Source organism: Hyperoodon ampullatus, assembly GCF_949752795.1.
Source record: "Hyperoodon ampullatus genome assembly, chromosome: 17".
Classification (NCBI taxonomy): domain Eukaryota; kingdom Metazoa; phylum Chordata; class Mammalia; order Artiodactyla; family Ziphiidae; genus Hyperoodon; species Hyperoodon ampullatus.
Window position 1 is genome coordinate 36,249,183 of NC_136930.1, and position 72,089 is coordinate 36,321,271.

Here is a 72,089-nt window from a genome sequence, read left to right on the forward strand (position 1 = left end):
TGTGATTTCAAGGGGAAGAATCCAGGAAATAGCACTGGCTAAATTTTGCCCTCAGATGTTTGGCATAAATGATCTGTGAGGTTACTGGAACTTTTGGCTGTTTTCACACTGATGAAATAAGTTATGCTACTTGAAAAAATTCTACAGAACATAATGCTACACAACCACATTCAACTATCTGCAAAAGTCTCAAAGACTATCTAGGATATTTATCAATACTTTCTTCTCTTGGAGAGTATGGAAACAATCTTAACATTTTATTTACTCTTTATAAATACAACATATTTACTATGAAACACCTTATGCATATGTTGCAAGCTATTCATTTTCTATACATATTTATGTAAGGTAGTAACTAACAACTCTGCTGTGGACACATATTTTTCCATTTTCTAATCTTTATGTATTCATGTGTTATAAAATTATTTAAAAATTCCATACCAGTAAAAAATACTGAATACATTAGTCATTATACTCCAACAAATGTAAAATACCTTGAAAAATCATATAAACAAAAAACTCCATATGTGAGTAATATAAGACATATATTTTCTTCTATTATTTTCATGAAAGGGTTCTAATTGATTTAATTCCCAAGAGACAAAATACAATTTTGTAAAACAGTTTGTATTGTTCAGATATAAGAGACAACCCAAGAAAATGACTCTGAGTAGGTAGGACTTCTGTTATTACCGTTGTGTGAAAAAGACTGCACAATTAGACAACAGGTTGCTACATATCTCCTTAACAAGAGGGGCAAACTGATACTGCAAGCAGCCAGGACAACATAATTAAAATAGAATTCCAAGCTTATATTAATAGAGTAATAAGTTAATTAAAATCAAGATCAACTGAACTTTCTATTTACACCAGTTCAGACAGCCCAAGAGGAAAGCAACTCTATTTTAGAGACATATGTGACTCTTTGAGCTTCTGTCATCCAGGTGCCATTTCTGATGGAGCACATGTGCACTGAACAGTTGGCAAAGAAGGAAAAAGATTACTGTAGATGTATGTGCAGATTGTCTCTCTAATGATATAAACTACGTCTGGAAAGAAAGCAGGGCTTCTCTGTAAAATGAAAAATTGCCCATGACTTTTCATTCCTTCTTAGGCTCTGAATGTGACTAGAGAATGTTTCTGTAAATGAGGATATATACTTTTACTTAGAATGTATATGGAACAAAAATAGATTTAGTAATCTGTAAGTGATGCAGTTATACACATAAATTGCCTAAGACATCTGAAGAATTTAGGATCTGTTTTTCACTTTATCTAAATGCACCATGAATAGGTTGCCTGTCAAAGTAGAAAGATTTATAAAAGTATCTGGTAGCACACATACTACATTACTAGGTAAGGTTCTTTTCTTGATATCCTATGCAACATTTTAAAAGATATTTCTGCAAACTGAAAATACCAGCAGAAAAAATTCAAGATCTTGCTGTCTCAGTACTTCAGAAAGTATTGGTCCCTAGAGGTGCTTTTATAAAATTATATCCTTTTCATGCATCGATTGCTGCTCGACTAATCTTCATCTGGTTCCAGATCAGGGTCAACATCTGTGGACAGTCTGAGATAAAAGAAAGCATAGAAAGCCAGTAGGAGGGCCAATATAGCTGCAAGTAGAAGGCCAACTTCCTGAGGAAGGAAAAAAAAAGTAGACTTGAAATTCATGAAATGAGGGTGGTTAACGTTATCAGCTTCACGAGATAAAAAAAACACAGTCTAGAATTAATAATCACATTCTTTTTGTTTAACACTTTCTGTCATTAAGCAAAGAAACTTTTGTGCTTGACAATTCCTAACATAATGGCAGGTACATCAGTGGGTTTAATGATAGACGTGTATTATTATTTTTATTTAAATTTGTATTTTTCTAATAGTAAAATTAGCATTTATAATTTTAATATATTTTCGTAGTTTGGATATCAAACTGTTGGATGTAAGCAATGTAGCTTGTGCCTACACAGTTTATCTTTCTCTGTTTGAGAAAGAAACAACATTTGAGAAAGAAATAACATTATTTCTTGCTTCAATACGTTTATTATTAGCTACAGCATTTGGACACAGATTCTTTTTTAAATTACCATTCCTTTTCTAATAGGAAGAAACTATTATAACCATTTTCTGATTATGTCTCTGTAAACATCCTTATTAAATATTATTTTTTAAAACTCATTTTTAAATTCTAAATTCTATAGTTTACAATGTGGCAGAACAAAACTAAGTACTCTTGGCTCATGAAGCATGACATGATATAATTAACACAACTATGAAGGATGGTCCTGGATACTTCATTTGATGATTTGATATGGATTATATTAATCAATTATGTTGAAATAATAGCCAAAAAATTACCACATATACAATGGCAAAAATCATATTATTTTTCAAAAAGTCTATAAACTTATATATATATATATATATATATATATATATATATATATATACACACACACACACAAACACACACACACACACACACCATGAAGGAATTTTCTCAATATTAACATATCATTTGGCTAAACAGAAAGAAGAATAAATAATGCCAGTACAGTACCCTAAAGGGCTTAAATATTCCCTTGTAATTCTCACTTGCATATCACACCCCTTCCTGACATTATTTTATGGAGAAGCAATTTATTTGCACTTACACAAATGTAGTTTACATTTCAAAAGAATGCAAAATTAATAATTCAACCTATGCCACCTAATAAACTTTAAAAACATTAAAATAAGTTTGTTTTATAATCAACATGTAATTTTTACCTGGATGTTGTAATAACAAATGGACATTTTATACAGATTTTTAGCTTTATAATTATATATTTTTAGATTTGCAAACTATAAAAATAAATATTAATAAAAAACATGGGGTTGAAAGATTTAGTGTCAACTATTTTTGTAAGATTTGATTTCTCAATCTACTCTATCAATATAATGTCAAATTAAAGTGAATTTTTCTCTGTTGCAGTTGGAATACTTTGGCATCTCAAAAGGGCATGGCAGCATCAGACAGGTTTCATTTATTTTCTTGTATCCACAGCTGTGCTCCCAGACCCATCTGGTTACACAGCTACTAATTTTAAGAGGATGTAATAAACAAGTGACACACAACTGCAAACTCCATCTGTTCTGTACAGTGGACAAAAAACTGTTCAACAGCAGTCACCATTCCCATAAGCTTAACACAAGACTAAAGTTTTTACTCTTGATTAGAGTCTGTGATTCTCATCTCATTGATAATCACCTCTAATTGCTGTTTTTCAACTCCTTCTTATCCTTTCAAACAGCTCTGTATCATGTTAATTGTACATTTTCAGAATATCCAGAGGCATGAAAAAGGGGTTTAAGGGTAGGAAGCAGAGAACATTCATAGAATACAACTTCAGAAGATACATTAATTCAATTAAGTCTATTCAACATACTATGGTGTGGGAGGTGAGGCTTCCGAAGTATTGGACGAGGAGGTACAGCAAATCATTTGTTTCAGAATGTCCCTATTCTGTTAAGGAGATAAGTATTGTGGGGACTGCATGCTTGGAGGGTTAAAACTATGGTAAAATTTGAAAATACTGCTTTCAGAATTCTGGTCACACTAACCATAACTTAGAGACCTACAGGCATTTATGACTCTCCCCACTCTTGGCCATTTTTAGTTTTAGATCAGGAATAACAAAGAGAACAAAAATAATGCTTCCAGCTGGCTCATCCCAAGGGGTCTTTAGCAGGATCTGGTTGCCATTTGAATATTTTATTTATGTAACAGATAAATCAAATTTCTGATCCTTATTTTTTATTATAATTACTTGTTTCAAATAAACTACTTAATAAACAAATATAGATTATCTTTTTCCTTCTAAATACTAGGAAACACAGGTTATTTGCATTCTAAAAAATTTTCCCCTGATGTTACAACTCTTGAAAAATAATCTTCAAATTGAACAGCAACCAAATAGCAAATATTAGTTGTGCAAATATTTTTTAGGTGGTACTCATTACTGGGTCATAAATTATGACATTTTGTTTATATTGGTAAAAGACACAAACTAAAAGTAGCTTTTCAATAGAAATAATTCCACATTTTGAAGAAGTGATATTCATATCTTATTCTTAATCATTACTGTTCCCTGAAATTTTCTATCACTAAACATACATTTATAAAAAAGCACTAGAAGTCCCTGAAGGTAAGTACCCTATTGTGTAATTTTTATATCTCTAATCCATGATTTCTCAATCATGTGATTTCTCGTAGCAATTCCTCCAAGACAATTGTGTCTTATTCATCTTTTTTTCCACAGGTTCTACGACATTGTAATGCTCATAGCAATTTCTAAATAAATGAAGGATTGAGTCAGATTTATATAATTCATGTACAGGTATATTAAAATTATGTAATGTTTTGAAAACTTTACAGAAATAATATCCATAATACTATCTTCAGAGCAAAACTAAAAACATTTTGTAATATGTAGTATAGTAACACAAAACAGACTTAGTTGAAGTAGGGGATCTTTAGGCCAATGACAAACATCCAAGGACAGTCTTATTTATGCAAACCAGTAATAGCTAATTCAAAGAAATATTTATGTTAAGTGTATTATTTAACTCTTCTGACTATACTGTGAGGTAAATGGCATAAAATCCATTTTACAAATGTGCCAGTTTAGACTCAGCTAGATCGCTGTAACAGTAAGAGGAGTCATGTGATTCTAGGCCTCTTTCGTGTTCAGTTTTATCATTGCTGTTATTTTTCTATTCCTTGCAGTTGTTCATATTTTCTGTAGATTTAAATTATTTAAAAAGCATAGCAATGATTCATTCTAAAAAAGAAGTAGTAAAGTGATAAAATATTACAACATTATGGTCATCCTGTATTAACTGGATAAGAGTCAAACATGTTTGATGTTCATTAATCCTTAGTTGCTTCTCTGACATTATCAACATGGATAAAATCACTCACTGGGGAAATTAAATAGCATTAAATGGCAATTGCTGAAAGAAACTTCGTTATTTAAAATACTATGCTAAAATGACAAGGCAATCAAAGTTTGACAGGGCAAACTAATTAGTATGCCAGATTTGAAATGTAAAACACCTCCATGGTTCTGATTCTAAAAAGTTTCCTATTATTTTAATGGGCTCTTTACATAAATTTTCAAGCAAAGTAAACAGTGTTTAAAGATAAGGTTTTTGTCTTTCACAAACAAAATGGTTTACAAATCAAAATGATATGCTAGTTTATTAAAAAGGAGCTGTTTTTGATGTCAGAAACTTTTCTGTACATACTTTAAATCACAAATGAAATCTAAGAACAATTTTTTCTCATAAAAGGTAAACAAATTCTATATTGTTTTTAAAAAGACATTAGATTGCACTATAAAGTAGACTTATACTAGGAATATGGTTATTTCCTCAAGTTAAAACCATAGCAAAATGATAAGAGCAAACGAAATAGAGGATATATACAGGGAAGTGGTATATATCAATAAATGCATGGCTGCACTATTTTTCAAATTCTAATTTGCAGCTGCTCATTATACTGTGCCACAAGTGGATTGTACTACCCCAATATTCTTCTAACAAGACAAAAACAAAGCCCTGTATTGTTAAAGATAAAAATAAGTGACATATTGCTTTCCTGGAAAGTGACAGACAGTGCTCTCATTACAAGAGACAATCATCAGGTAACTAACTGCAAAATAAGAAACTAACCACTGGTTTTAGAAAGTTTGTGTCATGGAAATAATTTTAAAGATGAATGAAATTTCACATGAAATTAGAAGAAAACTTCAAAAGATTAATCATCTCTCTTTCAAACAAAAAGGCAATTCACTTTTTTTTTTTTCCGTTAAAAACTGACACACAGAACTAACTGAGGAGATTGTGCTGTGAAAACATACCGCAGCACACAGCAATGCTTGATCAAAATCAGTAATCAGGAGTAAAAAGAAGGCAGTGTTTCGTGATCATAATAGCAAATTCTGGAAGACAACCAAATATATCATCTGGCAGTTCAACAGCTGTTACAGCTTGGTAGTAATACCTTGGCATTTGCTGTAAGCTATAACTTAGAAAAATTGATTTTTCATCTGCCAGATAAAACCCAAACTCTCCTTTTAACATTTTAATATTAAAATAAAATATATGTACTAGTCACTTTACTTTTGCACATTTGACAGTAGAGCCGTCAAATTAATTTTTCTATTTATAGTTTAATTTTACTCTAAACACTTGGCAGAGTTGACATGGGTAATAATGTAAATGTAATTTTGTTGAACTTCATTGTGTTAGCACATTGGATTAACATCTGCTAACATCATTGTCAGTTGCTTTTATCCCTCTTAAGCAGTTAGAACACTGGTTTTCTAAAAGAACAAGTTTGGGAACATTATTAGAATTTCACCATAGAGAGTACTGACAACAAAAATAATACATGTGTAAAGTTACATATATTAACGATCTAAGTATATACAATTATAATTAAAAGTTAAACAACCATAAAATGAAACTTATTGCAAGTGAGAAAAGTTTTTGATCCAGGCCACATATATCGTTGAAGTGTTTGAACAATAAATACAGTAGCTAGAGAAAAAGTAAATTGCAACTTTAAGTGTAACTGTTTCTCTTAAGTGACATTAGGTCTTATTCTAAGACCTAATAAAATCTTAGAATGGGAAGGATGTTTCTCATTAAGTAAATTGTCTTTTAAAAGCCGTTAATCCTGGCATTTGACTTAGATTTTGAAATGTCATAAAACATTTAGAATTCAACATTTATGCAATCCAGTTTTAGAAAATGAGATGGCATGCAATATATTAAATTTTAAAGTTATCAAATACAGGTACCTTTATGCCTATTGCTGTTTTCTTTGCTTCTGCTTTTAATTTGGTTGCTCGTAAAATAGGTTTGGTTTTTTTATAATCCTGTTTACCTAGAAAGAAATAATTTCAGAGAATGAGCTATAATTTAAGTTTAACAGCCAACTGAAATGTCAAAGAACCTTTAAATAGAGTAAAACTGGGAGACAAAGTCGCAAAATAATTCCCAGTTATGGAAACCATACACTGGTCACCCTAAGGTCAATTTTTCCTTCTCTCTTACTTTTTCAGGAAGAAGATTTGACAGACATCTTTGATTTGGTGTGCAGTGAATATCAACAAAGATAAAAAAATGTTTTAGAGAATAAGATGTTTAAAGCAAAGAGAGTAAACCTTTAGAAGCATTTGGAGACAAATGTGGAAATAAATGAAATTACATAAGATCCCATTAAACAGGTAAGGTTAACTCTATCTTCATAATTGAAGAATAACAGTTCATTAAAAATTTATTTTATTATTGATATATTAAGTATTCAATAATCAATCTGAGAAGTATCCTCAAAGTAAGACACTAAAGACTGATCTGTAAATAATTAACTTTCAGTTGCTGAATTCTTTAGAAAAAAGTATTTAACTTTTGTTTGCTCTCTGTGGAGGACAGAATAAATATGGCTAGATAAATGATGAAGGATAGCTATATTTAGACATTAGTTTCAATGTTCTTTACCGTACTTAACAACCAAAAATGAACAAAACTGGGTTAGTATCACTAAATTTGCTTTTTTTGTGTATACCACATGGTGACCCCACTAATGGGTAACAAAAGAGCTATTACACACCCTGTGAGGAAAACAGATTTAACAATAACAACAACAAAATCATTGACTAGAATAATATACTCTTTTTGTTAACCAAACTGTTAGGTAAGAATTGGGTCAAGTGAGTCTCAAATATAATCATATGTCATTCTGAGTGGGAGTTAACATTTGACCATATAATCTCTTCAACTATTTTATATTCTCCTATTTGGCCTTATTGTTTCCATTTTATTCGCTTTCCTTTCAAAGATCAATTACTTTCCAAAACTTACCCCTGTAGTCTATCAAAATAATACAAATGTGAACTTTAATTTCCACATCTTCCTCACACTGAAGTAAATCTGAAAGCAGTTTATCTAAAGTATACCATCAAAATTTAATGTGCAATATATTTTTTAATGTTTGCTAATGATTCAAAAGTAGCTTTAAAATTCTATATAGATTTTTAGAATTAGAAATGCCAGGGAGAAGTGAGACAAATGGATGGGAGGATGAAGAAATGTTATATCTGTGTTCATTAGACACATAAAAGTATTTATTTGGCTGAAGAGCTTTTTTTTTTTTTTTTAAGAAGTGTGTATGCTATTTCCTTAACTGCAATGGTATAGCAATCATTCTGGATCTATGAGCATGCAGCAGCTTAATAAATATTATTTGATGATGGGGTTTAATGATCCAGAAATGAGCAATTGTAAAAATGTGTATCAAATGATCTAAATTTAAATTATGGAATGAACAAATACAGAAAAATATTACTATGACCCATTTTAAATTAGCAACATTTAATTTTTCTGAAAAAATCTTGACAAGTGTTCACTCAGTTTCACATCTCAACAGCCAAACTATTCATGTCATTATTCCTGCTCAGATATAAACAGTTCAGAGCAATGAAACTGGTGACACATCAAATGTCTCCCCTTACGGTTACAAAGCAAATTTCTAAAGAGAACCTAAAAAGAAATTTCAATATTATAGATTTGAAGCCAAGAAGTCATTTCTTATGTTATATATGCCCTATAATAAACTCTGGGTGCAACAGGGACAAAATAAACAAACAAAAAAAGATTATCTTAACCAATCTGCTTTTTGTAGACATATGCAATATTCTGGATGATGTGTCTGTCATAAAGCAGACTCAAATATGCTTAAAAGAGTCAATGTTAAAGTGAGATTTTATCATTCTACTTCACCTGCCATTGGTTAAATGATGTGTTCTATTTCAATTCAAGTCCTATAATCTCTTAAAGAATAATACTTCTACATTTATATTAAAGTTGATATGAACATTTGAAGCAGTATTTATAATAAATAGACAGTTTTAAAAATTATTACACACCTCATACTTCTCCAAAAAGTGCATCTGTCATTAAGGTAGCATTCTCCTTGCTGACTATGCTATCCAAAATTATATATTGCAAAACGTGGTTTCAGTCTACTAAGTGAAAACGTTTACAGGGGCATTTGTTAAGTTCTTTACAACTAAAACCAGATCTCTCCATTATACCCAAAAAGATTTTTAACATTTTAATTTTTTATGGCTTCATGAAAAATACCTATGCCCACATGATTGTAAAAAAAATATAAAATAAGAAGCTCCTGCCTTCTGAGTACTTACACCCAGGAAAAAACACATTTATGTAATCTAGATTTTATATGCAGACAGCTTTTTAAATACAATAGGATCTGATTTTGGTTATATCAATAATACAATAACAAAAGTAGCAATTTAGAAATTTGCTCATTGCATTTTATATGAGAGAAGTTCAAGCCTACAAGGCCAATATGGGACCTCAATCATCTCGTTTCTCTCTTCTCAATTACACCATTCAACACAGTTCTGTATTTTAATTTCCTATGACATAGTTTAAGTAACAAAAGCTTTCTCCCCCATCTCCACACTTTCTGATGGACTGATTTATGCTTCCTCACTCCAATATGATCCTATTATATTAGTTCATTATATTTTATTTTTTACTTATCATACAGTGAATATAACTTTTTTTTCCTTTTGGTATACAGTTCTATGGCTTTTAATGCTTATGTATAGATCATGTAATTACTACTATAATCAGGATATAGAAAAGTTATATCATTTCAAAAAACTCCCTGGCACTAAGTTTCTAAACTCACCCTCCTTCCACCATAATTCCTGGCAACCACTGATATACTGTCCATTTCTATAGCTTTGTCTTTTCAATAATGCAGCAATAATGTGACAAGGGCTTCTTTTATTCAGCATAAGGCCTTTAAATTTCACCCAAGTTGTATGTATCAGCATTTTATTCTTCTCTATTGCTGGTTAGTATTCCATTATAGGAAGGTACCAGAACTTGTTTATCCATTCACTCATTGAAGTACATTTGGGTTATGTCCAGTGTTTGGCAAGTATGACAAGAGCTACTATAAACACAGGTATGCAGGTTTTTATGTGAACATAAGTTTTCATTTATCTAGGGTAAGATTGCTGAGTCATATGGTAAGTATATATTTAACTTTGTAAGAAATTGCCAAACCATTTTTCAGAGTGTTTGCATTCTCACCAGCAATGAATAAGAGTTCTGAAAGCTTTGCATCATCACTAGCACTTGGTATTATTGTATCTAGGTTATCTAATTTTTTAGTGTACAATTGTTCATAGTATTCTCTTATAATCCATGTTATATGTGTAAGGTTGATAGTAGTGTACACTGTTTTATTACCGGTATTAATAATTTGTTCTTTTTTTTTCCCTTAGTCTTAACTACAGGTTTTTTTCAATTTCATTGATCTTTCTAAATAACAAATTTGGGGTTTTGTCGATTTTTTTCTACTATTTTTCTGTTTTGTATTTTGTTTATTTCCACTCTAATCTTTCTTATTTCCTTCCCTCAGATAGCTTTGAGTTTAGTTTGCACTTTTTTTTCTAATTTTTTAGATAGAAATTTAGGTTATTGATTTGAAACCTTTCTCCTTTATTAATATAGTCATTAACAAGCATAAATCTCCATCTAAGTACTGCTTTATCATCATTTCATAAGTCAGCAGGGAGAAGAAGAAAGTTATACACAAAAACACTTGTAGATATATTTACCTATGCAGTTACTTTTACTGGTGTTAACTTATTTTTTCTGTTTGTGGATTCTAGTAACTGCCTTATGTACTTTCATTTTAGCCTGGAGGACTTCTTTTAGTGTTTCTTATAGGGCAGGTGTACTACTGACAAATTTTCTGGTTTTATTTATCCAAGAACATCTTGATTTCTCGCTTTTTTGAAGGACAGTTGTGCTACATGTAGAATTTTTGGTTGACACTTTTTTGCTTTCATCACATCATATATAATGAATTACTTTTTACTTTCTGCTTTCAAGATTTACTCTTTATGTTTGACTTTCAGCAGTTTGACTATGATGTGGCCAGGTGTGGATCTCTGAGTTTATCCTTCTCAAAATTTTGTGAGGTTATTGGATATACAAATTAAAGGTTTTCATCATATTTCAAGAAGGTTTTTATATTTTAAATATTCTTTTTGACACTCTCTCTTCCTCTTCTCATTCTGGAACTATTACTATGCATAGACTGGTATGCTAGATAGAGTCCTATAGGTATCTATGGCTCCGTTCATTTTTTGTCATATCTCAATCATTATTTTTTATTCATGTTCCTCAGACTGAATAATCTCAGTTAACCTCTCTTCATGTTCCCTGTTTCTCCTATAAGTTGAAATCTACTGTGAAGCCCCTCTAGTGAAATTTTAATATTGGTTATTATATTTTTTCAAGTCCAGAATTTCTGTTTTTTATATACATAATTTACATTTATATAATAATATTTTCTATTTGTTGGTACATCATTCTCATACTTTAATTCTTTTGACATGCTTTTCTTTATTTTTTGAACATATTTTAAATGGCTGATTTAAAGTCTTTGTCTAGTAAGTCCAAGGTCTGAACTTGTCTAGAGATGTTTTCTATTCTTTTTCTGTGTATGGACCATAATTTGCTGATTTTTTTGTGTTTCATAATTTTTGTAGAAAACAGTTTTCTACAAAATAATGTTATGTAGCAACAGTTAAATAACGTAATGTGGCAACTCTGACAAACAGATCTCTCAGGATTTATTGTTGCTGCTCTTTGTTCTTCTTTTGTTGGTGTTACTGTTTGTTTGTTTAGTGACTTTTATGGTCTAATTCTGTAGAGTCTGTATTCTTTGTTATATGGAGTCACTTAGCTTAATGTTCATCTAATAACTGGACAGGTCTTTTCTTAAATGTCTTTAACCAACAAATCTTCCAGATTTGTTGAACAGGTGTTCCATACTTTGACAGGACTTTATAGTTCTGCGTTAGCCTTCACTTCCTGCTAGCTTCCTCAAGGTCAGCAAAAAGTGAGAGCTTATGGCCTTTCCAGGTCTTTACTGGACATGGCATAGTCCTGCACAGGTTCATGACTTTCTAGATTCCCAAGAATCTATGTCAGGGATTTAAAAAGACACTATGAACATATCATTGCCCAGTTTTAAAAACAATTTTAGGTCAGCCTTATGCTAGCCCCAACTAGTAATGCTGCCTCAGGTAGTTGTGATGTTAAATGCTTGCCACTGATTGTTTTTGCCTAATGCCATCAGGAAAGGACTCTTCACACAGAATGAGCTCTAAGTCAGGTCAAATAAAGACAACTTCTGAGAATGGGGATTTTCAGTGAGCTCCCAGACACGTCAAATAGTGATAGTTCTCAGAGGATGGGATTTGGGGTAGCTCCAAACACATTCTGCCTCTCTAGTGACTGCAGGCTGCTGTTTTTCATGACTACTATTGTTGCAAAGCTGAGGAGAGGAAGATGGGATTAAGGCAAGTTGAACAAAACAAAGCTTGAGGTTCTTACTCAGAGTTAGCTGTTTTTCTCAAATAAACACTCTTTGCACTGTTTTAATTTTTTTGAAAATTTGTAGATTTCTGAAAAAGTTGATTTTGACAATTTTTGTCATTGTTCTTGCTTTTATAGAAGAGCAGACTTTTGAGGTCCTTACTTTCCATTCAAGAAGTGCTTCTCTTCCATCCTTTTACATTTAATCTCATTATATTTGAAGTTAATTTCTTATCCACAGCCTATATTTACATCAGTTTATAAAATTTCAACCTGAAAATCCTCTGTCCTTTCATTGGTATGTTTAAACATATATATTTAATGAAACTATTAATGTATTTTTATTTAGGTCTACCACTTTAACTTTGTTTTCTTTTTGTTTCCTTTGATTTGTTTCTGTTTCACTTTTCATGCCTTTTTAAGTTATTTGAACATTTTTTAATATTTTGTTTAAATCATATATTGTATTTTGATATATCTCTTAGAATAATGTTTCAATCATTTCCCAAGAGATTACAAAATATACATTTAACTTTTAAGAGTCTAATTCAAATCAATATTTTATTCAATTTCCTATTTTTAAAGATATTCTACATTTTAAAAAAGTTTAACATGCACAATCCAGTACATTTCACATTCTAATATAATGGAAACAAGCAGTACATTGCTTTGCAGTGCTAGTTTTACTAGTTCTTGTTTATCTCTTTTGACTTTGCTGTACTTATATTTGATCTTCTTGGACATGTGTCATAGGTTAGGAAAGTTGTTTCTATACAGTTGACTTTTAATAATTCCGGACTTTAAATGTCCACAGACAAAGAATTATACAAGTGAATATACTATTGTAGCACAGATGCATTTTCCTTAAAAATGATAGACAGGACACTGGTGTTCCTATTTGATGCATGTTCTTATTATAGCCTAACTGTTTTGCAATAAAAAGTGAAAGGCACATGCATAGTTAGAAGGACTATTATACTTTGGTTACTGAAACTTTATATTCATGATAAAAACTGCAGGTTGTCCTTAGATAATACCTGTGTTTTAGTTCTGAAATAAAATTTCTAACTACTCTTCTCTAGAGTTTTGTGTTCAGTTTAGTTGAAGAGTAACCTTAAATTACTATATCTGTACTATTAAAAAGTTACATTAATATTTTAACTATTTATTTGTATTAATATTAAAATTTTCTTGATACTGTAAAACCAAAACAAAGTACAGGAATAAAACAAAGTTCAGGTTGATAAATGATGACAAATGTCACTCTTAATCCTCAATCTCAATTACCTTCATCAAAACAGCCATACGATTCTGTTTGATTTTCTCTAACATAACTACATATTATATCTTAAACTTATGAGACATATTTATAATAATGAAATGTCACCTTTTGTATGTTTAAAATAAAGTTGCAAAATGAATATTCTAGTAAAAATTTCATGATATGGAAAACTGTTTTTATGGCTTAGTAAGAATATAGATTCTATTATCCATTAGGTATAGATCTTAATAATAAATATATATTTAGATGACTGCATGATTAATATTGCCAATACAAATAGAAAATTTCTCTGAAATCATGACATTGAAAGTTAAAATTCCTTCAATACAATCTGAGATTCTTAATAGAGACTGTGTGTTTCTGTCAATATCTCATTATAAAGCTCCTCCCTTTGCATGTAAAATCCAATATCATTTTGGGGAAGAAATATAAACGGCCTTCCCCAAATATGCTAATGATACAGCTAAGTAATGCACTTGGAACAATAAAACATATTAACTTTTGTGTTAATGCCTGGACTTACCATAACTTATATAAGGGAAAAATACACTTAGAATGTGTGAACTTTGCTATTTATTCTATAATAGAATTTAGTAATTTTTTTTTCAAAATTAATCTGGACTTAATGCTGAAAACTGGGCATTTCAAAATAAGAAACATTACAACTTGCATTTCCACACAGGAAATCTGTACTATAAAATTGCTCTTTGACCAAATATTAGCAACTGATTATCAAACCTCTATGAGTATATACACATAGTTATTGAGTACATTGTGAAATCTCTGACATAAGGTTACTTTGGCTAGCAAGTAACAAAATATTGTTATCCATAGGGAAACAAAAAAGTTATACCTATGTGTTTATACATCTTTATATATAGATATATTATTACTACTATTATTATTATTATTTTCACCTGTATCCAAGCTTTTAATTGCATGAGGCATTATTTTTTATGGTTAGCAGATAAAGTGGCTAGAATCTCTGAGAATAGTATTGTAAATAGTGTAACATCAGGACATATCACCAATTATAATTTTTCTTAGTTAAACTTGTGCTTAAGCATAACTGAAAATGTTCACTTATGGTCATAAGAATTCTTATATCTTATTTTATTAAACAGTGCTTTCATTCATTCATTAAAAAATATTGAGCATGTATACTATATAGAAACAGTGTTCAAGGTACTGAAAATAAAATAGTTTGGCAAAACAGACCAAATGCCTATTATCTTTAACCTTGTAAAAAGATGGATAATAAGCAAACAAAAATAATGGTTCAGTTTGCTAGGTAATGAAAAGCACTAAAAAGAAGAATACATTTGGCAAGCAGCAGAAAACAAAGGAGGGAGATGTATTGCTTCAGATAGAGCGGTTAGGGAAGGCCTTCTTGGTAATATCACTTGACATTATCATTTGATGTCACTTAACCAGATACTTGAATGACGCCAGGGAGGAAGTCATGTGGATAACTGGTGGAAGCAATTCCAAATACTGGGAACATATTAAGTATAAAGATTCAGAAAACACTAACTTCTGGAGGAGGCTAAAATGTCACTGAAGTCTCCCAAGTCAGAAAGAGAGCTTAATAGGCAATAAAAGTAAAAAGTTCAATTTCTGATGTCAGGTTCAGTGGTCCAGAACCAACTGTCAATATCTGAGTATATAGGCTCAAATGATAACCTTGGAAATAGGCAGGATCTTCAGCTTGGTTCCCTGATATGTGATGTGAGAGCTTTTGAAAGTAAGAGTGAAGTAGAAATATTAATCCCCTTGCTTACTAAAATGGTAAATCAAAGGGAATGCATATTCCTGGAGAAGTCTCAGAAACTGAGTAAATCATCAAAAACAAAATATGCAGGCTTCCCTGGTGGCACAGTGGTTGAGAATCTGCCTGCTAATGCAGGGGACATGGGTTCGAGCCCTGGTCTGGGAAGATCCCACATGCCGTGGAGCAACTAGGCCCATGAGCCACAACTACTGAGCCTGCGCGTCTGGAGCCTGTGCTCCACAACAAGAGAGGCTGCGATAGTGAAGAGGCCCACGCACCGTAATGAAGAGTGGCCCCCACTTGCCGCAATTAGAGAAACCCCTCACACAGAAATGAAGACCCAAAACAGACAAAAATAAATATAAAAATAAATAAATAAAAGATTACTATAAAAAACAAGAAAACAAAATATGCAGTTACACTGATTATTTTCGCAGATCTATTTATTTCCTCACTGTGGCTAATTGGTCTTGGAGACTGAGTATAATTAAATATAAACTTATGGTAGAATTTTTTTACTGCAGAATATAAATGTCCTTTGCACATGGTCACAACTAGCTAATTAATCTAGACAATGCATTTTTCTAAACTCTGATCACAGATACCACAAGAGACTTTCTGCCTTTACTGGAAGGGACAGCAGTAAACTTAGAAACCTGCTTTTAAACTATATCTACTCTCCATCTAATGCTATAATCTGATTCCATTAGACTAACTGCCTCACCAACCTGAAATATATCACAAGGACAATAAGACATAAGCCCTGGAGAAGATATGAAAACTTCCTGAGATGCCTCATTCATATCTATATCTATATCTATATCTATCTATATCTATATCTATCTATATCTATATCTGGTAGAAGAAAGAACATTCTGTCAAAAATACAGAGACTTATCAACTAAATCTGATTCATGGAAGTCCACTGATTTAGAGCATGTCAAGATTATCTCCAAGAAGAAAAGGTCAACTTGCTGCGCTTTGTGCTCTATCTACCATTAAGAAGGGAACATAAGTACAACTTCTTAAGAAATTGGCATTACTTGATAATGTCACATATCCATACCTATAATCCAACATTTTTCTACTGGGTATATATTGTAGAGAAAAACTCTTTCACATGTGAACCAAAGAACAGACATGTCTGAAAATATTTATAGAATCCTCATAATAGCATTCATAGGAAAAAAAACTGAGAATCATGCAATTGTCAAAATGAGTAGGATAGAAAAATATTGGTATAGTCATATAATGGAATGCTATAATGCATAGAAAATGAATGAACTATATCAACATTCATCAATAAGAATAAAACTCAAAAATATGTTCAATAAGAGCAAGTTACATAACAATATATACAGCATGATTTCATTTATATAAAATTCATAAACTAAAAAATATATTGTTTAACACATATATAGGTAGAAAATTCATAAATGGAATTAATACAAAATCAAGATAGTGGTTATCTCTCACAGGTATAGAGGCATAGAGGGTGTAATAATTGGGAAGGTACATAAAGAGGCATCTAAGCTACTGGTATATGTCTAATATTTAACCTAGATGATGGATACATGGTTGCTCATGTTGTTAATTTTCTTAATCTACCTGCATATTTTATATATGTAAAGAACCTGAAAAGCTGCTAAGACATGTTACAATAAAAGGTTCTCCAGTAGATTGCTGTACACGCTCTTTTAATTCTTAGAACTTATGACATGGCATAGTCAATGGAGCCTGAAGTGCTTTAACCTAACTGAGACATAGAAACAAGTCTTTAGCAGGTCCCAATTAAAAAGAAGTGGCAGTCTCTAGGGTTTTGGAACAATGCCATACATCCTTCAACAGGTAACAGCTGCTAAGAAACAACTCCTGGATTGCTACCAAGCTCTGACGAAGACTGACTACCTGGTCATGAGACTCAGGGACCATCTGGCCTGAGCTACCAGTCATGAATTGGGGGTTATCTAATTCAACAAACCATAAAATTGTGTGTACTGTTTTAGTAGTTAAAAAATAATGTATGTGGATGGTTCATTATAATATGCTGCACCAGATGGAAGTATACTGATATCTTTGGAGGTGGTCCTAAAACACAATTTATAAGGGAAATCCTCCCACTGCCCAAAGTTTAAGTAGTACATTTTATTGTGTACTTTACCTAGAAAGAGAGGTAACCTAAAAAAATACAGAATATTCGCTTTCCTGAGTTGGAGGCTGAGTCTGCTACCCAGTCAGTTTGGATTATTCATGCCTAAGAGTAAACAGTAAAATGGGGACTCACAGTGTTGGCTGAGATAATTGATGCTGGCTATCAAGGAGAAAATTTTTTTTTAATACATAGTGAGGGCCAAAAGGAATACAGAAAGATGTGAAGGAACTCCTTCGTTAATCCCATGTACTGCCATGACCAATGGTAGAATTTAATGAAATTTATATACAGTCAACTGTAATATAGAAATGATTTAAAGTATACAGGAAGATGTGCATAGGTTATACACAAATATAGTTGACCCTTGAAAAATGCAGGGGTTGGGGCACTGACCCTCTGCACAGTCAAAAATCTAGTACAAATTTATAGTCAGCCTGCTATATTTCCAGTTCCACATCCATGGATTCAGCTAACCCAGGATCTTGTAGTACTCTAGTATATATTTATTGGGAAAAAAAAGTGTGTGTATAAGTGGGCCCAAGCAGTTCAAACTCATGTTGTTCAAGTGTCAACTGTATTTCACCATTTTACTTATATAAGGGACTTGAGTATCAGGATTTTTGTATCCATGGGGGTCCTGGAACCAATCTCCCATGGATACAAAGGGTCAACTGTGCGGTATGTAAATATACATCTAGAAGAAGCCCCATTTGGAAGATGGCGGAAGAATAAGACATGGAGATCACCTTCTTCCCCACACATACATCAGAAATACATCTACATGTGGAACAACTCCTACAGAACACCTACTGAAGGCCGGCAGAAGACCTCAGATGTCCCAAAAGGCAAGAAACTCCCCATGTATCTGAGTAGGGCAAAAGAAAAAAGAAAAAACAGAGACAAAAGAACAGGGAAGGGACAAGCACCAGTGGGAGGGAGCTGTGAAGGAGGAAAGGTTTCCACACACTAGGAAGGCCCTTCACGGGCAGAGACTACAGGTGGCGGAGGGGGGATGCTTCGGAGCCATGGAGGAGAGCGCAGCAACACGGGTGCAGAGGACGAAGCAGAGAGATTCCCGCACAGAGGATTGGTGCCGACCAGCACTCACCAGCCTGAGAGGCTTGTCTGCTCACCCGCTGGGACGGGTGGGGGCTGGGAGCTGAGTCTCCAGCTTTGGTCGAATCCCAGGGAGAGGACTGGGGTTGGCTGCATGAACACAGCCTGAAGGGGGCTAGTGTCCCACGGCTAGCTGGGAGGGAGTCTGGGAAAAGGTCTGGATCTGCTGAAGAGGCAAGAGACTTCTTCTTGCATCTTTGTTTCTTGGTGCACAAGTAGAGGGGATTAAGAGCGCTGCTTAAAAGAGCTCCAGAGACGGGTGTGAGCCGCGGCTATCAACGTGGACCCCAGAGACAGGCATGAGACGCTAAAGCTGCTGCTGCAGCCACCAAAAAGCCTGTGTGCAGGCACAGGTCACTATCCACACCTCCCCATCTGGGAGCCTGTGCAGCCCGCCACTACCAGGGTCCTGTGATCCAAGGACAACTTCCCCAGGAGAACACACAGCATGCCTCAGGTTGGTGCAACGTCATGCTGGCCTCTGCCACTGCAGACTCACCCCAAACTTGGTACCCCTGCCTCACCCCAGACACTGGCCTCAGTGAGCCTGAGCCCATGAAACAGCTGCTCCTTTAACCCCGTCCTGTCTGAGTGAAGAGCAGACACCCTCAGGCAACCTACACACAGAGGCAGGGCCAAATGCGAAGCTGAATCCCAGGAGCTGTGTGAACAAAGAAGAGAAAGGGAAATATTTCCCAGCAGCCTCATTAAATACCAGCAGCAGATTAAATAACCACACTCAACTTGATGTTCCCTGTATCTGAGGAATATCTGAATACACAACAAATCATCCCAAATTGAGGAGGTGGACTTTGGGAGCAACGAAATATAAATATATTTTTCCCATTTTATCATTTTGTGAGTATGTAGGCAAATGCTTCTGTGTGTGATTTTCTCTGTACAGCTTTGCTCTACCATTTGTCCTGGATTCTGTCCGTCCATTTATTTTTGTTTGTTTGTTTGTTTTTTTTTTTAGTATAGTTTTCAGTGCTTGTTATCATTGGTGGATTTGTTTTTTGGTTTGGTTCTTTCTTTCTTTCTTTTTAAATACTTAAAACATTTAATAATTAATTTTTGTTTTTATTTTAATAACATTTTAATTTATTTTACTCTATTTCATATTATTTTATTTTATCTTATTTTATTTATTTTATTTTATCTTTTTCTTACTTTCTTTCTTTTTTTCTCCCTTTTATTCTGAGCCATGTGGAGGACAGGCTCTTGGTGCTCCAGCCAGGTGTCAGGGCTGTGCCTCTGAGGTGGGAGAGCCAAGCTCAGGACATTGGTCCACCAGAGACCTCCCAGCTCCACGTAATATCAAACGGTGAAAATTTCCCAGAGATCTCCATCTCAACGTCAAGACCCAGCTCCACTCTATGAACAGGAACTTACAGTGCTGGACACCCTATGCCAAACAACTAGTAAGACAGGAACACAACCCCACCCACTAGCAGAAAGGCTGCCTAAAATCATAATAAGGTCACAGACAGCCCAAAACACACCACCAGACGTGGACCTGCCCTCCAGAAAGACAAGATCCAGCCTCATCGACCACAATATATGCACTACACCCCTCCACGAGGAAGCCTACACAAACCACTGTACCAACCGTAGCCACTGGGGGTAGACATCAAAAACAAAGATAAATATGAACATGCAGCCTGCGAAGGGGAGACCCCAAACACAGTAAGTGAAGCAAAATATGAAGACAGAAAAACACAGCAGATGAAGGAGCAAGGTAAATACCCACCAGACCAAACAAATGAAGAGGAAATAGGCAGTCTACCTGAAAAAGAATTTAGAATAATGATAGTGAAGATGATCCAAAATCTTGGAAGTAGAATGGAGAAAATATATAAAACATTTAACAATGACTTAGAAGAACTAAACAGCAAAGACACATTCATAAACAACACAGTAAATGAAATAAAAAATTCTCTAGAAGGGATAAATAGCAGAATAACAGAGGCAGAAGAACGGATAAGTGACCTGAAAGATAAAATAGTGGAAATAACTACTGCAGAGCAGAATAAAGAAAAAAGAAAGAAAAGAATTGAGGATAGTCTCACAGACCTCTGGGACAATATTAAATGCACCAACATTCGAATTAGGGGTCCCAGAAGGAGAAGAGAAAAAAAAAAGGGACTGAGAAATATTTAAAGAAATTATAGTTGAAAACTTTCCTAATGTGAGTAAGGAAATAGTTAAACAAGTCCAGGAAGCACGGAGAGTCCTATACAGGATAAATCCAAGGAGAAACACGACAAGACACATATTAATCAAACTATCAAAAATTAAATACAAAGAACAAATATTAAAAACAGCAAGGGAAAAACAACAAATAACATACAAAGGAATCCCCATAAGTTTAACAGCTGATCTTTCAGCAGAAACTCTGCAAGCCAGAAGGGAGTGGCAGAACATATTTAAAGTCATGAACGGGAAAAACCTACAACCAAGATTACTCTATCCAGCAAGGATCTCATTAAGATTTGATGGAGAAATTAAAAACTTTCAGACAAGCAAAAGCTAAGAGAATTCAGCACAACAAAACCAGCTTAACAACAAATGCTAAAGGAACTTCAATAGGCAGGAAACACAAGAGAAGAAAAAGAACTACAATAACAAACCCAAAACAACATACATATCGTTAGTTACCTTAACTGTAAATGGATTAAATTCTCCAACCAAAAGACACAGAGTGGCTGAATGGATACAAAAACAAGACCCATATATATGCTATCTACAAGAGACACACATCACACCTAGGGACACATACAGACTGAAAGTGAGGGGATGTGAAAAGATACTCAATGCAAATGGTAATCAACAGAAAGCTGGACTAGCAATTCCCATATGAGACAAAATAGACTTTAAAATAAAGACTATTACAAGAGACAAAGAAGAACACTACATAATGATCAAGGTATCAATCCAAGCAGAAGATATAACAACTGTAAATATTTATGGACCCAACATAGAAGCACCTCAATACATAAGGAAAATACTAACAGCCATGAAAGAGAAAATTGTCAATAACACAATCATAGTAGGGGACTTGAACACCCCATTTTCACAAATGGAGAGATCATGCAAAATGAAAATGAATAAGGAAACATAAGCTTTAAGTGATACATTAAACAAGATGGACTTAATTGATATTTATAGGACATTCCATCCAAAAACAACAGAATACACTTTCTTCTCAAGTGCTCATGGAACATTGTCCAGGATAGATCATATCTTGGGTCACAAGACAAGCTTTGGTAAATTTAAGAAAATTGAAATCATATCAAGTATCTTTTCTGACCAAAATGCTATAAGGCTAGATATCAATTACAGGAAAACATCTGTACAAAATACAAACACATGGAGGCAAAACAATACACTAGTTAATAACCAAGAGATCGCTGAAGATACCAAAGAGGAAATCAAAAAATACTTAAAAACAAATGACAATGAAAACACAAAGACCCAAAACCTATGGGATGCAGCAAAAGCAGTTCTAAGAGGGAAGTTTATAGCAATACAATCCTACATTAAGAAACAAGAAATGTCTCAAATAAACAACCTAACCTTACACCTAAAACAATTAGAAAAAGAAGAACAAGAAAACCCCAAAGTTAGCAGAAGGAAAGAAATCATAAAGATCAGATCAGAAATGAATGAAAAAGAAATGAAGGGAACAATAACAAAGATCAATAAAACTAAAAGCTTGTTTTTTGAGAAGATAAACAGAATTGATAAACAAGTAGCCAGACACATTAAGAAAAAGAGAGAGAAGACTAAATATTATTAGAAATGAAAAAGGGGAAGGAACAACTGTCACTGCAGAAATACAAAGGATCATGAGAGATTACTGAAAGCAACTATAGGCCAATAAAATGGACAACCTGGAAGAAATGGACAAATTCTTAGAAATACACAACCTGCCAAGACTGAATCAGGAAGAAATAGAAAATATGAACAGACCAATCACAAGCACTGAAATTGAAACTGTGATAAAAAGTCTTCCAACAAACAAAAGCCCAGGACCAGATGGCTTCACAAGCGAAAGCTATCAAACATTTAGAGAAGAGCTAACACCTATCCTTCTCAAACTCTTCCAAAATATAGCAGAGGGAGGAACACTCCCAAACTCATTCTACGAGGCCACCATCACCTTGATACCAAAACCAGACAAGGATGTCACAAAGAAAGAAAACTACAGGCCAATATCACTGATGAACATACATGCAAAAATCCTCAACAAAATACTAGTAAACAGAATCCAACAGCACATAAAAAGGATTATACACCATGATCAAGAGTGGTTTATCCTGGGATGCAAGGATTCTTCAATATATGCAAATCAATCAATGTGATATGCCATATTAACAAATTGAAGGAGAAAAAACATATGATCATCTCAATACATGCAGAGTAAGTTTTCAACAAAGTTCAACTTCCATTTATGATAAAAACCCTGCAGAAAGTAGGCATAGAGGGAACTTACCTCAACATAATAAAGGCCATATATGACAAACCCACAGCCAACATCATCCTCAATGGTGAAAAACTGAAACTATTTCCACTAAGATCAGCAACAAGACAAGGTTGCCCACTCTCACCACTATTATTCAACATAGTTTAGGAAGTCTTAGCCACAGCAATGAGAGAAGAAAAAGAAATAAAAGGAATCCAAATCAGAAAAGAAGAAGTAAAGCTCTCACAGTTTGCAGATGACATGATACGATACACAGAGAATCCTAAAGATGCTACCAGAAAAGTACTAGAGCTCATCAATGAATTTGGTAAAGTAGCAGGATACAAAATTAATTCAGAGAAATCTCTTGCATTCCTCTACACTAAGATGAAAAATCTGAAAGTGAAATTAAGAAAACACTCCCATTTACCATTGCAACAAAAAGAATAAAATACCTAGGAATTAACCTACCCAAGGAGACAAAAGACCTGTATGCAGAAAACTATAAGACACTGATGAAAGAAATTAAAGATGATATATAAAGATGGAGAGATATACCATGTCCTTGGATTGGAAGAATCAACATTGTGAAAATGACTATACTACCCAAAGCAGTCTACAGATTCAATGCAATCCCTATCAAAATACCACAGGCATTTTTCACAGAACTATAACAAAAAAATTCACAATTTGTATAGAAACACAAAAGGCCCCGAATAGCCAAAGCAATCTTGAGAAAGAAAAACGGAGCTGGAGGAATCAGGCTCCCAGACTTCAGAATATATCACAAAGCTACAGTAATCAAGAAAGTGTGGTACTGGCACAAAAACAGAAATATAGATCAATGGAACAGGATAGAAAGTCCAGAGATAAACACATGTGCATACGTTCACCTTATCTTTGATAAAGGAGGCAAGAATATACAATGGAGAAAAGCAGCCTCTTCAATAAGTGGTGCTGGGAAAACCAGACAGCTACATGTAAAAGAATGAAATTAGAACACTCTCTAACACCATACACAAAAATAATCTCAAAATGGATTAAAAACCTAAATATAAGGTCAGACACTATCAAACTCTTAGAGGAAAACCTAGGCAGAAGACTCTATGACATAAATCACAGCAAGAACCATTGTGACCCACCTCCTAGAGAAATGGAAATAAAAAGAAAAATAAACAAATGGGACCTAATGAAACTTCAAAGCTTTTGCACAGCAATGGAAACCATAAACAAGACAAAAAGACAACCCTTAGAATGGGAGAAAATATTTTCAAATGAAGCAACTTACAAAGGATTTATCTCCAATGTATACAAGCAACTCATGCAGCTCAATATCAAAAAAACAAACAACCCAATCTAAAAATGGGCAGAAGACCTAAATAGACATTTTTCCAAAGAAGGTATACAGATTGCCAACAAACACATGAAAGAATGTTCAACATCATTAATCATTAGAGAAATGCCAATCAAAACTACAATGTGATATCATCTCACACCGGTCAGAATGGCCATCATCAAAAAATCTACAAACAATAAATGTTGGAGAGGGTGTTGAGAAAAGGGAACCCTCATACACTGTTGGTGGGAATGTAAATTGATACAGCCACTATGGGGAACACTATAGAGGTTCCTTAAAAAACTAAAAATAGAACTACCATATGACCCAGCAATCCCACTACTGGGTATACACCCTGAGAAAACCATAATTCAAAAAGAGTCATGTACCACAGTGTTCATTGCAGCTCTGTTTACAATAGCCAGGACATAGAAGCAACCTAAGTGTCCATCGACAAATGAATGGATAAAAAAGGTGTGGCACATATATACAATGGAATATTACTAGCCATAAAAATAAATGAAATTGAGTTATTTATTGTGAGGTGGATGGACCTAGAGCTTGTCATACAGAGTGAAGTAAGTTAGAAGGAGAAAGAACAAATACTGTATGCTAACACATATATATGGAATCTAAAAAAAAAAAAACAAAGTCATGAAGAACCTAGGGGCAAGACGGGTATATAGACACAGACCTACTAGCCTCGAGGGCACGGGGATGGGGAAGGGTAAGCTGGGACAAAGTAAGAGAGTGGTAGTGTATATATGGATATATATACACTACCAAATGTAAAATAGATAGCTAGTGGGAAGCAGTTGCATAGCACAGGGAGATCAGCTCGTTGCTTTGTGATCAGCTAGAAGGGTGGGATAGGGAGTTTAGGAGGGAGGGAGATGCAAGAGGGAAGAGATATGGGGGTATATGTATATGTATAACTGATTCACTTTGTTATAAAGCAGAAACTAACACACCATTGTAAAGTAATTAGACTCCAATAAAAATGTTAAAATAAATAAATATACATATATATCTATAAAAAAAAAGGGTCAACTCTGTGACTTTATAACAAGAAGAATCACTTAGATCCTTCAGGAACGAAGATTTGTGTTACCCACTAATGGCAAAGGGCTCATCAAACTAAGATTCTTGCTAGAGATAAGCAGATCTGGAATGAATATTGGAGAAGGAAGGTCATAAATTATAACTACTATGACCAGCTAGAATACTGACAATGATAACCTGAACCTATAGTTCTTCACTTGCTCCTAGAGTGTACTGCCCATCCTCTCTACACAACCAATTTCTCCTTAAAAGAGCATTATAAAAATTTAAATACTTCTTTCTCATCTTTTAGGCTGGATCACAATAGAAAAAAGAAGAAAGAATAAAAAGACTAAATATTACTTAAGATCCTAGACTTGGAGAGTAACAGTCCCTGGCTTGGTTGGAAAATATCTGGGTAGTTGTTGAGGATCTTCTTAGATACTCTTCAGGATTGTTTTCATGATAAAGGACAGAAAGCCAACTTGAAATAACATGAAAATGAGAGAGAGAGGTTAATTGATTACTTCTTTATTCCAGGAGATAAGAGAAGAATAAGAGTTTATTTCTTGTTTCACTCAGGATTCACGGCTATTTCCAGCCCTAGCTCACACTTTATAAAACTAAGAGCAAAGTGGAATGGATACTTTTCTTTGGGATCATTTTAATCATACTTATGCCCCAGAAGATTATCTCTCATGTTACGTCTAATGACAGAAAACTAAGATTCACCTAATAATATGTGTGTAGTTCCCAATTCAAGCAACTTTAACAAAACAAACTAGTCTGTCTCTGATTTCTCCTGTTAAATATAAATTGAAAACATATACTTGACAACTCATTGTACATAATCACCAGAATTTCCTGTTTCAAGTCTTAAACAGGGATTATAAATATCAACTAAGAGCAAAATAATAACTAAAAAGAAAACATTGATGCAAAAGAATTTTTGAATTATGCCTGAATTTTTTGATAGCAAAGATAATACCTACATTCTCATCATTTTTATTTATATATACTTTGCAAACAATCTGTGTAGTGTCTGCTTTTTTAAACAGAATACTTTAAAAAGTCATTGTCATTTATAATTTCTAATCAGTAGATATTATATATGTTAAAAATTCCTTTCTTATTCAGTATAATTAAAATATATTTAACTTTAGCATTGGCACTGTTTCTATAAAGAATCATGGGTAGATATAAGAACATATGTTTAATAAAGATCATATTTTGGTACCTCAATATTATCATTTTCCATTCTTCATATTACATTAATTTAGGAAATAATAATTTATATGCTCTATTTAATTTGACATAAAAACCTACATTTATGCCATGAATTTTTTTTTTTTTCTTTTTTTTTTTTCTTTTTTTTTTTTTTTTTTTCTGTACGCGGGCCTCTCACCGCTGCGGCCTCTCCCTTTGTGGAGCACAGGCTCCGGACGCGCAGGCTCAGTGGCCATGGCTCACGGGCCCAGCTGCTCCGCGGCACATGGGATCCTCCTGGACTGGGGCACGAACCCGCGTCCCCTGCATCGGCAGGCGGACTCTCAACCACTGCGCCACCAGGGAAGCCCCTGCCATGAATTATTTTATATTTAAAGTAATAGTCTGTGTTAACTGTGCCACAGTTTTATTGACAGTTTCCTTAGTTTAATAAAAGAATAGATTACTTAACTGCTTTTTGCTTTTTAATTCCTTAGCTTTGCCCAGAAACAAGACTGAATCTTTGCCCTTTGTTGATATTGTGGCCTAAGCTCATTATCATGTGAATATCTGGTTATTGTTTTATAAATGTTCATTTTTCAGAAGCTCACTTTTTTATTTCTTTCTTAGAACAGTAGACTTTACAGTAGCCACACTCATTATCATCATGTGGCAGTACTGCTCTTCCTCTGCCTTTGCTGCTTTAAAAATTAATGCACTGTTATTTTCTGAATACTGCATAAGCTGCTTATGAGTACATTATGCTATCAAGCAAGCACATGCAGAAAAGCTGCCTCAACTGTTATTCTTTCAATGAAAATACAGCTGGTTCTGCTTCAAAGGCACATCTTTTCACCTGCAAATGGACTTGCTCCTACACTTATTTCTCAATTCATTGTCTTTTATTTGTGTCTGGAAATCTTTAATTGCCTCTAATTAGAAAAAAGTAAATTCAGTGCTTTAATCTTGCATACACATTCAATCATAATTCTGTCTGGGATGAATACCAAGTTCTATTCACTGTCTGATCTCTATAACAAAGATATATAATTTATTGTCCATTTATATAGACCACACCAATTAAGATACAATAGAAAAGTGAAGAGATAAGAGTCAAAATATTTGAAAAGAAAAATTTGCAATCTAAATTTAATTACTCAAATGAATTATTGGAAGATGAGTTATTTACAGCATGTCAAAAATACTGACAAATAATAAAATTTGCTAATCAACAATAACGACTTTTATATTTCCTACAACATCTTTAGAATAATTTCTCAACTGCTTCAAATCCCTCCTCCATTCCTTAAAAAGCAAAATGCTATTTGAAATCTTACTTTTCTCATATTACCATAATTACACATAAAAGAACAATACTATTTGGCCTATAAAGTAATTTTCCAACTACTATGTGACAAAATTTTTAGTTACTAAATTACAAACTACAAATAACTATAGAAAACACTTTGCAAAAGCAAGGATCAATAGTCTTTCTTATGGAACTCTATAGCAAGCTCCAGTAGCTATGCCAGTAAACAAAAAGTCTGCATTCTGATAGCTGCAAGATGAACAAAATCACAAATTGTGTGGTCACAGGCAAAATATAATTAAAAATTTAATCTATCAAGTTGATAAAAAGAAAATTATTACAAAAACAGAAACACAATAAAAAATACAGATCTAATGGATTCTCATCAGCATTGTACATTTTTATACTTAGTTAGTCATACAAAATGATGCCACATATTTACTTTAAAAAGGAGGTATCTATAAAAGTAAATTTGAAAAAAAGTATTTTTCTTAAAATTATTGAGGGATATCTGGGCTATAGAGAGGAAGCTTGTAAATTAATCCTCAGAAACAAAAATCTCACACAAACTTTTAAAATTATGTTATAGAGGCAACTCAAACAATGATAATTTTTCAATGCTTGCACAGAACAACTTAACATTAATCATACATTGCAAAGGACACATCACCATTTAACAGCACATTAAGTCATTAAGTACTAAGAAACAAGCACTTTACTTTGGGTTGCTAAAAAGATAATGCAACAAGTTGCTTATGAGATATAAATTAACTTCCCAGAAAAATACATTAAAAATGCTGACCAAGCAACAATTTTATATATGGAGAGCAACTTATACATATAGGGGAGCAAAATTTGCCACCCCAAAATGTCTCTTTGGCATGCAGATTATTTTGAGCTTAAAACAATCAAGGCCCAAAAAGACTCAGGAAGAAACTTTGACCTTCTCCTGTTTAAAAAATTTAAGTAGAGAGCTTGTTCTAAAAATTGAGCTATCACAAGAGATATCTGCAAGAATAGGGGCTGGGTGTGGTGGGGGAAACTCAGCAGTGCCTACAGATCAGAGTGAACTCTGTGTTTAATTATCTCTGCAGGGCCCAGCAAACATTTGCTTACCAAAAGTTTGCTTTCCATCTGCATGTGAATTACCTTCCTTTCCTTTAAAATTCCAAACTACTACTCCCAAGTCCTCCTTTATTTTTAGCTGAAGATGGTATTTAAGGGGAGGGTTTCAGCCATTTTGGTGAGTTAATCAGTTTTTCCTGGGTCTCTCCTATGTATACATGTTATTTAAACTTTTGTTTGATTTTTCTCCTATTAATCTGTCTCATATCAATTTAATTCTTAGACCAGCCAGAAGAACCTAGAAGGATAGAGGAAAGTTTCTTCCTCCCCAACAGAGGGAAATGTAGTTAATTAAAAGGTATTATAAAGTATCTCAATCTTTAGTTTTTATTTAAACACCACTCCGCCCCCCCCACCCCAAAAAAATCAACAAACTTTTTTAAGTAGCTGCTATGTGTAAAGTGCCCTTGGGGATACAGAGATAAAATTAAAGGAAAACAACAAAAAGTATCACACAGAAGATAAGAAACAAACTCCAGCAAAATTAAATAACAGCATATATCAATAAGTTTTCAAGTTAGTTAAAGATACTGCTTATTATTTCAAGAGAAATTACAAAACAATAAATAATATAAACAGTAGGTTAAACAAAGGGCATATAGTATTTTAATTACCTAAGAATTAGGGAGATTGTTTTATTGATTATTTTAACAAATAATTATTAAGTACCTTCTATCATTAGGGATGGTCATTAAGGATACAAAAGTTAGATAGAGCTTCTGCCTGCAAAATGTTTAAGTACTAGTAGGTACAAATAAAAATATAAATACTTAAACAAGGTAGAAAGGAAGTGGTATGTGCAAACAGCAAAATGAAATGTTAAAAGGACTTCCAGTTCTGAAAACATGGTAGAGTGGGCTGAGATGGACCCTTCTCTGATGTAAGTACATAGAAACAGTAGGAAACAAACAGACAAACATTCTATAAAGCTCTTAATATTAGATGTACACATATTGACATATACACATACATACATATATTTATAATAAAATAAAGGAAATAGAGAAAATGTTCAAATGCCAGAAACAAGGAAAAAACTCAAAGCAAGACAGCTAGTTCCAGCTGATGTCCTAGTGGCCCTGGTTGCAGAAGTCGGGGTGGTCATATTAGTGCCTGTATTAGACGTCAAGAGGCTTGCACATTAGATTTTAAAGGCCCAGGCCTGTATAGTGCCACTGTGAGATATATGGATAAAGTTGAGGTTCTCAAAGCATACAAAACATACAAAAAATAATTCTGTGCTTGTTCGGAGAAATAGCAAGGAATCTTTCTGCTTCCTCTAAGCTCTGGGTGTGGAAGATAGATGTGTCTCCGGTGAGAAATACAAATCTTAATACCGTTAGACCCAAAACAAGGTATGAGGTCCAAATTGTGGGAATCCTAGGCCAAGAAATAAGTCCAAAATCTATAAAATCCCCATTGTCAATAAATAAATAGAACACTGTTCCATAAGAATATTTCATAATTCAGAGTTCTGGGACTCTCACAGAGGGAGAAAACAGAAACAAAAACAAACCTCTGTTGAAGCTGAATACATACACACAAACTCAGAACCATAAAGCACAGAGAGATCAAAAAAAAAAGAAAGAAGAAGAAGAAAACAGCATGACCTAGAATAAATAAGCCAATACAACAAATGGGAAAGTTGGTACCATAAGAAGAAGGAATAATTTAAAAAACCCTGAAAGAATATATAAAATTGCTATTTAAAATAATTAAAGAGGAAAAAATTAAGGAACAGAATAAAAACAGAATGAGTTTTTAAATAATTAAATAGACCTTTTACCCAGGACAAAAATAGGTCACTGAAATGATACATCTATGGGTGCAAGTTAAACGTAGTAAGAAATAAATGAGAGAGAAAAAGAAGGAATTTGTGAATGCTAGTCAAAGGGAAGGTAGATCTGAGAAGTAACCCACAGTAGGACAGAGATATAAAATATAAAAGTGATTTTAAGAGATATGGATGTTATAATGTGAAGACTGAACTTATATATAATAGGAATTCCAGAAGGAGTGATTAGAGAGGAGGAAAGTCATTATTAAAAAAAAAAAAAATCAGAGATTGAAATCCTTCTGAAACTTAAGGAAGACGAGAATCCCCAGGATGAAGAATCACAGCAATTCTGAAGCCCACCCCCTTTTTTTCTTTTTACCAATAAAAATAAATATTTGCATTAAATTAAAGTTGAAAAATATGTTAAAAACATTCTTAATGACAGGAAAAAACATACACCAAAAAGAAATGACAATTAGACTAATGGATGAGTTCTCATCAGAAACACCTGAGACAATAATGCAAGTGTGAGTACAATGTAACAACAATATTGTCTTCTAAGCAGAGACAGGAATTTTTCCTAATAGATATTTGCATTCAGGCAAAAGGAACAAGGAATATTCACCAGGAGGAAGATGTAAAATATAAGAGGTAGTGGTTAGTAAAGAGAGCAAACACAAAGTTAGATCCAAGTAATTATTGGTGATTAAAAAGTTAAAAATAATAATTATTATCCTGTTAAAAACAAGAGAGAAAGTAATACACACAACAACAGGAAAATGTAATCAGATATAAAGAGTTAAAAATCTTTATATTGTTTAGGATAAATAAAAGTATTGATACACTTTACTTTTCACTAAGTCAAATATACCAGATAACATTTGATGGAAGACAAAATAAAACAAGCAAACAAACAAAAAAGAAAATAGAGAAAGAAATGGAAAGTAAAACGTTAAAATTTGAATGAAAAAAGAAAAAAAGACAATCCAATTTTTTTTGGAAAGAAGATTAGGGTAGAGATTAGCAAGTAAAAACCACCACAGATAAAAACTACAAAATAAAATTGTGGAAATATATTTAGAATTTTTTATTCACAGTAAATAATATAAAAACAAAATAAAATAAAAACAAAGATTCTTAGGCTGTATGAAAATCATAAAATATAACATTAAAGTCCAGATGAAAGTAAAATAAAAGGGTAGGAACAAAAATGTCAATCAGAATAGTAAACAAAAGAAAGGTCATTACCAACATTAATTTAAGACAAAAAAAAAGATTCTCTGAAAAAAAATAATAGCACTTCAAAAGGCCAGCATTTAATAGAAAAGGGGGAATAATTATCTGAAATATATACCAATTTAGAAATGCTATGCAACAAAAACATTACGTCAAAATATACACAGTAAAAAATGACAGAATTACAAGAATTGACAGCTTCATGGAATTAGTGAGAATATTTTAATTATTCTTTCTCACAGAATGACAGCTCATACATTCATATTAAGTACAATATAGATTTGAACACCACAATTAATATAAGCAGTACTGCATCCCAATATTAGAGGATACCTATCCCTTGCAAGCACAGAGAGAATGTTAACAAAACTGACCATATATATAGTAAGCAATAGAGAAGAGCTTAATATCAAAAACTAACATTATTCTAAAAACATTTTCTGAACAGAAAACAATAAGGTTAAAATCAATTTGAAATGCAGATATATACACACAGTTGACCCTTGAACATGGGTTTGAATCATGCAGGTCCACTTTTAGAAATATTTTTTTCCAGTAAATACAAACAGTACCACACAATTCAAGGTCGGTTGAATCCATAGATGCAGAGCCATTAATACAAAGGTCAATTATGGGACTTGAACATCCATGGATTTTGGTACCTTCAGAGGGTCCTGGAACCAATCCCTGGCAGATACTGAGGGATAACTGTATAGAAATCAAGAAAGCTCTAAAATAATATAACAGAGCCAATAATGTAGTGAAAAAAACTGATCCATTAAATGAATACATTAGTAAAAAAATGTTTGTAAAGCAAATAGCAAAGAATTAAACTCAAATAATTATAAAAGAAAGAGACAAGTTAAAGAATTACAATGAAGGAAATCAGAGACAACAGTAGAATTATGGAAAAGGAAATAATAAAATCTAGTAACAAAAGCTAATTCTTTAAGATGTCTAAAAAATTTAAACAAATCTTGAGTGATGATGAAAAAAGAGATAGAGTAAAATTAAATAACATCAATTAAAAATAGAAATTACAGTTATAATTTTAAAATATTAAGAGAATTTTATGCATAATTGCTTATGAATATATTTGATATTTTCCATTCAACTTTATCATTGAATATGTTACCCAAATTGGCGGAAGAAAATATAGATCTATTCTAGATAGAATATCTCTCCCAGCAGCTCAGAAGCAGCGGATTAAAGCTCCACAATCAACTTGATGTACCCTGCATCTGTGGAATACATAAATAGACAATGAATCATCCCAAAATTGAGGAGCCGTGTGGATGAAAGGTTCTTGGTGCTGCAGCCAGGAGTCAGGGCTGTGCCTCTGAGGTGGGAGAGTCAACTTCAGGACACGGGTCCACAAGAGACCTCCCAGCTCCACATAATATCAAATGGCGAAAATCTTCCAGAGATCTCCAACTCAACACCAGCACCCAGCTTCACTCAACGACCAGCAAGCTACAGTGTTGGACACCCTATGCCAAACAACTAGCAAGACAGGAACACAATACCACCCATTAGCACAGAGGCTGCCTAAAATCATAAAAAGTCCACAGACAACACAAAACACAGCACCAAATGTGGACCTGACCACCAGAAAGACAACATCCAGCTTCATCCACCAGAACACAGGCACTAGTCCCCTCCAGAAGGAACCCTAGACAACCCACTGAAACAATCTTAGCCACTGAGGACAGACACCAAAAACAATGGGAACGACGAACCTGCAGCCTGAAAAAAGGAGACTCCAAACACAGTAAGATAAGCAAAATGAGAAGACAGAAAAACACACAGCAGGAGAAGGAGCAAGAGAAAAACTCACCAGACCTAACAAATGAAGAGGAAATAGGCAGTCCACATGAAAAAGAATTCAGAATAATGATAGTAAAGATGATCCAAAATATGGAAATAGAAGAGACAAAATTCAAGAAACAGTTAACAAGGACCTAGAAGAACTAAAGATGAAACAAGCAACAATGAACAACACAATTAATGAAATTAAAAATACTCTACATGGGATCAATAGCAGAATAACTGAGGCAGAAGAACGGATAAGTGAGGTGGAAGATAAAATAGAGGAAATGACTACCGCACAGCAGAAGAAAGAAAAAAGAATGAAAAGAACTGAGGACAGTCTCAGAGACATCTGGGACAACATTAAATGCACCAACATTTGAATTACAGCGGTTCCAGAAGAAGAAGAGAAAAAGACAGGGATTGAGAAAATATTTGAAGAGATTATATTTGAAAACTTCCCTAATATGGGAAAGGAAATAGTTAATCAAGTCCAGCAGGCACAGAGAGTCCCATACAGGATAAACCCAAGGAGAAATATGCCAAGACACATATTAATCACTGTCAAAAATTAAATGCAAAGAAAACATATTAAAAGCAGCAAGGCAAAAACAACAAATAAAACACAAGGGAATCCCCATCAGGTTAACAGCTGATCTTTCAGCAAAAATTCTGCAAGCCAGAAGGGACAGGCAGGACATATTTAAAGTGATGAAGGAGAAAAACCTGCAACCAAGATTACTCTACCCAGCAAGGATCTCATTCAGACTTCATGGAGAAATTAAAACGTTTACAGACAAGCAAAAGCTGAGAGAGTTCAGCACCACAAAACCAGCTTTACAACAAATGCTAAAGGAACTTCTCTAGGCAAGAAACACAACAGAAGGAAAAGACCTACAATAATGAACCCAAAACAATTAAGGAAATGGGAATAGGAACATACATATCAATAATTACCTTAAATGTAAATGGATTAAATGCTCCCACCAAAAGATGCAGATTGGCTGAATGGATACAAAAACAAGACCCATATATATGCTGTCTACAAGAGACCCACTTCAGATCTAGAGACACATACAGACTGAAGGTAAGGGGATGGAAAAAGATATTCCATGAAAATGGAAATCAAAAGAAAGCTGGAGTAGCAATTCTCATATCAGACAAAATAGACTTTAAAATAAAGACTACTAGAAGAGACAAAGAAGGACACTACATAATGATTAAGAGATAGATCCAAGAAGAAGATATAACAATTGGAAATATTTATACACCCAACATAGGAGCACCTCAATACATAAGGCATATACTAACAACCATGAAAGGGAAAATCGACAGTAATACATTCAGAGTAGGGGATTTTAACACCCCACTTCCACGAATGGACAAATCATCCAAAATGAAAATAAATAAGGAAACACAAGCTTTAAATGATACATTAAACAAAATGGACTTAATTGATATTTATACGACATTCCAACCAAAAACAAGAGAATGCACGTTTTTCTCAAGTGCTCATGGAACATTCTCCAGGATAGATCATATCTTGGGTCACAAGACAAGCTTTGGTAAATTTAAGAAAATTGAAATTGTATCAAGTATCTTTTCCGACCACAATGCTATGAGACTAGATATCAATTACAGGAAAAGATCTGTAAAAAATACAAACACATGGAGGCTAAACAATACACTACTTAATAACGAAGTGTTCACTGAAGAAATCAAAGAGGAAATAAAAAATACCTAGAAACAAATGACAATGGAGACACAACAATCCAAAACCTATGGGATGCAGCAAAATCTGTTCTAAGGGGGAAGTTTATAGCAATACAATCCCACCTTAAGAAACAGGAAACATCTCAAATAAACAACCTAACTGTGCACCTAAAGCAATTAGAGAAAGAAGAACAAAAACACCTCAAAGTGAGCAGAAGGAAAGAAATCATAAAAATGAGATCAGAAATAAATGATAAAGAAATGAAGGAAACGATAGCAAAGGTCAATAAAACTAAAAGCTGGTTCTTTGAGAAGATAAACACAATTGAAAAACCATTAGCCAGACTCATCAAGAAAAAAAGGGAGAAGACTCAAGTCAATAGAATTAGAAATGAAAAAGAAGTAACAACTGACACTACAGAAATATAAGAGATCATGAGAGATTACTACAAGAAACTCTACACCAATAAAATGGACAACCTGGAAGAAATGGACAAATTCTCAGAATTGCACAACCTGCCAAGAGTGAATCAGGAAGAAATAGAAAATATGAACAGACCAATCACAAGCACTGCAATTGAAACTGTGATAAAAATTCTTCCAACAAACAAAAGTCCAGGACCAGATGGCTTCACAGGCAAATTCTATCAAACATTTAGAGAAGAGCTAACACCTATCCTTCTCAAACTCTTCCAAAATATCGCAGAGGGAGGAACACTCCCAAACTCATTCTATGAGGCCACAATCACCTTGATACCAAAACCAGGCAAGGATGTCACAAAAAAAAAAACTACAGGCCAATAACACTGATGAACATAGATGCAAAAATCCTCAACAAAATACTCACAAACAGAATCCAACAGCACATTAAAAGGATCATACACCATGATCAAGTGGGGTTTATTCCAGGAATGCAAGGATTCTTCAATATACGCAAATCAATCAACGTGATACACCATATTAACAAATTCAAGGAGAAAAACCATATGATCATCTCAATAGATGCAGAGAAAGCTTTTGACAAAATTCAACACCCATTTATGATAAAAACCCTGCATAAAGTAGGCATAGAAGGAACTTTCCTCAACATGATAAAGGCCATATATGACAAACCCACAGCCAACATCATCCTCAATGGTGAAAAACTGAAACCATTTCCACTAAGATCAGGAACAAGACAAGGCTGCCCACTCTCACCACTCTTATTCAATATAGATTTGGAAGTTTTAGCCACAGAAATCAGAGAAGAAGAGGAAATAAAGGAATCCAAATGGAAAAGAAGAAGTAAAGCTGTCACTGTTTGCAGATGACATGATACTATACATACAGAATCCTAAAGATGTTACCAGAAAACTACTAGAGCCAATCAATGAATTTGGTAAAGTAGCAGGATACAAAATTAATGCACAGGTATCTATGGCATTCCTATATACTAAAGATGGAAAGTCTGAAAGTGAAATCAAGAAAACACTCCCATTTACCATTGAAACAAAAAGAATAAAATATCTAGGAATAAACCTACCTAAGGAGACAAAAGACCTATATGCAGAAATTTATAAGACACTGATGAAAGAAATTAAAGATGATACAAATAGATGGAGAGATATACCATGTTCTTGGATTGGAAGAATCACCATTGTGAAAATGACTCTATTACCCTAAGCAATCTACAGGTTCAATGCAATCCCTATCAAACTACCACTGGCAGTTTTCACAGAACTAGAACAAAAAATTTCACAATTTGTATGGCAACACAAAAGACTCCGAATAGCCAAAGCAATCTTGAGAACGAAAAATGGAGCTGGAGGAATCAGGCTCCCTGACTTCAGACTATACTACAAAGCTACAGTAATCAAGACAGTATGGTACTGGTACAAAAAAAGAAAGATAGATCAATGGAACAGGATAGAAAGCCCAGAGATAAACCCACGCACATATGGTCACCTTATCTTTGATAAAGGAGGCAGGAATGTACAGTGGAGAAAGGACAGCCTCAACAATAGGTGGTGCTGGGAAAACTGAACAGGGACATGTAAAAGTATGAGATTAGATCACTCCCTAACACCATACACAAAAATAAGCTCAAAATGGATTAAAGACCTAAATGTAAGGCCAGAAACTATCAAACTCTTAGAGGAAAACATAGGCAGATCACTCTATGACATAAATCACAGCAAGATCCTTTTGAACCCACCTCCTAGAGAAATGGAAATAAAGACAAAAATAAACACATGGAACCTAATGAAACTTAAAAGCTTTTGCACAGCAAAGGAAAACATAAACAAGACCAAAAGACAAGCCTCAGGATGGGAGAAAATATTTGCAAATGAAGCAACTGACAAAGGATTAATCTCCAAAATTTATAAGCAGCTCATGCAGCTCAATAGCAAAAAAACAAACAACCCAATCCAAAAATGGGCAGAAGACCTAAATAGTCATTTCTCCACAGAAGATATACAGACTGCCAACAAACACATGAAAGAATGCTCAACATCATTAATCATTAGAGAAATGCAAATCAAAACTACAATGAGATATCATCTCACACCAGTCAGAATGGCCATCATCAAGAAATCTAGAAACAATAAATGCTGGAGAGGGTGTGGAGAAAAGGGAACACTCTTGCACTGCTGGTGGGAATGTGAATTGGTATAGCCACTATGGAGAACAGTATGGAGGTTCCTTAAAAAACTACAAATAGAACTACCATATGACCCAGCAATCCCACTACTAGGCATATACCCTGAGAAAACCATAATTCAAAAAGAGACATGTACCAAAATGTTCATTGCAGCTCTATTCACAATAGCCCAGAGCTGGAAACAACCTAAGTGTCCATCATCAGATGAATGGATAAAGAAGATGTGGCATATATATACAATGGAATATTACTCAGCCATAAAAAGAAACGAAACTGAGCTATTTGTAATGAGGCGGATAGACTTAGAGCCTGTCATACAGAGTGAAGTAAGTCAGAAAGAGAAAGACAAATACCGTATGCTAACACATATATCTGGAATTTAAGAAGAAAAAAATATGTCATGAAGAACCTAGGGGTAAGACAGGAATAAAGACACAGACCTACTAGAGAATGGACTTGAGGATATGGGGAGGGGGATGGGTAAGCTGTGCCAAAGTGAAAGTGAGGCATGGACATATATACACTACCAAACGTAAGGTAGATAGCTAGTGGGAAGCAGCCGCATAGCACAGGGAGATCAATTCGGTTCTTTGTGACCGCCCGGAGGGGTGGGATTGAGAGAGTGGGAGGGAGGCGGAAGAGGGAAGGGATATGGGAACATATGTATATGTATATCATTTTGTTATAAAGCAGAAACACCATTGTTAAGCAATTATACTCCAATAAAGATGTAAAAAAAAAAAAAGTATATAGATCTATTAACTGATGGGAGAAAAAGGTAGTTAAAAATCTACTCACCTAAAAAGCTTCAGACAGGGGTTTTGCTACGGAGTATTATAAACATTCCAGAAAGTCATATTTCCAAATTTATATAACCTATCCTGGAGCATATTAAAAAGATATTTCTCCAATTCATTATAGAAATCTTATATGACTCTGAAACTAAAACTGAGCAAAGATGGTAAGAGAATGGAAAGTTATGTGCCGATTTCACACATGAAGAAGGATGTTAAAAAAAATCTTAAATTATTAGTAAGCTAAATTCAGCTGTGTATTAAAAAATATCAAGACAAAGTAGGATATATATCAGTAATGCAAGGATAGTTTAACATTTGAAAATCTATAAATGCAATTTGCCAAAATAACAAAAATATCCTTCCAACAGATACAGAAAAAAATTCCATAAAATTCAACATAGTTTACTGTTTTACAAAAGAAAAACAAACTGTTAGCAAACTAAGAACAAAGGGGAATTTCCTTAGTCCAACAAGTATGTACCAAAACCCTAGAGCTGTATTATACATAATGGCAAAACGATTGAAGTGTTTTTTTAAAAGTTAGTAATTTATACCAATACTTGAAAAACACAACATAACAAGATATGAAAGATATAATACAAAGGTTAAAAAAATTTAATTATGCTTATTATAAAATCGAGAGAAATTACAAATTATTATTACTACTAATAAAATGCAGTCAGGTTGCTTAGTACAAGATTAATAATTAAAATTCATTACCATGTTTATATAGCAGCAAGAACCAATTACAAAATATAATTTTATACTAGCAAAAAAATAATGCAATAATAGGAAATAAATTATGTATCACTTCTGTTTAGCTAAAAAATACTCAATATCTTTATATAGAAAATAATAAAAATGTATTGAGTTTACCATCCATATGATCATTTCAAAAGATAAAATTGATATGAATTTTCACATATAAAGACATAAATTCTACACAAAGTAATCTACAAACCCCATGGAATTCAAATTTGACTACCAGTGGCCTTTTTCATGACTATTTAAAGTTAATTTTAAAATTCACATGAGCAGATAGTGGACAAAGAGTAGTTGATATGTTTTAAAAACAACAAATAAGGGTGAGTATTTGTTCTACCATTTTAAAGAATATAAAAAAAGTATAAAAGTATAAAAGCTATAGTAACTAAACAAGTAAGGTATTTCCAAAGCAAGAAGCAAATTGGATAATGGAATAAAGTAACAGAGAATTATTATCAGTATAAATAAAGAAATGGGGGGGGGAACAGGAAGATGGCGGAAGAGTAAGACGCGGAGATCACCTTCCTCCCCACAGATACATCAGAAATTCATCTACACGTGGAACAACTCCAACAGAACACCTACTGAACGCTGACAGAAGACCTCAGACCCCCCAAAAGGCAAGAAACTCCCCACATACCTGGGTAGGTCAAAAGAAAAAAAGAATAAACAGAGACAATAGGATATGGACGGGACCTGCACCAGTGGGAGGGAGCCGTGAAGGAGGGAAGGTTTCTACACACTACAAGCCCCTTCGAGGGCGGAGACTGCAGGTGGCGGAGGGGGAAAGCTTCGGGAAAGCTTCAGAGTAGCGGAGGAGAGCACAGCAACAGGGGTGTGGAGGGCAAAGCGGAGAGATTCCTGCACAGAGGATCGGTGCCCTCAGGCACACGCCAGCCCGAGAGGCTTGTCTGCTCGGCCGCCGGGGCGGGCGGGCCTGGGAGCTGAGGCTCGGGTATCGGGTTTCAGTCGGAGCGCAGGGAGAGGACTGGGGCTGGCGGCAGAAAGAGAGCCTGAAGGGGTTAGTGCACCACGGCTAGCCCGGAGGGAGTCCGGGAAAAGGGTCTGGAGCTGCCGAAGAGGCAAGAGACTTTTTCTTCCCCTTTGTTTCCTGGTGCGCGAGGAGAGGGCATTAAGAGTGATGCTTAAAGAAGCTCCAGAGACGGGCGCGAGCCGCGGCTAAAGGCGCGGACCCCGGACACGGGCGTGGGACGCTGGGGCTGCTGCTGCCGCCGCCACAAGGCCTGTGTGTGACCGCAGGTCACTGTCCAACCCCCCTTCCGGGGAGCCTGTACAGCCCGTCACTGCCCGGGTCATGGAACCCAGGGACCGCTTCCCTGGGAAAGCGCATGGAGCACCTCGGCCTGGTGCAACGTCACGCTGACCTATGCCGCCGCAGGCCCGCCCCGCACTGCGTGCCCCTCCCTCCCCTCGGCCTGAGTGAGCCAGAGCCCCTGAATCAGCAGCTCCTTTAAACCCGTCCTGTCTGAGCAAAGAACGGATGCCCTCCGGCGACCGAGGTGTAGAGGCGGGGCCAGGTCCAAGGCTGAGACCCGGGAGCTGTGAGAGCAGAGAAGAGACAGGGAAATCTCTCTGTGCAGCCTCAGAGGCAGCGGATTAAAGCTCCACAGCCCGCTTGATGTGCCCTGCGTCTGTGGAGTGCATGAATGGACAGCGAATCATCCCAAATTGAGGAGGTGGACTTTGAGGACAAGCTTTAAGATTCTTCCCCTTTTCCTCTTTTTACAACGAATTATCCCAAATTGAGGAGGTGGACTTTGAGAGCAAGATTTTCGATTTTTTACCCCCTGTTCTCTTTTTGTGAATGTGTATGTGTATGCTTCTGTGTGAGATTTTCTCTGTATAGATTTGCTTCCACCATATGTCCCAGGGTTCTATCTGTCCATTTTTTTTCAATAATTACTTTTTAATTTTAATAACACTACTATACTTTATACTTTATTCTATTTTACTTTATCTGCTCTCTTTCTTTTTATCCTACCTTCCCTTCCTCCCTCCCTCCTGCCGCCCCTCCTTTCTTTCTTTCTCTCTTTCTTTCCTTCCTCCCTCCCTCCCTTCTTCCTTTCACTCTTTCTTTTTCTTTCCTTCCTCCCTCCCTCCCTCCCTTCTTCCTTTCACTCCTTCTTTTTCTTTCCTTCCTCCCTCCCTCCCTCCTTTCTTTTTTTTTTTTTTTTTTTTTTGCTGTACACGGGCCTCTAACTGTTGTGGCCTCTCCCGTTGCGGAGCACAGGCTCCGGACGCGCAGGCTCAGCGGCCATGGCTCACGGGTCCAGCCGCTCCGCGGCATGTGGGATCTTCCCAGACCGGGGCACGAACGCGTGTCCCCTGTCCCCTGCATCGGCAGGCGGACTCTCAACCACTGCGCCACCAGGGAAGCCCCCTCCCTCCTTTCTTTCTTTCTTTCTGTCCTCCCTCCCTCCCTCCTTTCTTTCTTCCTTCCTTCGTTCCTTCCTTTCCTTCTTCCTTTCTTTCTCTCTTTCTTTCTTCTACTAATTCTTTCTTTCTACTTTTTCTCCCTTTTATTCTGAGCCGGGTAGATGAAAGGCTCTTGGTCCTGCAGCCAGGAGTCAGTGCTGTGCCTCTGAAGTGGGAGAGCCAACTTCAGGACACGGGTCCACAAGAGACCTCCCAGCTCCACATAATATCAAGTGGTGAAAATCTCCCAGAGAACTCCATCTCAACACCAGCACCCAGCTTCAGTCAACGACCAGCAAGCTACAGTGCAGGTCACCCTATGCCAAGCAATGAGCAAGACAGGAACACAACTCCACCGATTAGCAGAGAGGCTACCTAAAAACATAATAAGGCCACAGGAACCCCAAAACACACCACCAGACCTGTCCACCAGAAAGACAAGATCGAGCCTCAACCACCAGAACACAGCTACTAGTCCCCCCCACCAGGAAGCCTACACAACATACTGAAACAACCTTAGCCACTGGGGACAGACACCAAAAACAACAAGAAATACGAATCTGCAGCCTGCAAAAAGGAGACCCCAAACACAGTAACATAAGCAAAATGAGAAGACAGAAAAACACACAGCAGGTGAAGGAGCAAGATAAAAACCTGCCAGACCTAACAAATGAAGAGGTAATAGGCAGTCTACCTGAAAAAGAATTCAGCATAATGATAGTAAAGATGATCCAAGATTCTATTTCCAAGATCCAAAATCTTGGAAATAGAATGGACAAAATGCAAGAAACAGTTACCAAGGACCTAGAAGAACTAAAGATGAATCAAGCATCGATTAAAAACATAATAAATGAAATGAAAAATACTCTAGATGGGATCAATAGCAGAATAACTGAGGCAGAAGAACAGATAAGTGAGGTTGAAGATAAAATAGTGGAAATAACTGATGCAGAGCAAAATAAAGAAAAAAGAATGAAAAGAACAGAGGACAGTCTCAGAGACTTCTGGACAACATTAAACGCACCAACATTCGAATTATAGGGGTTCCATAAGAAGAAGAGAAAAAGAAAGGGACTGAGAAAATATTTGAAGAGATTATAGTTGAAAACTTCCCTAATATGGGAAAGGGAAAAGTTAATCAAGTCCAGGAGGCACAGAGAGTCCCATACAGAATAAATCCAAGGAGAAATATGCCAAGACACATATTCATCAAACTGTCAAAAATTAAACACAAAGAAATCATATTAAAAGCAGCAAGGGAAAAACAACATAACACACAAGGGAATCCCCATCAGGTTAACAGCTGATCTCTCAGCAGAAACTCTACAAGCCAGAAGGGAGTGGCAGGACATAATTAAAGTGATGAAGGACAAAAACCTTAAACAAGATTACTCTACCCAGCAAGGATCTCATTCAGAGTTGATGGAGAAATTAAAACCTTTACAGACAAGCAAAAGCTGAGAGAATTCAGCACCACAAAACCAGCTTTACAACAAATGCTAAAGGAACTTCTCTAGGCAAGAAACACAACAGAAGGAAAATACCTACAATAATGAACCCAAAACAATTAAGGAAATGGGAATAGGAACATACATATCAATAATTACCTTAAATGTAAATGGACTTAATGCTCCCACCAAAAGACACAGATTGGCTGAATGGATACAAAAACAAGACCCATATATATGCTGTCTACAAGAGACCCACTTCAGATCTAGAGACACATACAGACTGAAAGTAAGGGGATGGAAAAAGATATTCCATGCAAATGGAAATCAAAAGAAAGCTGGAGTAGCAATTCTCATATCAGACAAAATAGACTTTAAAATAAAGACTATTAGAAGAGACAAAGAAGGACACTACATAATGATAAAGGGATAGATCCAAGAAGAAGATATGACAATTGTAAATATTTATGCACCCAACATAGGAGCACCTCAATACATAAGGCATATACTAACAGCCATAAAAGGGGAAATCGACAGTAATACATTCAGACTAGGGGACTTTAACACCCCACTTTCACCAATGGACAGATCATCCAAAATGAAAATAAATAAGGAAACACAAGCTTTAAATGATACATTAAACAAGTTGGACTTAATTGATATTTATAGGACATTCCATCCAAAAACAACAGAATACACATTTTTCTCAAATGTTCATGGAATATTCTCCAGGATAGATCATATCTTGGGTTACAAATCAAGCCTCGGTAAATTTAAGAAAATTAAAATTGTATCAAGTATCTTTTCCAACTACAATGCTATGAGACTAGACATCAATTACAGGAAAAGATCTGTAAAAAATACAAACACATGGAGGCTAAACAATACACTACTCAATAACGAAGTGATCACTGAAGAAATCAAAGAGGAAATAAAAAAAATACCTAGAAACAAAAGACAATGGAGACACGACGATGCAAAACCTATGGGACGCAGCAAAAGCAGTTATAAGGGGGAAGTTTATAGCAATACAATCCCATCTTAAGAAACAGGAAACATCTCAAGTAAACAACCTGACCCTGCACCTAAAGCAATTAGAGAAAGAAGAACAAAAAACCCCCAAAGTGAGCAGAAGGAAAGAAATCATAAAGATCAGATCAGAAATAAATGAAAAAGAAATGAAGGAAATGATAGCAATGATTAATAAAACTAAAAGCTGGTTCTTTGAGAAGATAAACAAAATTGAAAAACCATTAGCCAGACTCATCAAGAAAAAAAGGGAGAAGACTCAAATCAATAGAATTAGAAATGAAAAAGGAGAAGTAACAACTGACACTGAAGAAATACAAAAGATCATGAGAGATTACTACAAGAAACTCTATGCCAATAAAATGGACAATCTGGAAGAAATGGACAAATTTCTAGAAATGCACAACCTGCCAAGACTGAATCAGGAAGAAAGAGAAAATATGAATAGATCAATCACAAGCACTGAAATTGAAACTGTGATTAAAAATCTTCCAAAAAACAAAAGCCCAGGACCAAATGGCTTCAGAGGCGAATTCTATCAAACATTTAGAGAAGAGCTAACACCTATCCTTCTCAAACTCTTCCAAAATATAGCAGAGGGAGGAACACTCCCAAACTCATTCTACGAGGCCACCATCACCTTGATACCAAAACCAGGCAAGGATGTCACAAAGAAAGAAAACTAGAGGAAAATATCACTGATGAACATATATGCAAAAATCCTCAACACAATACTAGCAAACAGAATCCAACAGCACATTAAAAGGATCATACACCATGATCAAGTGGGGTTTATTCCAGGAATGCAAGGATTCTTCAATATACGCAAATCAATCAATGTGATACACCATATTAACAAATTGAAGAAGAAAAACCATATGATCATCTCAATAGATGCGGAGAAAGCTTTTGACAAAATTCAACATCCATTTATGATAAAAACCCTGCAGAAAGTAGGCATAGAGGGAACTTTCCTCAACATAATAAAGGCCATATATGACAAACCCACAGCCAACATTGTCCTCAATGGTGAAAAAGTGAAACCATTTCCACTAAGATCAGGAACAAGACAAGGCTGCCCACTCTCACCACTCTTATTCAACTTAGTTTTGGAAGTTTTAGCCACAGCAATCAGAGAAGAAAAGGAAATAAAAGGAATCCAAATAGGAAAAGAAGAAGTAAAGCTGTCACTGTTTGCAGATGACATGATACTCTACATAGAGAATCCTAAAGATACTACCAGAAAACTACTAGAGCTAATTAATGAATTTGGTAAAGTGGCAGGATACAAAATTAATGCACAGAAATCTCTGGCATTCCTGTACACTAATGATGAAAAATCTGAAAATGAAATCAAGAAAACACTCCCATTTACCATTGTAACAAAAAGAATAAAATATCTAGGAATAAGCCTACCTAAGGAGACAAAAGAGCTGTATGCAGAAAATTATAAGACACTGATGAAAGAAATTAAAGATGATACAAATAGATGGAGAGATATACCATGTTCTTGGATTGGAAGAATCAACATTGTGAAAATGACTCCACTACCCAAAGCAATCTACAGATTCAATGAAATCCCTATCAATCTACCACTGGCAGTTTTCACAGAACTAGAACAAAAAATTTCAAAATTTGTTTGGAGAAACAAAAGACCCCGAATAGCCAAAGCAATCTTGAGAATGAAAAACGGAGCTGCAGGAATCAGGCTCCCTGACTTCAGACTATACTACAAAGCTACAGTAATCAAGAGAGTGTGGTACTGGCACAAAAACGGAAAGATAGATCAATGGAACAGGTTAGAAAGCCCAGAGATAAACCCACACACATATGGCCAACTTATCTTTGATAAAGGAGGCAGGAATGTACAGTGGAGAAAGGACAGCCTCTTCAATAAGTTGTGCTGGGAAAACTGGACAGGTACATGTAAAAGTATGAGATGAGATCATTCCCTAACACCATACACAAAAATAAGCTCAAAATGGATTAAAGACCTAAATGTAAGGCCAGAAACTATCAAACTCTTAGAGGAAAACATAGGCAGATCACTCTATGACATAAATCACAGCAAGATCCTTTTGGACCCACCTCCTAGAGAAATGGAAATAAAAACAAAGATAAACAAATGGGACCTAATGAAACTTCAAAGCTTTTGCACAGCAAAGGAAACCATAAGGAAGACCAAATGACAACCCTCAGAATGGGAGAAAATATTTGCAAATGAAGCAACTGACAAAGGATTAATCTCCAAAATTTATAAGCAGTTCATGCAGCTCAATAGCAAAAAACCAAACAACCTAATCCTAAAATGGGCAGAAGACCTAAATAGACATTTCTCCAAAGAAGATATACAGACTGCCAACAAACACATGAAAGAATGCTCAACATCATTAATCATTAGAGAAATGCAAATCAAAACTACAATGAGATATCATCTCACACCAGTCAGAATGGCCATCATCAAGAAATCTAGAAACAATAAATGCTGGAGAGGGTGTGGAGAAAAGGGAACACTCTTGCACTGCTGGTGGGAATGTGAATTGGTACAGCCACTATGGAGAACAGTATGGAGGTTCCTTAAAAAATTACAAATAGAACTACCATATGACCCAGCAATCCCACTACTAGGCATATACCCTGAGAAAACCATAATTCAAAAAGAGACATGTACCAAAATGTTCATTGCAGCTCTATTCACAATAGCCCGGAGCTGGAAACAACCTAAGTGTCCATCATCGGATGAATAGATAAAGAAGATGTGGCACATATATACAATGGAATATTACTCAGCCATAAAAAGAAACGAAACTGAGCTATTTGTAATGAGGTGGATAGACCTAGAGCCTGTCATACAGAGTGAAGTAAGTCAGAAAGAGAAAGACAAATACCGTATGCTAACACATATATATGGAATTAAAAAAAAATGTAATGAAGAACCTAGGGGTAAAACAGGAATAAAGACATAGACCTACTTGAGAATGGACTTGAGGATATGGGGAGGGGGAAGGGTAAGCTGTGACAAAGCGAAAGAGAGGCATGGACATATATACAGTACCAAACGTAAGGTAGATAGATAGTGGGAAGCAGCTGCATAGCACAGGGAGATCAGCTCGGTGCTTTGTGACTGCCTGGAGGGGTGGGATGGGGAGGGTGGGAGGGAGGGAGACACAAGAGGGAAGGGATGTGGGAACAGATGTATATGTATGACTGATTCACTTTGTTATAAAGCAGAATCTAATAAAGAAATTTTTTAAAAAATTTAAAAAAATAAAGAAATGAAACAATGCAATGAGAGAAAAGCAACTCAGTAGATTTCATTCAGCTTCATCCCAGGATGTTACACAAATTGGTTCAAGAAAATATAGATCTATTAACAGATGAAAAAAGAATGAAAGAAAAGAATAGTAGTTAAAAGTGTACTCACACACAAAAATAGAAAAAGAAAAATGGCAGCAATAGATTTGTGAAAGAGAGAAATCAAAAGATCAATAAACATATTAGATGATTAATCTTAGTAAGTAATAAAATGAAAACTAAAATAAGAATGAATAGTTTCATTTTTATGAGATGGGCAAAAATTTTAAGTCTGAAAATAACAAAGAATATGGAGAAATAGACAACATTTTACATCATTTCTGTGACTGTAAAATAGTGAGTGCATCCACTTTAGAGAGTAATTTACCAGCATTTAGTAAAGCTGAAAATGCACCTTTCTATTGTACAGCAATAGAATATCTGGTATTTGCCAAAAATTAGAGAAAAAGAATGAAACTGGGGTAATATTTTCAGGAAACAATGGATAAGAATTTTCAAGAACATATTTAAGAAAATGAATCTACAGCAATAGGAAGCCCAGTAAACCCCAAATAGAATAAATGAAGTCAAACCTATACTTGGACTCATCTTACTGAAACTGCAGAAATCCAAAGACACAGAAAATCTTAAAAGGAGGTTAAAAAAATTGATTATTTTTAAAGAAGTAACATTTAGATTGAGTTCCTAGGAGTAAAAACAATAGACAAAATGAAAAGGAGTGATATTTTAATATATTGAAAGAACACACAATGAAATAAAAACAAAACCATCCAAATACAAATTCAATAGTGAGAGATAACATATTTCAGAAATAATGGCATATCAGTATCAGTTTTTAAAAAAAGAAACTGAGAAATTGCCACAAGTAGGCATATATTCTAGGAAATTCTAAAAAATTATGTCTACCAGGCACAAAAGAAAATGATTTTAGATAGAAGGTCTGGGACATAAAACAGAATTAGGAATAGAGGAAATAGTAAATACGTACAACGTTATATATGAATTTTTAGTAAATAAACCACAATAATAACATTAGGACTTTTAAAAATATAGAGAGAATTAAGAAATACCAGAATTTATTTTGGACATTGTATTTCTAAATTATGAGCAGAGTTTCCTCAGACAGTCATAATAGCCATAGTGCTATTATACTGCTAATTCCATGAACTCAGATCTTATGACTTAATTATTTTTGCATCTGCCAGTACCTAATATAGTCTTTGGCCCCAGGGAAGCAGTATAGTGAAGGGATTCTGTGGTCAGTTTCTTGGAATGGAATCCTGGCTCTGCCTCTTACCAAATGTAGCACCTTGAGAAAGTTCTTTAACCCATCTGTGCTGTATTTTCCTGATCTGTAAACAATGAAGCTCCTATAGGACTACTATGAGGATGAAATAAGATGTGCGTGGCACAAGATGCCTATAATACTTCTGTTATATAAGAAAATAGGAATTTATAAGTAAATTAGATATAATTTTTGTATGATTTACCTAGCGCATGTATTATTTGGCCTCATATATTTAATAATATGTATTTATAAAATATCTTAATTATGTTAGAAGTTTTAAAAATTCTATTCTTTTCCAATTTTGAAATAATTTATCTCTAGAATAATACATGTAATATTAGCCAGTCTCACACTCTCTATTTTTAAAACATTATTTCTGAAGAAATGTAAGGCCCAAACCAATTTATTTCCCCTTGCAGTCAGCAATATTTCAGAATATTCAATTTTTCTTAGTATACTGCCTTGAAAGTGAGAAGGGTATTCCATCTCAGTTCACTACACATTTCAAATAATGATACAGTAATTAATGTAGTGTCCATTTAATGTGAAATTCTCTATCTACGAGGTGTTTCCAGTCACAGTGTCAGCTCATTTGATTCTTACCTGAGCAAAGACTATTGTAAGAAAGGCTTTTTGTGAAAGCCATTAATCACTGTCATTTACTACATAATTTAAAAGGCAAAACTTTTAGTGGAAGACAAATATTAACCAGTGATATTGAAATCATCATTCAAAAATGGCACTGGTTTTGCCATGTACAGTTACTGACTGACCATACAAAAATTACATAAATAAATGAGATTTAGTAACAAGTGAACACTGCACACATACAACACCTCTATTTATTGTGAAACTTTATTAGCAATCTAAATTAGCTTACTAACAGCTTGAATATTAAAAAAAAAACACTGTGATACTCAGTTTATATGCTATTTGTACTTTGTTTTTTACCACCAATACTGAAATATCTTCTTAAAATAATTCTAGCTGCTTTATTCCCTCCTCACATTTTGGATCATATCTGGGAAAACGTCTACATAGAACTCCATGTAAGGAAGACAATGTCGGTGATAGATCATCTATCATCATTAGTATGAGTTGAGGCTTCTGGTACTTTCTAACTCTGACACATTAAGTGAGAAAAAAAATATTTTCTTCAGAAAATTCTCAAATTAGTTAATATCCTAATTAATTAACTAATTAATATATTTTCTATTTCGCTTTTTTCTCTGTCTTTACAAAATCTTACATATTATTATTATTACTTATATAATATTACTATATTATTCTATATTATATACATGAAAATCTAAACACTGCAGTACATTATCCTTAAAAAGAGTAAACAAAAGTATACTCTCGCTATTTTAATTTTAATATATTTTGTTTGATCATGATTACTGTATTTGCAAAGTTTACCCAGGATAACTCATGTCCATGCAACACTCTACTTTATAAACTGCTCTAACACTTTTTATGGATCTCACAAGCATTCTCTGAGAAGGGTATATCTTGTGCCTGCTTATATTTTCAAGAGGAAGTGAAACAGGAAAGAGAACTCTATATGGGAACATAATGCATAACACAGAATCCTCAGAACAATTTAGTATAAGAAGAGGCCTGAGGGCTTCCCTGGTGGCGCAGTGGTTGGGAGTCCGCCTGCCGATGCAGGGGATGTGGGTTCGTGCCCCGGTCTGGGAAGATCCCACATGCCGCAGAGCGGCTGGGCCCGTGAGCCATGGCCGCTGAGCCTGCACGTCCGGAGCCTGTGCTCCGCAACGGGAGAGGCCACAACAGTGAGAGGCCCAAGTACAGCCAAAAAAAAAAAAAAAAAGAAGAGGGCTGAGACTTTACAATTATATTACTTTCTCTGTCTTATTCTTTCTTGGCTCTTATATATATGAATGGAACTAAATCAAAGGAAAGATATGCAATGTTTATAGAACAGAATACTTTAGATTTTTAGGGTGTCTATTCTCAAAAATTGATCATTAGATACAATTCAATTTCAATAAAAATCTTAGCTGATGCTTTATTTTATTTTTCTGTCATCAGTGATGATAGAAATCAGAACAGTGGTTGCATATGGGGGGTGTGGGTAAGGACTGACTAGAACTATCTGAGAAGATGGAAGTGTTCTATATTTTGATTGGCATATGTGGTTACATGAATATATACACTTGTCAAAATTCTAAGAATTGTTTATTTAAGAGTTGGATGTGGATTGATCCCCAATATGGTTATTCTTTATGTGGTTTAGCACATCCCATTTGATCAAACTTCAATCTGGTAAGTCAGTCCTTCTGTTTAAACACATAAATAATATAACAACCCACACTATTTACTCATGCTGCATCCTATAAGTGGAGGAAGATATATACAAAAGAAATATCATAAACCTTCTCCTAAGAAATAATACAGTCAGAAATAGTTTTTAAATTTGCATTATCCATCAGTTAGGTGAGTTAAATCGTTCATAAGATTCTTTTGATTGCATTTTTTATTGTAATAGTTGTTTGGTTTTATTTGTGTATTTTGATTTCCTCTTTTATGAATTGTCTGCTCATATTTTTTGCCCATTTTACTATTAGACTTCCAGATTATTTTATTTATAGTAGGGCTTTATTTTTCTACATGTAAATTTTTAATTGGTTACATATTTTAAATACTTTTCACTTTGTTTTCATCTCCTGTGTTTTGCACAAACATCTTTTCCCTTATGGAGTGTACCTTATGTATCATATTCATAAAACAGGTATATACTCTATTGTTATCAATTACTTCTACCTATTTTCTGACTTGTATTGTAACCTCTTTGTTTATCTGTCAGTTATTTAGAAGAGGTTTTATAATTAAGATTATTATTATGATTATTATTTTAACTTCCAAAAGAATGGGAACAGGTGGCAACAGGAAGGAACATGTAAGAAGAGAGGGTAGGGGATGGGGAAGGGGAAATTAATGTTTTGGCTTCCAACTGATTTCTAATTTACTATACTTTGTTCAAAGTTGTGGTTGCAGGATACTTATTCTTTAATATTGAAGGGACTTGGTTTGTGACGTAGTATGGAGGTAATTTTTTGTAAATACTCCATGCCTCCTTGAAAAGATTGGGTAGGAAATCCTGTACCTAGAGCATAGTCTAATACAGGGAAGCTTCTGGTATCTTCCCTTGCTGTTGACTGGACTTCTCTCTAGTCCACCATTTTACAAAGTTAAAATTTTAATGGAGAATCTTGAGGTTATCACATTATTGCCACTAAGAGTCAAAAGAATTGAAATATTTATAAGGATAAAAATAAATAATTAAACAGATGTTAATATTAAAAATACTGATTATACACAAGCATCTTGCCTTAAGAATAACAATAAAAGTATTTTTGCTTTACCAAATTAATAAAATCTAAAAGAGCCTTGAAAAATCATAAGTACAAACAAGGTATTTCTTCAGAGGTAAACAGGGCTGCACTGATTTTTGTTCCTTAAAAATTCTGTGCAGTCCTTTGTTATTCATATTCTGTGCATCATATGTATTAGGGAAAAGTTATTTTCTTAATATCACACATAATTGCTTTTTTTCTTCATCTGAATTCACAAGAACGTATCAAAGGGAATTCATTGCTTACCAATTTGCTTTCTGTACTGATCAACAGGAAGTTTTATAGTGGAGGCATCTTTTCTCCCCATCTTTGATCTCCAAAATGCCTGCTGCAAAGAAAGAAAATAATTATGATGAAGTCAAAAAAAATCAAAAGAACTATCTACAAACCTCAGAAATAATTTACTTCACAAAATCTATTTTTAAAGCAACAGGTAAAAATGCATTTGACTTCTTCCCATTAGATATTGGTAAAGAATATGAAATTCGAGACACCTTCAAGATGGCAGAGGAGTAAGACGTGGAGATCACCTTCCTCCCAACAAATACATCAGAAATACATCTACATGTGGAACAACTCCTACAGAACACTACTGAATGCCGGCAGAAGACCTCAGACGTCCCAAAAGGCAAGAAACTCCTCACGTACCTGAGTAGGGCAAAAGAAAAAAGAAAAAACAGAGACAAAAGAATAGGGATGGGACCTGCACCAGTGGGAGGGAGCTGTGAAGGAGGAAAGGTTTCCACACATTAGGAAGCCCCTTCACGGGCGGAGACTGCGGGTGGTGGAGTGGGGGAGCTTCAGAGCCGTGGAGGAGAGCGCAGCAACATGGGTGCAGAGGACAAAGCAGAGAGATTCCCGCACAGAGGATTGGTGTCGACCAGCACTCACCAGCCCCAGAGGCTTGTCTGCTCACCCACAGGGGCAGGTGGCAGAAACCATTTCCTCTAAGATCTGGAACAAGACAAGGGTGTCCACTCTCACCACTACTATTCAACATAGTTTTGGAAGTTTTAGCCACAGCAATCAGAGAAGAAAAAGAAATAAAAGGAATGCAAATCAGAAAAGAAGTAAAGCTGTCTCTGTTTGCAGATGACATGATACTATGCATAGAGAATCCTAAAGATGCTCCCAGAAAACTACTAGAGATAATCAATGAATTTGGTAAAGTAGTAGGATACAAAATTAATGCACAGAAATCTCTTGTTTCCTATACACTAATGATGAAAAATCTGAATGAGAAATTAAGGAAACACTCACATTTACCACTGCAACAAAAAGAATAAATTACCTAGGAATAAACCCACCTAAGGAGGCAAGAGACCTGTATGCAGAAATTATAAGACACTGATGAAAGAAATTAAAGATGATACAAACAGATCGAGCGATATACCATGTTTTTTGATTGGAGGAATCAACATAGTGAGAATGACTATACTACCCAAAATAATCTACAGATTCAATGCAATCCTTATCAAACTACCAATGGCATTTTTCACAGAACTAGAACAAAAACTTTCACAATTTGTATGGAATCACTGAAGACCCTGAAGAGCCAAAGCAATCTTGAGAAAGAAATACAGAGCTGGAGGAATCAGGGTCCCTGACGTCAGCCTATATTACAAAGCTCAGTAATCAAGAGAGCATGGTACTGGCACAAAAACTGAAATATAGATGAATCGAACAGGATAGAAAGCCCAGAGATAAACCCATGCACCTATGGTCAACTAACCTATGACAAAGGAGGCAAGGATATACTATGGAGAAAAGGCAGCCTCTTCAGTAAGTGGTGCTGGGAAAAATGAACAGCTACATGTAAAAGAATGAAATTAGAACATTCCCTAACATCATACACAAAAATAAACTCAAAATGGATTAAAGACCTAAATGTAAGGCCAGACACTACAAAACCCTTAGAGGAAAACATAGGCAGAACACTCTATGACATAAATCACAGCAAGATCCTTTTTGACCCACCTCCTAGAGAAATGGAAATACAAATAAACAAATGGGACCTATTGAAATTTAAAACCTTTTGCATAGCAAAGAAAACCATAAAGAAGATGAAAAGACAACCCTCAGGATGGGAGAAAAATTTTGCAAATGAAGCAATTGACAAAGGATTAATCTCCAAAATTTATAAGCAGCTCATGCAGCTCAATATCAAATAAACAAACAACCCAAACCAAAAATGGGCAGAAGACCTAAAGAGACATTTTTCCAAAGAAGATATACAGATTGCCAACAAACTCATGAAAGGATGTCAACATCACTAATCATTAGAGAAATGCAAATCAAAACTACAATGAGGTATCACCTCACACCAATCAGAATGGCCATCATCCAAAAATCAACCAACAATAAATGCTGGAGAGGGTGTGGAGAAAACAGAACCCTCTTGCACTGTTGGTGGGAATGTAAATTGATAGAGCCACTATGGAGAACAGTATGGAGGTTCCTTAAAAAACTAAATATAGAGCTACCATATGACCCAGCAATCCCACTACTGGGCATATACCCTGAGAGAACCATAATTCAAAAAGAGTCATGTATTACAATGTTCACTGCAGCTCTATTTGCAATAGCCAGGACATGGAAGCAACCTAAGTGTCCATCAACACATGAATGCATAAAGAAGCTATTATATAAAGTAATATTCCACACAATGTAATATTACTCAGCCATAAAAAGAAATGAAATTGAGTTATTTGTAGTGAGGTGGATGGACTTAGAGTCTGTCATACAGAGTGAAGTAATTCAGAAAGAGAAAAACAAATACCATATGCCAGCACATATATATGGAATCAAAAAAAAAAATAGTTCTGAAGAACCGAAGCGTATGACAGGAATAAAGATGCAGACATAGATAATGGACTTGAGGACAAGGAAAGGGGGTAGGGTAAGCTGGGACAAAGTGAGAGAGTGGTATGGACATATATACACTACCAAATGTAAAATACATAGCCAGTCGGAAGCCGCCACATAGCACAGGGAGATCAGCTCAGTGCTTTGTGACCACCTAGAGGGGTGGGATAAAGACCATGGGAGGGAGACACAAGAGGGAGGAGATATGGGGATATATGTATATGTATAGCTGATTCACTTTGTTAGAAAGCAGAAACTAACACACCATTATAAATCAATTATACTCCAATAAAGATGTAAAGAAAAAAAAAGAATATAAAATTCTTTCAAATAAATTATCAAGGATACAATTGGTGCAAATAAATACAATTAAATACAATTAAATTTCCCAATTATTCATTCTTGGTAACATTCATTTTATCAAGTACTATTAATGCTCAATGAAACCACACTGTTACAGAGCTGGAGATCAGGGTATTTAAGGTGAGGGTTTCAGCCATTTTGATGAGTCTGTTTTCCTGGGTCTCTCCCATGTATGCATGTTATTAAAGTTCTGTTTGATTTTCTCCTGTTAATCTGTCTCATGTCAATTTAATTCTTAGACCAGCCAGGAGAACCTAGAAGGGTAGAAGAAAATTTCTTCTCCCCCATACACTACATTATATGCACTGTTTGTTTTAATCCACAACATATCTTTCAAACCCTATTCTTTTTACTGAATTTAGATATTGTAGTGGACACTGCAACCTACTAACCAAAATCCATATTGTCCTTTTCTTCCTGGCACTATTATTCCTAGCCTGAAATCAAACATTTAATTGAATTCTTGTCAACAGAATATGAATGGAAGTCATGTGTGCCACTTCCAGACCTGAACACTAAAAATCTCCCTTGTTGAATCCTGTGTTCTTTTTCCCCTTCCAATTGGCTAGAATGGAAATAATCTCCAGAGAAACCATAAGGGTATCTTTGTAAGAACACAGAATCTTGATCAGCCTGGGGTGGAGGAGGGTATTCTGTAACTTATTTACTATTGTCAACTGAAAAAACTGCACAACGTACAAGTTGAGAGTTATGTTTTATTCAGCAAATATTCTTAGGACTTCAAGCCTGGGAGGAAGCATCTCAGATGACTCTCAGAGACTGCTCAAGGAGGCAAGGGGGGAAGCCAGGATATACAGGAGTTTCTGCAACAAAGACCAGGTAGTTGGAACATCAAAAGATTACTATTAATTAAAGAAAACCAGATAGCTCAGATTAAGGAATTTAGCTCTTTTCTATGTATGGGAAGATGCAAGAGTCTGGGCTCACTAAAATCATTCCTTTGATATGCCCTTCAGCTACCTGGGGCCAGTATCTTGTGTTTTTTCATCCTGAGTTTCCTCTGGTGTACTATCACAAGTGGCTACAGTGGCTGACTGCTAGATGGGCTTGGCAGTGGGCAGCCTGTTTCTCTCCATCCTGAGCTCCCTCAAGGCTCACCATCCAGTGGCTGTAATGTGATGGCTTGATGGCTGCCACATCCTTTGTTTACTGACATGGCAGGCAATATTTTAGTTCAAACTATCATTGTACTCTACTGAAAAAGAAATGAAATTCTACTGTGATTGAATCATATATGTTGGTGGGGTCTATTACAGGCCTAAGTGTTCCCCAGAGGGTGCCTGGAAGCATTCCTCAATGCTTCAAGGAAGGAGCTACAAGATAAAGATGAAGTCAGGCAAGAACTGGCCAGTTCACAAACAAAACTATGAGGGAATAGAGAGCCCAGTAATTTGGGAACAAGATTGGAAAAGCCAACTTCTAAATGCCAAAAAGCAGTAAATAAAAGTTAAAGAGAAGCATTAAATCTATAGATTGCTTTGGGTAGTATAGTCATTTTCACAATATTGATTTTTCCAGTCCAAGAACATGGTATATCTCTCCATCTGTGTGTGTCTTCTTTGATTTCTTTCATCAGTATCTTATAGTTTTCTGCATACAGGTATTTTGCCTCTTTAGGTAGGTTTATTCCTAGATATTTTATTATTTTTGTTGCAGTAGTGAATGGGATTGTTTCCTTAATTTCTCTTTCTGATCTTTCATTGTTAGTGTATGGAAATGCAAGATATTTCTGTGTATTAATTTTGTATCCTGCAACTTTACTAAATTCATTGATTAGCTCTTGTAGTTTTCTGGTAGCATCTTTAGGATTTTCTACATATAGTACCATGTCATCTGCAAACAGTGACAATTTTACTTCATCTTTGCCAATTTGGATTCTTTTTATTTCTTTTTCTTCTCTGATCACCATGGCTAGGACTTCCATATCTTTGTTGAATAATAGTAGCGAGAGTGGGCACCCTTGCTTTGTTCCTGATTTTAGAGGAAATGCCTTCCAGTTTTCCACCATTGAGAATAATGTTTGCTGTGGGTTTGTCATATATGGCCTTTTTTATGTTGAGGTAGGTTCCCTCTATGCCCACTTTCAATAAAAAATATTATTTAAAAAAATGCAATGAGGTACCACCTCACACCAGTCAGAATGGCCATCATTAAAAAGTCTACAAATAACAGATGTTGGAGAGGATGCGGAGTAAAAGGAAACCTCCTATATGTTGGTGGGAGTGTAAGTTGGTACAGACACTTTGCAAAACGGTATGGAGCTTCCTCAGAAAACTAAAAATAGAATTACCATATGATCCAGCAATCCCACTCCTGGGCATATACCCAGATAAAACTATAATTCAAAAAGATACATGTGCGCCTCCCTGGTGGCGCAGTGGTTGAGAGTCCGCCTGCCGATGCAGGGGATACGGTTTCGTGTCCCGGTCTGGGAGGATCCCATATGCCGCGGAGTGGCTGGGCCCGTGAGCCATGGCCGCTGGGCCTGTGCGTCCGGAGCCTATGCTCCACAACGGGAGAGGCCACAGCAGTGAGAGGCCCGCGTACCGCAAAAAAAAAAAAAAAAAAAAAAGATACATGCACCCCTATGTTCATAGCAACACTATTCACAATAGTCAAGACATGTTAACTACCTAAATGTCCATTGATAGATGAATGGATAAAGAAGATGATGAGATATCTATCTATCTATCTATCTATCTATGTATCTATCTATACACACACACAAAGTGGAACATTACCCACCCATAAAAGAAAAATGAAATAATACCATTTGCAGTAACATGGATGCAACTAGAGATAATCACATTAAGGGAAGTCAGAAAGAGAAAGACAAATACCATATGATATCACTTACATGTTGAATCTAGAATATGACACAAATGAACCTATCTGCGAAACAGAAACAGACTCAGAGGGGGTTGGGGGAGGGATGGAGTGGGAGGTTGGGGTTAGCAGATGTAAACTATTATATATAGAATGGCTAAAACAACAAGGTCCTACTGTAGAGTACAGAGAATTATATTCAATATCCTATGATAAACGATAATGGAAAAAATATTTTTAAAAAAGAATGTATATATATGTATAACAGAATCACTTTGCTGTACAGCAGAAATTAACACAGCATTGTAAATCAACTATACTTCAATAAAACTTTTTAAAAATTTCTGAAAACAGTTAAACAGATTTTGAAGAACAAATGCTCATTAAGACATCTCAGTTAAAAAGGGGGGGGGGGGCGAAGAGCAGATCAAGGATGTTCCTTTCTCACCTGAACGTAGTAATGTTCCAGATCACCTAGAGGCATCCACTATAGAAAGAGAGGCATGGGAGATCTGATATTTATAAAGAAAGCAGACTTGAGAACCATGTCTAGGAAAGAAATTGCAGTGTGATTACTGGCACATGGAACTAACTAGAAATGGTAAAAAGGTTACTAAAATATGAGGGAACTATATTTACAGGGAAAACAGAAATTTTGTTTAAAAAATTCTGTGAATGAAAACCAATCCTTGGGCCTCTAAGCTTAAACCAGCAGAGTGTTGCCCCCAAAGAAGGCAAACTTTGTGGATTTGTAACACTCACTTCATATGTGACCAGGAAGGAGAACCATCCAGAAGGCAGAGCCATGACAAGGGAATTTCTCTAAAAAAGACCATAACTAGGGTCTAAGCAAGAAACTTCTACTGTCAGTATAATGGGCCTTCTCAGCGGTATCCTGCACAGCATGGATCAATGACCCCTTTGTGTTTCCCATTCTTCCCTTTCTAAATGGGAGTGATTATTGGAGCTATGAAGCAGTGGTGAGGCTGGGAAACAGTAGGTAAACTTCACAGTCTGTAAACCTCAAGGAACCACAGACTGTGCACTGGCTTGAGATCCTTGACTTTGTGCGGGATTCAGTAAGTGGGGAACTTTAGGATCTCCCTACTGGGGAGGCAGGAAAAAGGATGTGCATGGCTATATCATGACCAGAAAGGTGGAATGTAGGAAAAGCTGTTTCCTAAATTACATGCTCTCCTTTTTTTTTCCTGATCACACTCAATTACATTTTCCAGCCTCCTTTGCTGTTAGTTGTGGGAATGTGACTGAGTTTCAATTAATGAAATATGAATAAATTAATGTTTGCTACTTCTATAACTAACCTATAAAAACTTTTCATATGTACTCATTCATCTGGCTGAAATGGAGATAACTTCCAGAATGACCCTGTTAATAATGTGATGAAGATGGCAGAGCCCATGTCATCCTGGATCCTGAATGACTGTATGGAGGACAGCTATTCAACCAACTTGTTTTCCCTTTCATACTGCTATGAGCACAAGAAATAAACTTGTAGCATTTGAGCCTCTATACATTTTGCATCTATGTGTCACAATAGGTAGTATCACCCTGACTAAAACAAATAGATGTATAGATGTCTCCATATAAACTGATGCAATTATCAAACTGTAAATGAGCATTATTAACAATGCCAAATGCCAAACACATTTGAAATCTGTTCAGACCAAACTGTATTGTTTATTTATATTTATGGTCACACAGATAGAGCAATGAAAACAATGATCCCACTTTATACAGTAAAAGGAATTTCCAAAGTAATAATTTCTACTTATATATAGGAAAATTATAAATTCAGCTAAAAAATTATTTTTATATTCATAATAATCTTCAGATTTAATATTATGGTAATATCTAGGAATGTACAAAGACAAAAAGTCAAATAAATTGTCTTAATCTCTCATAAACCATGTAGTCATTACATCTAAGATAACACATGCTTAAAATTTCAGAATTGAAACCAAGACATCACCTAATCCTATATTCTCACTTGTTGTAGTTCAGAATATCAAAAATAATTCTGATAAAGAAGTACCATAAATAATGTCAACAGATATATTATAATTTATTCATATAGCAATCCATTTGCATACTGTTTTGCATTTGTTAATTGTAGAGAGGAGTCAAGTTATTTTAATCTTGATTGTGTGGGACTAGAGAAGATATCACTACATTTTAGGAGAGAAGTTAGTTTAAATGAATAAATACACAAGATATTATTCTCTCTTCAATTTAGTTTTGTTTATTTTTTGCCTTTATGGAATAGCTTAAATGTTTAAAAAGCAAGTTACTAAGGCGACCTACCAAAACAGTCACTAACTATGTTTCCCCCAATTCCTTCCTGGTCATTTAAACAAACATCCAAACAGAGATAACACTTTAGAGGCCAGTATTCTATTCATTCATTATCTGTAGTAAGTAAAAAAGTCAGGAACTCATAGAGAATCTTTTCAGCAAAGTAAACTGGACTTTATTTACTTTAAAATGTACTTTAAATACACAAAACTATATCAAAAAAAAAAGTTAAAGAACCTAAAGGTTTATAAGGGCCTACACTCTATAAATGACACATTTTATGTGTATAATAACCTGTGAATATAAAAACTTTAAGAGAATTTCAACCTAGGAGATACATTAAAGAGGAACTAGTTTTAAATGTTTGTTCCTAATTATTTTGGTGATTGATAACCCTTATGCAAAATTTCAAAAATTTAAATTTTATTCTTGTCTTTGAAATTATTATATTCTATTTTTTAAGCAATGTTACATTTTAACAAATGTTGAAACAAACAAAAAAATGCCTAGAGAACACACACATGCACAAATGACTCACATTTTATTAGTTGCAACAAACACAAGAAGGTGGAAAATATTTTACTTTCCTAATAAGCACATTGGGGCTATTTTAAATGATCTAAAGAGAAACCCATTCATGTGTATGGTGCAAACTGTCAATGCCTCAGACATCTAGAACCCCTAAAATGCTCTGACTTTTCTTTGTTCTTCAAAGCCTTGCAGTAATCATCATTCATTTCTATTGCTTTGATGGTTAGATAGCAACCCCCCAAGAAATCCAGGGAGACATTAGCACATACAGCCAAAATTTCTAATAAGACAGCTATTTGCATACAAGATCAGCCACAATTTAAAGTGTGTTGTGATAGATGCAGAAAGGGAATAACAGATTTATATTAGCATGTACAATACCAAGATTGTTTTCACAATTTAATTCCTTGGAGATTACATCTCATCACCTTCTTTTATAAAGAAGACTACATTCCCTGAGGAACTAACTTGCTCTGAGACCCAGCTAAACTAAAATATGGATTAATAAGATATTTATTATTTATGAATTTTGCTGTAAGAATTATTTCAGATTAAATCATCAAAGAAGTTTTTAACATTCTTGAAGCTTGATAACACATTTTTAAGGAAGAAAAAAAGTTAATTTTATTTAATACCTAAATTGCATATTAAAATAATTCATAATTAATTTTTACTACATTAAAACTGTACACTCTCTTTAGGACTTTTAAAATTAAAGAGAATACTTTTGTTTTTAATATCCTTTCTTAACCTGAATTTTGCACAACAATTTGCCATACATATTTTTAAGCATAATATGTGACCTTTAAAAAAAAACAAAGGTAGTGTTATATTTAATCACATTCCAACCAACTTATTTTATTGCTCATTTATACCTTTTTTATGAAATCCAGAAAGAACATGTAAAGAATAAGAAACCTGAAGCCTTCACATATGTCTCTGCTTCCAGAAAAAGCATTCAATCCAGACTGTGACATTTAAATACAGATCGAAACACAGGTTATTAAAAAAAATTCAACCCATGACCACAAAAAATTAACCATCTCAGTTTTTAAGGCTACAAGATAGACCCTCACTTAAAAACAAACAACAACAACAACAAAAAAAACCCTCTTACCTAAGTATTAATTTATAAACAGGCAAAAAAGATGTTTGGCTATGGCTTGATCAGAATTGAGAACCAATCACGAAAATACAATCTTATGCTAGAAGCTGAATTGAAGAAAGTAGTAAATAAAGAAGATAAGGGTCCCTGATCTAACATACCAGAGTAATGTTTTACAAATTCAAAGCTGATCATGTAATTAACATACTTAAGTCATCCAAATGATGGCCTTTTTCCTATATAAAGCAAAATTCCTTGGTATAAAGAAGCATTAATGATCCAAGTTTGTCATTTGTTCCCTACTCATGTTCCAGTGCACTATCAAATTCAGCTTTTAGATCCATGATTTTGAAACTCTACAACAATTTACTTTAAATGACACTTCTGTATCCCACCCCCCTACTCATGGAATCTATATTTTAATATTTCAAGCAAGGGTACATGATTCAGACCTCCAGAGGTAATTCTCCACACTTGAGGAAATGAAAAATAGGTAATTAAAAGACTATCAAAATGTGACACAGCATCCAAGTAGACAATGTATACCTTGACATAAGTGTAATAGTGAGATAAGTCTGTAATAGGAACAAATTCCTATTGTATAAAACTGGAGAGCTGAACAGTGGTCTTCCTTATATTTTCAAGGATCAAAGTGACCATTTCATCTTTACTTTGACAAATTAATTTCCTTTGTAGATGCAGAAAGAGTATGTAAAAACTCGAATGTGTGATAATGTGATTTCCAAAATCCTGATCACTTGCCAACATTGATACAAAAATTCATTAGAAAAGTAACTACAAGACAGTAATCTGTATGACTCCAAAAAGTCATTTTCCAAAAGAGGAATCTTAGTGATTGGGACTACCCTTCATCTATACTTAGAACTAAAGTAATTACAGTATCAACAAATAGTACTGGAACAACTGTATGTCCTTATGGGGGAAAAAAACAAACAAACAGACCCCTATCTCATACCACACACAAAACTCAATTGAGGATAGACCATAGACCTAAACAAAAGAGAAAAACAATAAAACAATGAAGCTGCTAGGAAAAAAGAAGATTATTTTCATGACCTTGGGGTAGGCAAATAACACTTAGAGAGAACACAGATGGTACGCACCATAAAAGCAAAAAGAAAAGCATGTACTGAACTTTATCAAGTAAGAAAATAAGTAAGTGAGTTACCTATAGGAAGTAAATATTCATAATCCTGTATCTGACAAAAAGAACTTGCATCCAGAATGTATAAAGAACTACTCAATAATATAAGACATACAACTCAACAAAAAATGGGTAAAAGACTTGAACAGAAACTTCACCAAAGAAGATATGCAAATAACAAACAAGCACACGAAAAAGTTCTCAACACCATTAGTAATCAGCAAAATGCAAATTAAAATTAGAATTGAAATATCACTATACACCCACTAGAATGATTCAAATAAAGATTTACTCTACAAAATATTGGGAGGGGCTTCCTTGGTGGTGCAGTTGTTGAGAGTTCGCCTGCCGATGCAGGGGACACGGGTTCGTGCCCCAGTCCGGGAAGATCCCACATGCCGCAGAGTGGCTGGGCCCATGAGCCATGGCCACTGAGCCTGCGTGTCCGGAGCCTGTGCTCCTCAACGGGAGAGGCCACAACAGTGAGAGGCCCGCATACGAAAAAAAAAAATATATATATATATATATATATTGGGAGGATGTGGAGCAACTGAAACTCTCATGTATGTAAGTTGTAAAATCATACAACCACTTTGGAAAATTGTTTAGCAATTTCTTACAAAATTAACTACCAACAATTCTACTCCTATGTATTTACCTAAGAGAGATAAATACATATGCCTACAAAAAAAGCTTTGTACAAGGATATTCACAGCATTTTTATTCATAGTAGCCAAAAAGTGGAAACAGCTCCAATGTTGATCAATAGAAAAACTGATAAACTGTGGTTTATTCATATAATGAGATATTACCCAGCAAAAAACTACTGATAGTATGCAACAATGGAAATAAATCTCAAAAACAGTATGCTGAGCAAAAGAAGCAATGGCTCCTTTGGACCTAAATTGAATGGGCATTCATCAGTTTCATTATAAGTGGCCTTATGATATGACTTAACAATGGTCATCCCTGCTTCTTCCCTGACACATACACTGAAACACTTACTTCCTATGGTCTAAGGAATATGTACAAGGTGAGAAAGCAGAGATGGAAAGCCTAGACAAATCTGTTACAAAATAAGTAAAAGGAAGGAGAGATATAGCATAGTAAGTAGAGAGGAACTGAGGTTGAGGGAGAATTTTTTGTTATGCTTTGCTTTGTTTTACTCTTGAGGGCATGTTTGTTTTTGAATACAGATGGAAATTTGAGTTGGTCTAAATAGTAAGTAGAAGGAACCAGCACAAAGTGAGGAGGTAAAGACACAGGAAAGAAAAAAAACAGAAAATGATTGAGATTTCCAAGTAGATAGCAAGGGACAGAATTCAGTGTACACTTGAAGGAATAAACAGAGCAGACTACCTATTTCACTTCAGCAGGAAAGAGGAAAAACGATGAGTAAAAATATATGTAAGTTTTGAGGTTTGGCTGCCGAAAGCAGAGGGAGCTCTAAGTGGTAGCTCTCCTTTCACTATGAATTAGGAAGCAAGGTTATCTCCTAAGAGTGAAATGGAAGGTGGGAAGTTTGGAGATTTGAGAGTGCAGAGGCTGGAATTTCTGTTGTGGAGAAACGGAAAGAGGTGTCTAGGGAAAACCGGATTAATGAGAAACACTAAGAGACCACATTAATTTGGTAACCATGAATCCACGGTAGCAGCAATCTACATGACTGCAAATAATGTATTTCTGAGTGTTCAGCTGTGTATTGCTGGTCTAGGGAAAGGGTAGAGAGCTGGATTAAGCAGTTTCGTTTTTCCCAGACAGGCGTAACAGAAGGGCAGTAGGGCAAAAAGATTAGGGTACTATAAAAAGTGGGTGAAATGATGTACCATGGAGTTTAAAGATAGAGAAAGAAGTGGAGACAGTGGGGATTTAAGAGTTAAGCAGAAAATAGATTGATTTTTGGACTTAAAGATTTGTATGAGGTCCAATAACCAAAGTCTTCTTTTACTCTAGAAGAACTAGAGGTTATTAATAGAAAGTGTGAGGTGATTGATGTTATTATCGGGATGAAGCACGTTAATCACCCATCATGGAGGGTGACTAAAATGATAGGAAAACAATATGGCAGATAAGGAAATGAGAGGCCAGAATAATATATACTTCATACATATGAATAGTGAAGGCACTCAGGAGGGTGGAAAGATTTGGGGTAGGATGGAAAGAAAACTCTAAGTTAGGGAGACTCTGTGACCTGAATGTCCACAGATAACAGCAAAGAAGAGAGGTAAAGGGCACTACAGTCTAATGGAATGAACCACAAAGGAGCTGTTTTTTTGTTTGTTTCATTTGTCATTCTTTTTTTTTTTTTTTTTTTTTTTTGCAGTACGCGGGCCTCTCACTGTTGTGGCCTCTCCCGTTGCGGAGCACAGGCTCCGGATGCGCAGGCTCAGCGGCCATGGGTCACGGGCCCAGCCGCTCCGCGGCATGTGGGATCTTCCCGGACCGGGGCACGAACCCGTGTCCCCTGCATCGGCAGGCGGACTCTCAACCACTGCGCCACCAGGGAAGCCCCATTTGTCATTCTATATGCATGGAAAAAGAAATGATCTGGAAGTGGTAATAAGGAAATGAAAAGATAACAACCAAAATCTTAATCCATGCATATGTGGAGGGTTAAAGAAAGAATAGTTTCTCCTGAAGAAAGCTTCAGGGAAATGGTGTCTCTGAGAAGAATACGGTTTCAATTAATGTCAAGAGGCAAAAGTAATAATCAATTGCTTGAAAATGGATGGGGTTCAAGAGGGACATAAAGAAAAATATAGGAACATAAGGGAACAGCAAAAGATTGGTCCATGAAAAACAAAACCAAAAAACCCCACAAAATAATGGGGAGCATAAGTGTTAAGGGGAGGAAAAATGGCCAAATAGGTCATCTTAAAAAGTGAATGAATATAACATGAATGTGTAATATCTCGAACCAGCTTAACTCATAACTGCATGGAGTACTCAGGCCTCCCTCTCAGGAGGCAGCTGTGGCCTGGGTAAAATGGGGAGATCCCAGTCCCTGTGGAAAGGGTCAGCTGCCCAGAACTGAGCATCTCAGTTCCAGAGGAAAAGGCTCGGGTTTCCTGTTTTCAACAGGAAACCATAAAAGGGTATTGCGCAGTGAGGTAACCAAATCAGACACTTTCTAATGATATTAGAAAGACTGGAAGGATTGAACATAATTAATAAGTTAAAAAATATTAGTTATGTTCAAAGGCAATCCACTAAGGGATGAATGCAGCAAGTAGAAAGGAAGTGACGTTTTTGTGTTTAACTTTTAGAATTTGGGAACATGCTGGATGGGGGTATGAGGCAAAGGAAGAGCTGAAGATGACTATGCTTTTAAACTGAGTCATAACTAAAATACAAAGTCCCAGGTCTTACTCTTCAGAGACACCCGGTCAGCAATGTCAGGGTGGGTCCAAGGAAGCTGCATTTTAAACAAGCACCAGCTCCCTGGCGCAGTTTTCAAACTCAGGTGGTTCATGGCCTATACTTGCAAAATACTGGGTTAGCGAGATGGTAATGTCATTAACAGAAATAGGTAATATAGCGGGAGAAGAAGGTATGGGCTAGGCTATGAGGATAGAGTAGTAGTATAAATCCACACCATAAAATGTTTAAAATTGCTGTAAGAAAACAATGCACTTGTTTTTCCTGAAACCTAATAGAATTAGTTAATCCAAACATAATTGTATCACAATTCCCAGGTCTTCATAAAAAAAACCTACAAATATTTTACTTACTTTTATTTTAATGCCTTTTTAATTCACAGACGGTTGTGGCATCTGGACACATGGCATACTTGAAAACAACACATTAAATTTATACTGCCCAGAATAGACAAAAAGCTGCCTGCATGTACCATCAGCAACGCTCATCATTTGGGGGTGGGGGAGTTACATTAGCTGGGTCCCATGGAATTATTTTTTTTTAATTCTGACCTTCGCATAAATATCAAAGGAATAGGCACTTCAAATCTGACAGGGAGAGGATTTCTCTCTGGACCATGTTTTTAAGCAGAAAAATGATCATTATGATTTGCAGGGTTTAAATTCAGCAAAACTGGAAATCCACTTCAGTTAATTTCTCGTATTACATTTGTAAAAGAAGATAGGTTAATTAAGCTAGGATTGGCCTATGATATAACTTTTAATAGTTAATTAAAAAGCCATAAACTACACTCTTTCAAATAAGTTTTTTTTCTTTTATTGTAAACTGTACTTTCAAAAAGTTTTTATAGGTTACAATAATATGGTACCAAATAAATAAAACTCTAGATCCTGTTTTTACTATTACAAAATGCTGATAAAAGAAGAAACACATATCCAACCATGTAAAAAGAGCAAAGACACCTACAGTTGTAGTATAAAATCAGTAAGTCAGGCAACGTGTACACTGCATGCTAAAAGCTACTAACAGTCAAGGAGAATGAGAGGAATCAAGGCTATGTTTGGCTTCAGGGACTCAAGCAGAGAAAAGGCAGCTCCATATCTTTGACCTTTGATCAACACACCTTCAGACCGTTTTTCCTGAAGAGACAAAGAGTAATTAAAAATAGGGTTCTAGCTCTAAAGGTCACAAACTTTGACTTTTCAATACTTATAATCCCTTTAAACGAGGGATTATTTTAAGGGAATTTTATGAAACCCAAGATTGTTTCAATTATCATATCAATAACAAAAACTTTATTCTAACCAGATGCTACCAAAAACTGGTAGCTAAAAGATGAGGGAAAACAATAAGCTCTAAATGCAAACATCTCAGATGGCATCTATTCTTATCTCTGAAATTCCTAAGTAAACAGATGTATATCTATTTTATCATAATTCCTCAATATGAACTCCCTTGCCTTGGTTCTGAAGTAATATTAGAAAATTCTTATTCAGAGCTTTCAATAAGTTACCTGAGACAAAGGTTTACTAGCAAAAAGTATGTTTTTTATGTTTAGCCCAAAATAATATATATCTGTGTAGTGAAGTGTTCTGATTCACTCTTAATCTATCAAAATCACTATTTATAACCAAGTTTGGCTTATTTCAAAGTTAAAATTTTTATTTTTCTTAATTTACATGTATTTTACATTGAAGTAAATGTGAACCAAGTTCCCAAAATGTGGTAGTTTTAGGACAAGTTTTCTGCAAAGCTTTACTGAATCTCCATATGTGTCTTGTCAATCTCTGAGAGGACTTGAAACTATGTTTCCAATGTTACTTGTCCAACTTTTCAAATTTTGCACATTATCATCCCATAAAACCTCTGTTTCATGTAAAGTTTGTTGAATTAAAGGGATTATTGGAAAGCTGATTTAGAAGGATTATAAGGGAAGGGAATAAGCATCTGGTTAATGAATAAAAGATATCAAGAACTGGTTAAGAGACATGTTTATCAATCAGCTCCCCAGCTTCAGATGTGAAAGGAATATTCGAGGAAAAGAAAATCCTTAACAAGCTAGATCAGATATATAATAAGCTATTTTGAAAAATACAAATACGTACTATAAGGACATTATGAGAGTGAAAAATCATAAGCCAATCACAATTATGAAGAGAGATATAAAAATCCTAAATATAATATTATAAACTAAACCCAGTACATATAATCATAATAACAAAATTCACCATGAAGAAGCTGGGCCAGTAACAAAAATGGAAGGATAGTTTAATATTAGATAACACATTAATAATATTCTGCATGTAACTGTTTAAAGAAGAGAAAAAAATGAAAGTCCTCATTCAATAGATGCAAAAATAAAAGTTACATCTACTACCCATTGATTCTTAAAGAGAGAGAGAGAAAATAAAGAAGAGTTGGGTGGGAGCATGGGCGAAAGGGATGGAGGAAACAGGAATAGAAAAGAACTTTCTCACTCTGCTTATAAATAGGCAAACAGATAAAGATTATCCTTAATAGTGAAAATCATAAACAAGACAAATATAGTCATTGTACTGAGAAATCCAGGTAATATAGTGAGACAAGGGGAGAAAGGATACAGGGTTTGGAAAGAAAAAAAAACTTATTATTCACAAATAATATGACTGGGGAGAGAGAAAGGAAACTACAGGCAAATTATTAGAATGTGTACAACATTCTTTACAAGGGCTCAGCAAGGCTACTGTATATTAAATCTAGGTACAAAGATCATAATTACTATAACAGTAAAATCTATAAATACTATGAATACCTCTAAAATGCATGCAAGATCACTTACGGAACTTTTTAAAGAGAATAGATTACTGTAATAAAATAAGAGCAGTAACTAATGAGTATTTTGGGGAGTGATGCAGCAATATGTAGTAAAATTTAAGATATGCATTCACCAGAATCATCAATTCCTCTGCTAGTTATACGAATTAGAAAAACAATTCTATATTTACATACACAAAAACACTAGAAAGAATGTTCAGTGCAACATTTTTAATAACAGCAAAAAAAGAAAAAAAGCCCTGCGTACATCGTAAATTATTCATCAATGAAATATAAGGCAGTAAAACATATGGACAAAATACATGTGTTTATACATTTATATAACATTTTAAGACATTCATATCAATAGCTAATATTATTTAGGTAAAATACATACAATATTATATATATATATATATATATGTATATTCATGCTTCCTAATAATAAACACCAAAACACCAAATTCTTTTTTTTTTTTTTTTTTTTTGGCGGTACACGGGCCTCTCACTGTTGTGGCCTCTCCTGCTGCGGAGCACAGGCTCCAGACGCGCAGGCTCAGCGGCCATGGCTCACGGGCCCAGCCGCTCTGCGGCATGTGAGATCTTCCCGGACCGGGGCACGAACCCGTGTCCCCTGCATCGGCAGGTGGACTCTCAACCACTGCGACACCAGGGAAGCCCCATCTATTTGTTCTTAACCTTTATACCTTGGACAGTCCAACAAGCCTTATCAGAGAACCTGGGTTCAATCCTACCCTGATCCTAATAATAATAACAAAAAATAAATAATAACAAAATCTTTGTATAAGAAGACCATGTAAATGTTAATCTGAATTCTGCTGTTACAGTAATGGTGTGAAAATTAGACAATTGGCTTTTGTAAAGAATATTGACCTGGTTGAATACTCATATTTGAAAGGTAACACATCCAAAAGATCAATGCCTTTTGGTATAACTCTAGGATTCAATTAACAATGGATATCCAAAGGAATGATATCTATTGCTTCTCACATTAATTATGCTTGATTATTTCCACATTAATTATGCTTGATTATTTCCCCATCTATTAAAAAATAAACTATCTAAATTTTGAAAAGACTATCTGATGACCAAGGAGATGATGTTATCTAAAAATTAAACTTCATAAACATTTAGTGAGTTTTAACTGCGACATAGGTATTATCAAAGGCACATTTACATATTATAAGGGATCTTTAAAGGAATTGACCAGATGCAATCACTACATGTCATTCTATGTTAGACCCAATTTATGTACTTCCGCAGATTCACTGCCTCCTGGATCTTCAGTCACTTGCCCAATAGCACCAGCCATTAACCTAAATTAATCTTCTAATTCCACTGGTTGACTTGGCTTCCTCTGGGGGTGAAGGTGATGGTACAGCTTCCAACACTACCTCCACAGCTAAAGCAATACCTACACCTAGACCCATAGGAAGCTTGGCTCCTCCTGCCACTTCCAAATCCCAAGCCCCATAGCACAACAATCTGAAAAGTACAGGGATAGTAACAAACCATGAGGTGAGCTTTGACCAATGAAAAATAAGAGATAGGAAGTGCTGGCAGATAAATTACTTTCTTCTGCTCAACCCAACTAATTGGTTCTACACAGCTGACCTGGAGAAGTCCCACATGACTACACAAAAGTCTACATTTTCTCTTGCACCTATGGCCAGGTTAGTAACCACCTTGTATTTGTTTTTCCTCCTTATCTAAAGTTTTTCTTTATTCCATTTTTCACTCACTCTTCTCCCTCTAGTATTGCACTCAAGGTTAAGCTGTGCCTCAGAA

At 35.0% G+C, this 72,089-nt stretch overlaps 1 protein-coding gene across 1 annotated transcript; it reads right to left on the minus strand.

The window, feature by feature from the left end:
• Positions 1–1,527: 1,527 nt before the first annotated feature.
• On the minus strand, positions 1,528–53,227 carry TRIQK (triple QxxK/R motif containing; the record flags this gene model as incomplete). The annotated part of the gene is made up of 3 exons (XM_079722342.1): positions 1,528–1,641; positions 6,852–6,937; positions 53,167–53,227. 3 exons carry the CDS (start codon positions 53,225–53,227, stop codon positions 1,528–1,530), a joined length of 261 nt encoding a protein of 86 aa, XP_079578468.1.
• Positions 53,228–72,089: the final 18,862 nt, after the last annotated feature.